This window comes from Nicotiana tabacum, chromosome 8 (assembly GCF_000715075.1).
Source record: "Nicotiana tabacum cultivar K326 chromosome 8, ASM71507v2, whole genome shotgun sequence".
NCBI lineage: Eukaryota > Viridiplantae > Streptophyta > Magnoliopsida > Solanales > Solanaceae > Nicotiana > Nicotiana tabacum.
The window spans coordinates 51,245,648-51,317,736 of NC_134087.1; the positions used below are offsets into that span (position 1 = coordinate 51,245,648).

The window sequence follows — 72,089 nt, forward strand, 5'->3', positions numbered from 1 at the left end:
TGACATATGGTGGGATCGGGTTGCGCTCCGCAACATATATATATTATCTACTATTATTGATATTGTTATGGTGGAATAAGGGAGGATTATGTATTGTCTGGTGGGATCGAGTTGCGCGGAGTCGTGATGGCGCCTACTGGAGAAAGCTAGGCAAGCCGAGTATTATATATCTTATTACCCTTTTCCCTTAACCTTTTAGAAATTTTAATTCAACATGCGATTAACATCGGAATAATAATAATAAAAGAAATGCGGAAGACGAAATCTGATAACTTAGCCAAATACTAGTACAAAACATTCAAAAATACATCTCTACCCAGAACTGGTGTCACAATATCACGGACCATCTACGAATACTACAAACAGTTGTCTGGAAAGAAAGATACAATCTGTCTCTAAAGTAAATGAAAACAGAATAAAAGATTGAAGGGGACACCAAGGCCTGCGGACGTCTGCAGGGCTACCTCGGGTCTCCGCTGGACTGAAGGCAGCAACCACTCTAAGGTCCAAAAGCTCCGGTACCGAGATGTGCACACAGTCAGAGTGTAGTATCAGCACAACCGACCCTATGTGCTGGTAAGTGTCGAGCCTAATCTCGGCGAAGTAGTGACGAGGCTAGGACGAGACTACCAAATAAACCCGGGCAGTTAAAACATATACGACAAGTAATAATAACAGGAACTAGCAGTTAAAGACGGGAAGAGGAACATGCTGGGGAGGAATATCAAGTACCAGCAGTAACTCAGGTGAAAGCATAAAGAACACTTCAAAGTTAGCATCAGTAAGAATAAGGAAAAAGTAACAAATCAATATCCACTTTTATCCTTTATTGTTGCGGCGCGCAACCCGATCCAAATCATATAACACTGTTGCGGCGTGAAACCCGATCCATATCATATATCACTATTGCGGCGTGCAACCAGATCCAATCATATATCACTGTTGCGGTGTGCAACCCGATCCAATCATATACCACTATTGATGCATGCAACCCGATCCATTCATATACCACTGTAGCGGCGTGCAAACCGATCCAATCATATACCACTGTTTCGGCGTGCAACCCGATCCAATCATATATCACTGTTGCAGCGTGCAACCCGATCCCAATATACAATTCAACACCAATCACAAAAGAATCCCAGCAAGGGAATAATAAGGGAACAACAATATCCCGACAAGGGAATCAACAATGAGAATAAACACATCCCGGCAAGGGAACCAACAGTAAGATTTAAATACGTCCCGGCAAGGGAATCAACTATAACCAAACTTGTACCAACATTTAACTTCACTAATGAAACCTCAACTATAACCAATACTTAAAAATAAACAAATACCACAAGAATAATCATAATTCGTGCCCAGCACGGAGAATCAACAACTTAGGCATTTGTAGTACTTATTAAGTAACACAATGATTACATTTAAGATTCATGGGCATGCTTGACAACGACGTATAGATACTCGTCACCACACATATACGTCATACACACTAGCACATAGCAAATAAAGCACAATACCTATTCCCTCAAGCTAAGGTTAGAGCAAACACTTACCTCGAACTTCCACGGTCAACTCAAGCCTCAAACACCGCTTTTCCCTTAGAATTCGCCTCCAAATTACTTGTATCTAGTCCAAATTAATTTAACATCAATAAATGCTAAATAATTCATACTCAATGCTTAATTATAGGTTTTCTATCATTCTTCCGAAAAAGTAAAAAATTGACCCCGGGCCCACTTGGTCAAAACTCTAGGTTCGGACCAAAACCCGATCACACATTCACCCACGAGCCCAAATATGTAATTATTTTCAAAATTCGACTCCAAAACGAGGTCTAAATTCCAATTATTCAAAAATCCCTAACTCTACCCAAATTCCCAATTTCTACAATGAAAACTCTTGATTTTTGATTAAAAAAAGATGAAAATAGTTGGGTAATTGAAAGAGTAAAGTTTAGAATTGACTACAACCACTTTGGGGATGAATTTGTGTTAAGCAAATCGCCTCTAGGCCTTGAGAATTCGAAAATATGGAGTAAATGGGTTCTGCCCGATTTTTGGTTCTGTTTTAAAATGACTGGGCAGGACTTCATTGCGTTTGCGATGGACCTGTCGCGTTCGCGATGGGTCAGGCCTAGATGGCCTTCGCGTTCACGTTGAACGGCTCACGTTTGCAGAGCTTTAGCTCCTCAAGCCTTCGCATTCGCGGTCGAGTGGTCGCGTTCGCGTAGAGAAATTTGGACTTCTCCTCTAGGCCCACTAACCCTATGCATTCGCATGAGCCTGAACGCGTTCGCGAAGGTAACTCCCCCCAAAGCTTCGTGTTCGCGTCTTGAGCTCCGCGTTTGCGAAGAACAAACTAACACCTAGGGGAATTCGCCTTAAGCGTTCGCGAGTGAAGCCACATGAACGCGGAGAACAAATCACTGAGCACATGAGATAGCAAAACCTGCAACTTTTCTAAATGTAAAACCATCTCATGGCCTATCCAAAACTCACCCGAGCCCTTGGGGCTCCAGACCAAACATGCACACTAACTCAAAAACATCATATGGACTTACTCGTGCGAGCAAATCGCCAAATTAACACCTTTAACAACGAATTTAGCGTCAAAATCAAAGAAGAATCTCAAGAACTGTTAAGTTCAAATTTTAACAACCGAGGGTCCGATTCACGTCATATCAAGTCCGTTTCTTACCAAATTTTACCGGCTCAACCTAAATACCATATAAGACCTGTACCGGGCTACGGAATCAAGATACAAGCCCGATACCATCAATTTCAAATTCATTTAAATTTCCAAAAAATCTTATAATTTTAGTTAAACAATTTTCTTCAAAAATTTATTTCTCGGGCTTGAGACCTCGAAATTCAATTCCGGGCATACACCCAAGTCCCATATTTTTCTATGGACTCTCCGGGGCCGTCAAGTCATGGGTCCAAGTCCGTTTACACAAAATATTGATCGAAGTCAACTTAAATTCAATTTTAAAGGCCAAATTAGCATTTTCATCAAATTTTCACATAAAAGCGTTTCGGATATACGCCCTGACCGTGCATGCAAATCGAGGTGAGATAAAAGGAGGCTTTTAAGGACTTAGAATACTGAATTTACTTGTAAATCAAGTGATGACCTTTTGGGTCATCACATCCTCCACCTCTAAAACAATCGTTCGTCCTCGAACGGACATAGAAAAAAAGTACCTAAGTCGGGGAAAAGATGGGGATATCGGTTCCGTATATCGAACTCGGACTCCCAGGTAGATTCCTTGGTAGGCTGACTTCTCCACTGAACACGAACAGAAGGGTAACTCTTCGATCTCAACTGATGAACCTGCCGGTCTAGAATGGCCACCAGCTCCTCCTCATAGGTCAGATCCTTGTCCAACTGGACAGTGCTGAAGTCTAACACGTGAGATGGATCGCCGTGATACTTCCGAAGCATGGACATATGAAACACTGGGTGCACAACTGATAAACTCGATGGAAATGCAAGTCTGTAAGCCACCTCTCCCACTCGATCAAGAATCTCAAAAGGACCAATGAACCTAGAGCTTAGCTTGCCCTTCTTCCCAAATCTCATCACGCCCTTCATGGGCAACATCCGGAGCAACACCCGCTCTTCGACCATAAATGCCACATCACGAACCTTGCGGTCGGCATAACTCTGCTTAGACTGAGCGGTACGAAGCCTATCTTGAATGATCTTCACCTTGTCCAAGGCATCCTGCACTAGATCCGTACCCAACAATCGAGCCTCTCCCGGCTCAAACCATCCAACTGGCGAACAACACTGCCTACCATATAGTGCCTCATAGGGAGCCATCTGAATGCTCGACTAGTAGCTATTGTTGTAGGCAAACTCTGCTAAAGGCAAGAACTGATCCCACAAACCTAATAAGTCCATAACACAAGCTCGGAGCATATCCTCCAAAATCTGAATAGTACGCTCGGGCTGTCCGTCAGTTTGGGGATGAAGTGCTGTGCTCAACTCGACCCGTTTGCCCAACTCACACTGAACTGCCCTCCAAAAATGTGAGGTAAACTGTGTACCTCAGTCAGAAATAATAGACATGGGCACACCATGAAGACATACAATCTCCCTGATATAGATCTCAGCTAACCTCTCGGAAGAATAGGAGATTGCCGCAAGAATGAAATGCGCTGACTTAGTCATCCTATCAACAATAACCCACACTGCATCGAACTTCCTCTGAGTCCGTGGGAGTCCAACAACAAAGTCCATAGTGATACGCTCCCACATCCACTCAGGAAGCTCAATCCTCTAAAACAAACCACCAGGTCTCTGATGCTCGTACTTTACCTTCTAACAGTTCAAACACAGAGCCACATACGCAACAATATCCTTCCTCATCCTTCTCCACCAATAATGCTGCCACAAATCCTGATACATCTTAGCGGCGCCCGAATGGATAGAATACCAGGAACTATGAGCCTTCTCTAGAATCAACTCACGAAGCCCATCCACATTAGGCACACAAATACAACCCTGCATCCTCAAGACTCCATCATCTCCAACTATAACCTACTTGGCACCTCCGTGCCGTACCGTCTCTCGAATATTCTCAAATAATGAAAAACAAGCAACTGTACAAGCTTGAACATGACTAGGCTCAAAAACATCCAACCTCACGAACTGATTGGCCAAATCCTGAACATCCAAAACAAGCGGTCTCTCACCAACTGGAGTATATGAAAGGCTATCCATACTGGCTGACTTCCTACTCAATGCATCGGCCATCACATTGGCCTCTCCCGGATGATACAAGATGGAGATATCATAGTCTTTCAATAGCTCCAACCACCTCCTCTACCTCAAATTTAGCTCCTTCTACTTAAACAAGTATTGCAAACTCTTGTGATCCATGAACACTTCACATGACACGCCATACAAATATTACCTCCAAATCTTCAGTGCGTGAACAATGATTGCTAACTCCAAATCATGAACTAGATAATTCTTCTTGTGGATCTTCAGTTGTTGCGAAGCATACACAATAACCTTGCCATTCAGCATCAACACCATGCCAATTCCAATACGCAACGCATCACAATACACTGTATATGGCCCTGAACCTATAGGTAAAACCAACACTAGAGTCGTAGTCAAAGTTGTCTTAAGCTTCTGAAAGCTCGCCTGGCACTCATCCGACCACCTGAACTGGGCACCCTTCTGGGTCAACCTGGTCATCGGGACTGCAATTGATGGAAACCCCTCCACAAACCGACAGTAATAACCCGCCAAACCTAAGAAAATCCGGATCTTTGTGGATAATGTGGGTCTAGGCCAGTCCTTGACTGCCACAATCTTCTTAGGATCCACCTGAATACCCTCTACAGATACAACATGACCCAAGAATGCAACCGAACTCAACCAAAACTCACACTTTGAAAACTTGGCATACATCTGACTATCCCTCAAAGTCTAAAGAACGAATCGAAGATGCTGCTCGTGCTCCTCCCGACTGCGGGAATAGATCAAAATATCATCAATGAAGACAATCACGAAGGAATCCAAATAAGGCTTGAACACTCAATTCATCAAGTCCATGAAAGCTGCTGAGCATTTGTCAAACCAAATGACATCACTAAGAACTCATAATGCCTGTATCGAGTGCGAAAAGTTGTCTTAGGGACATCAGATGCCCTAATCCTCAGTTGATGGTAGCCAGAGCTCAAATCAATCTTTGAAAACACCTTGGCACCCTGAAGCTGATCACACAAATCATCAATCCTCGGCAATGGATACTTATTCTTGATTGTTACCTTGTTCAACTGTCGATAATCTATACATATCCTCATAGATCCGTCCTTCTTCTTAACAAACAATACCGGCACACCCCAAGGTGAGACACTAGGTCTAATGAAGCCCTTATAAACCAAGTCTTGCAACTGTTCTTTCAATTTTTTCAACTCTGGCGGGGTCATACGATACGACGGAATAGAAATGGGCTGAGTGCCCGGAGCCAAATCAATGCAAAAGTCAATATTCTTGTCGGGCGACATTTCTAGCGGGTCTACAAGAAATACCTATGGAAACTCACCTACAATAGGCACGGAATCCATGGAAGGAACCTTGGTACTAGAATCATGACCATACGCCAAATAGGCCAAACATCCCTTTTCAGCCATACACCGAGCCTTCATATATGAGATAACCCTAGGGTGGAATAAGCAGGAGTCCATCTCTACTCTAAACGAGGCAAACCCCGAAAAACTAAGGTCACAGTCTTGGCATGACAATCAGTGATAGAGAGGTAAGGTGATAACTAGTCCATCCCCAATATGATATCAAAATTAACCATATCCAAATGTAACAGATCTACTCGGGTCTTAAAACCCCCAATCACAACTATACATGAATGATGGACACGATCCACCATAATAGAATCACCCACCGGTATAGACGCATATACAGGAGCACTCAAAGAATCACTAGGCATGACCAGATACGGGGCAAAATAGGATGACACATAGGAGTATGTAGACCCTGGATCAAATAGAACTGAAGAATATCTACTACAAACTATAACGGTACCTGTGATAACTGCATCGGAGGCCTCAGCCTCAGGCCTGGATAGAAGAGCATAACATCGGGGCTGGGCCCTACCACTCTTAGCTACATCCCTGGGACAACCTCTTACTAGATGGCCTGCACCTCTACCAGCCTGACCTCCACCTCTAATACCTATACCTCCATCTCTAGCACCTCTATCCCCACCCCTAGCTGGCTGAGCAGGCGGTGGAACACCTGGTGCTTGAACTATAGCATGGGAACCTTGATGCTGTAACTGAACACCCACTAGTCTCGGGCAAGCCCTCCGGATATGACCATACTCACAACACTCAAACCATCCACCTGAGTGATGCTACTGAGGGAACTAAGACTGACCCTGGCAGGCTGGCTGACCATGAGAATCGCTCTGAATAGGAGGTGCTCTGATAGGAGCTGATGGTGCACGGTAGGATTGCTGATCAGAATACAACATATGAGAACCACTGCCATCTAAAGCACCATGAGAAGTCTGAAGTGCTGAATGAAATAGCCTGGGAGAATGGCCCTACCAAAAGAATACCTTCCTCTAGATGAAGCACCACGGAACCTGCCTGAATGACGGGGCCTCTTGTCAGACCCCTGACTACTACCCTGTGATAAAACCATCTCAACTCTCTTGGCCACATTGGCTGCATCCTGAAAAGAAATCTCGCTCCCAATCTCTTTAACCATCTGCAATTGAATCAGCTGAGTGAGTCCCTCAATGAACCTCCTCACACACTCTCTCTCGGTGGGAAGTATGATAAGAGCATGACGGGCCAAAGCAATGAACCTGGTCTCGTACTGAGTGACGGTCATAGAACCCTGCCGGAGACGCTCAAACTGCCTCCGATAGTCCTCTCTCTAAGTGATAAGAAGAAACTTCTCCAGAAATAGCTAAGATAACTGATCCCAAGTCAAGGTAGGCGACCTAGTTGGCCTAGCCAAACAATAATCCCTCCAGCAAGTCTTGGCAGAACCTGACAGACGAAAAGCAGCAAAGTCGACCCCATTGGTCTCCACTATCCCTATGTTCTGAAGAATCTCATGACAGCTGTCTAAGTAATCCTGGGGATCCTTTGAAGATGTACCACCATAAGTAGTAGTAAACAGCTTGGTGAACCTGTCCAACCTCCACAAAGCATCAACAGACATAGCTGCTCCATCACCGGTCTGAGCTACCATACCCGGCTGAACTGCTCCAACTGGCTGAGCTGCTGGAGTCTAAAACTGGGGAGCCATCTGCTCCGGAGTGCGGGTAGATAGGAGTCTGTGCTCCTCCCCCAGCCTGAGAGACGGCTGGTGCTACAGTAAGTAAGCCTGCCCGGGTGACACTCTCCATAAGGCCCACTAGATGGACCAGAGCATCCTGGAGTACTGGGGTGGCAATGAACCCCTCTAGGACCTGAGCTGGGCCCACCGGAACTATCTGGGCCGGAACCTCATCATCAAACTCTACCTGAGGCTCCGCCGTTATTGCTGTTGCTCTGGGCTGAGATCTGCCCCAACCTCGGCACCTAGCATGGCCTCGGCCTCATCCTCTGCCCCTCGTGGGAACTGCCGCTGGGGGCTCGGGCTGCTGGTCAGTGGATGAAGAAGTGCGTGTTCTCGCCATCTGCGAAAGAACAGAGTAGAAATTTTTGCTGAATTCACACTTTGCACCACTTTACTCATAGGACCACAATAACATTCTCTGATCAAATTAGTTGAAATTCCACGAATCTGATGCTCCCATTGCACCTCATGACATATATAGGTCTTGCTCTAACTCTTACAATACCTCCACGATGGAAGAGATGTGTAGCAATTCATAACCAACTGCCGAACCAACAAATCATTGGGTCTATACTCCTGACAGGAACCATCACCTCATTCTAAACTAAATAGTGGTATTTGCTCCTTAATATACTTCATATAATCAGATTGCAATGATCCTAAATCCAATGATCTCGTCTCACCCCGTACGGACTGCTCAGGAAATAAGCCACCCCGGACATGAACAAAAAGTCTCATATACTATCCCAATGTGCCAATAGGCTACCAATTCGAACATGATACATAAAGGAAACGAACTCTGAAAAGGAAATCCAATTACCCCGATCGCGAATCATACATGCAATGCGGTCAACATAATTGAACAGACACCCCGCTCGCGAGTCATACATGCAATGCAGGCACACAACTAATATGAGTTTTCCCAAGAAAAATAGGAAACAAAACACATAAAAACAAATATAGGGAACTATACTAGACATCACACTGTTGCGTCGCAACTCGATCCAAATAACATACCCATGGCGGCGTGCCACCCAATCCACACATAACACTCACCTAAGGAGGTGCACATCAAGCTAAATTGCTCATTACAACAAAACACCGAATATCGGTCACAAGCATGCTAAGTGCATAATACCATCCCTGAGGGAACATATAGCGCTATAAGCAACAAAACTCAAGCACAACTGAGGTGCGATCTACGATCTGAATTTTAAAAGCTATTTTGCTTATATAACCTCGTCTCTACGCGGATTCTCAACACATAAGCAATTACCCAAGCCGTCTCACAGCTCACACGGCGCATTATATCATTGCATGAAATAACTGGCAGCGAAATAACACCCTTACTACTCTCCTAGAAGGAGCGCATTACTAAATGAACACATCTGGCCTGATATAGAGCCCATATTCACATTTGAATCCATCCACATACTTCAAGATGATTTTGATCACATAGGACTAGGCAAATAACCTTTTAGAGGTCCATAATAACTCCCCTTTTTCCCATAACACATAAGAACAACCATCATAACTAGAGTAATCATTCACAGTCCACAACTCAATAAATCAAGTGCCTTCCAGGCATCAATTCTCAAATCAACGGCATCACCACAATCTTCATACTTGGTTTACTTTTTAATCCATCAAGTGACTACATGCCATACTTATACAACCTTCCCGTGGGGCACGCCTCCACAACCTTCCATGACGGATAACAGGTGTGATCATCTAAACCACTGGCCGTACTAATGCTAAAAAGCGATCAAGAATCCTTAACCAGAATGCAAAGCCCTTTTTCGCTAAACACCAATCTCTGGTGACGCTGAAGGCAATACCCACTTACTTTAATCATCAAAATGCCTTTCCTACTCATCCGAGCTCGTGACATTCTTGTCAACACCGAACTGCAACCTTTATCCTCATTTCAAACTCCATACCACTCACTGTACCCATTGTTACGCCCTGCATTGTTACGATAGTGTTACCATCTACAGTAATATATTATGATTGATGTTACGTCCTGCGGTATTAAGTTACGACAATGTTGTACCCGACAGTATTACATTACGGTGATGTTACGCTTTGGAGTAATAAGTTACGATAATGTTGCACCCTGCAGTATTTTACGTTGAATTTGTCGTAAGGTAATTGACATCAGTCCAAGGAAAAGATTATTTGGAGATTATAAGGATTGTAAGTGATGAATAAATTTGTGAAGGTGAGAGGGGAAACAAGTCGAAGAAAATGAATTTCGTTAATTTGGTATTTTGGGATAAAATACAGCTCAAGCTAAAATACTCGATAATTATAAACTAGTACTATGCAAGGTACCACATGACTACGGTAGTATAATATATAAAGTATTTTGAAAATAAGTAGAATTTTAAGTAATTTATGGCAATTTTAAAATTATGCGGGCAATTGATTAATTATCGGGTAATAGAACATTACCCGATTAACTAATGGATAAAACTTAACTAATTATACTCCAAAGACATGTGGCAGCACTAGCTTACAACATGTAGTGACTAAGCAATTAACTATCCTAGGTGGCTATCTATAATGAGAAGCCGACAACACATTCCTTGACGACGATACATATATCATGTTCCAATAAATGGCATCTCAACAATCTGGTTCCCATGAATCTTATTTATAGAGTAGAATCATTTTAAGATGGTATTATACAATCCTTTAATACAAAAGAGAAGCAAACTCAAAAAAATACTAGATACCACACCTGCCAATTTTTCTAGCATCAATTAAGCACATGAGGATATGGCCACATCATCAAATGCCAAATTGGAACACGTCAAAAGCATTAGGGCCGATAATCAAAAGTTAATCACCCTTATGGATGCAGCAAAGATATACAGAATCATGATCGTTGTTGTCCTAATTCATTTTTGGGGTAAGGAGTAGTAACGTGAGAGATCCCAATGAAATATTAGATGTGGTTTTCCCTACTCCAGGTATGTTAAGGCCCCTCCTTCTTTCTTGTGGTATGGTCCAAATTATTCTGAAGAAACGAGCAAATACACAGTTTTTTATAAATTACTCTATTCATAGAAATAGTACGGGGTCTATATTCTTGATTCCCTATGGGAATTATTATTATCCTCTATTCATGGGTCTTAGAATAATAAGCAGTTGAAAAAGTTTATCCGGAAGGAATATCGAGATTATTATGTATTTTTCATACATTTCACTCAGTTATACATGTGCATTGACCCATAACCAGATGGCGTTATATACGCGTATATATGTAAATATGTGTATATGGGATATGGGAAAAGGTTACGGCGTTATATACGCACCACCACCTGATCAACTGGTATATGATGATGATGTTGCCCACAATGGCTGAAATATGATTCAAACGGCGTTATATACGCGTGTATATATATATATATGTATATGGGATATGGGAAATGTTATGGTGTTATATGCGCACCACCACCTGATCAGCTGGTATACGATGATGATTTTGCCCACAGTGGCCGATATAATATAATGGGATGCCCTCAAAGGCTGATGATGCTATGAAACATGTACCTATGCACAACATGACATTCATTCGCATATGAATGACGCTAAAAGTAATTTATGATTTACAAAGTTATTCAGACTTACATGTTGAGTCATGTACTCTATATGTTTTACATGTCTCTTATGTATTTATTTATGTACCTTATATACTCGGTACATTATTCATACTAATGTCCCTTTTGCCTGGGACGCTGCGTTTCATGCCCGCAGGTCCCTATAGACAGGTCGAGATCCCTCCAAGTAGGCTATCAGCACAGCGGAAGATGTTGGTGCGCTCCATTTGCTTCAGAGTTGCTCGTTTGGTTAGTATGATTTAGACATGTATTGTTTGGTATGACGGGACTTTGTCCTGACCTTTATGACATTTATGTATTCTTAGAAGCTTGTAGACATATGTCGTGTACATAAAAGACTGTACGGCCTATGTTTTGAGTTTATAAAGAATCATGTTGGCCTATTAGGCTCATATGTCATGTGTATATGATGATGTAATAAGAAAGATACGTTACGTTGATACTCGGTTAAGTAAGATACCGGGTGCCCGTCATGGCCCATCGGTTTGGGTCGTGACAAAAGTGGTATCAGAGCAGTTCTATCCTAGAGAGTCTACAAGCCGTGTCTAGTAGAGTCTTATTTATGGGTGTGTCATTCACCACACTTATAAGCAGGAGGCTACATGACATTTAGGATTGTCACTCTTTCTTCTTACTCTAGATCGTGTGGTAGAGCTCACTTATAAGAATTCAAATTCCAAAATTCTTTTTTTATTATTCATAATAAGACGATACCTACATCCAGGAAGAAGGATTGGAAAGAGAGATAGTTGTGGAAGACCTGAGTCAGAAGAATTGAATTTTTGTATAATGCCTACGATAAGTACATTTGAGGTCTTTAGCAGATCATGGGTGTACTAAAAAGTGCAAGCTTCCTGATAAGAAGCCTCAAGGCAAGAATGTCTATCCATCTTTATGGTAAAAAAAATAATAAGAGATTAAGAAGATAAATACAGGTTTCAACAAGCAAAGGAAGCAAGATGAAGAAGGGTACGAGACACCCAATTAATGAAGGCTAACGACGTTTATAATCGAGGCAGAGGAACATAAGCTTTTTGAGTCATATTCAATAGTAACAGAGGTATATAAAATTGGTCGCACCCATTCCAGATATGCCCTATGGGGATTAACAGAAGTAGTATAAGAATATATGATGGATGAATTGTTTGCGTCAGTTGATATTTCCGAAGGATATTGCAAATATGCTAATAGATCTCTTTATGAGACACCAGATGGTGCACTCTGAAATAGTGTAGCTAGATATGAGTACTACAAAGACATGCACTATAAGCCTTGAAGGAATAAATATTACCTTAGTGTGGCTCGCGTCCCTAGTAAAGCAAGAACGTTAAGAAACTTGAAGAGCGATTGGATAGAGCAAAGGGAAGGTAAGAGCAGAAAAATGTCTTGTTCAAGTTTTTAGAATAAAGTAATAGGCATAAATGTTAGTGGAAAATAAGAAAAGAGTTAATGAAACATTATGAGTAAGATGTGATACATGGATGACAACGGTATATCAAAAGATGACAATATTACAAAATCTATAGTCAAGTGAAAGAAGAAACGAGAAGTGCAGGCCTTAGGACAACAAAAGAGTATAGGCCATATAATCATGTCCTCATTTCAAGAAACAAATTCGCAACTCTAGCGTGATTACCAAGACGAAAAGTTAGACCCCAGAGTAATAGAACAAGTATGGATTGGTGAACAAGATAAACTAAACATGAATTAGGGACTAAGTGACTGGTGATAGTCGCCATCATAAGAACTTTAGATTTTGTTCCCCTAATAATAGAATGGACGACAAAAGAAGATTTATGAAAAATTCAGAGAATGAACATTCAGGAAGACACTTCCCTACAACAAGCAATGTGAGCAAAGTTCAGCTTAAGGGATTATATTTGCCAGTTATACTAAATTTCACCCTCGGAGTAAGGGATTTTGCTATCCTTGGTACGGAAGGATTACCGCAAGGCGAGTAAGATTCATCGATGGTGTGAAAGGATGCCAAAGATGAAGAGGAAAAACATCTGTAGGCAGGTCGTCATAGCTCCAAGTCTTAGTACTCCCCTAAAGGGGGGAATATGGAGTAATAAATGTAGAATGCGGTAAACACGAAAAAGGAATGAGATTACACTTATTCATCACCTATGTATATGCTACAATTCCAGAACATTATGCAAACACGACATCAATGAGAGGAAGTAAGGGTCCCTGCCCGATATGTTATTGATAGAAAAGGAGTCAGTGCGAGACATAAGTTAAGACAACGGAAATAACCTAAGAAAGATTTCACGGAATATTGACATGAGAATGGGCCAACAAGTAGTTAGTAGTTGATTCAGGAAGAGCCTAGTCGCGATAAGACAGGAAGTTACAGACAAATCAGCAGATCATGCAAGATAAATGTAGTAAACCCCAACATGGAGAATTCAGCCCCGCAGTTATTACATCGTAACACTTGAGATATATTCATATAGGAGTTGGATAAGTTAAAAAGGTACTATATGAGTGTTACAGAAAGAAAAGAGAGTGCCACTAGGAAGATGGTCAAAATATCAGTCCAGAAGCAACCCTACAAGCACAAGGGAGTGGAGATAAGTAACTACGGATAAGTATAGGCAAGGAAGGACAATAGAAGGTCCGTCAAGTATACGATATAATAAGCTCGCATCTTTACAAGAGTCAGAGGATCCTCCCTAAGTACTACAGTGAAGGACTAGCTTAGGAAATGAGGAAGAAGGTTTCAACCTAAGCACAATAACCTAATGAAGAAAGGGTCATGTAAAAGCAGTCTCATAACAAAAATTGTATTCCCTCCAAAAGAAAGTGGCACCTACCGTGGCTAATGAACAAGGAGAAAGATCGAAGGTAATATTCGAGACTATATGAGTTGCACAAAAATTTTGGCATGTGTGGGAACTAGGATGAGTTAAGTATGCACGCAACAAGGGGCAGAAAGACTGGGAAAACTAATTGCATACGTTTAAAGAAAGCTAAGATGGAACAAAAGGAATCATTCGATCAATGATCCAGAGTTAGTACGTTATGGATACACTCAAGATTTTGGAGCATTATACTTGTTGACAATCATACAACCATATAATACTCTGGTATAAGTTAAAAAAAAAGAATTGAGCCCAGGGCATAGACAAAGGATTGAATTGTTAGAAGATTGTATCATGGATATTCCATAACGCCCATGAAAGGCTAAGGTAATAACTGATACCATGAGCCACAGATCGGAAGATTAAGCCTACATAAAGGCTGATTGGAAGGAAGATAAAGCTAAAGAATTACATCACCCAAGTAAATAAAGAGTCTGATTATTGGACCTAGAAAAGTTATAGAAGTTGTGCTTGAGAACATGAAAGAATCACTCTTAATATCAGATGTTCAAGAGAAATAACATAACAACCATAATCTATAATGGCTCTACAAGAAAGCCAGTTAAGAAGAAGTACCAGCCTTATAAGAAGTCAGTAAAAGCTCCCATCAGATTGTGTATGTAGCAGAGGTGTGAGTATTATAATAGAACTTCAAGTTATGGACGTGAATTACACCTAGGTGGAAGCGAGGTTAGTAAAAATATAGGAGATACGATGCAAAATTTTAAGGTATGTAAGGTAAAGGTGAACAACATACGAGATACTCAAAGGCAGAAGATCGTGAATAATACATACTTCGGATAGAAGGCTATAAGCATGGGGATCCAATAACCAGGAGTTATAGCGGCATCGTCGGCGACATGTCTTCCAACCTATGGTTTCTAAATACTGACAGATCTAGTTAAGAAAGTAAAGAAGAGTTAGAGACGATGTGATGTCTCGCCTAATGTTCTAAAATAACACAAGGAAATTCAAGCAAGTTGAAGGAAGATTACGAGTAGTATAAATAGATATGTATAGGTCGCAAGCTAAAGTATAGTAAAGCGACATAGTTTTATGACAAGATGTAAAAACGAGAAAAGGCAAGTGAGAAGGTGACGAGAATGGATTAGTCCTCAAGATTAGCGGCCCATGAAAACAAGGGAGCTAATGGATTCTCTATGTTATAAAAAGCTCACTATAGCTTTAATGAACTCAAAGGAGTCTAAGATTAATAGCATTTAGAAGGAATGAAATGATGACTTGGTAATAAAATGAGGATATAATTGTGTCAGATAAAGGATGACGTTTGGGACTTCGTTTGAATAATGATTTGAAAAAGAAAAAAAGAGAAGGAGAAAAGATTCCGCTGGCGGCACGAAATTAGGATACTCTCATAAGGTGAATCACATTGAGATACTATGAAATACGATTATGGGAATCACTTCGAATATTCCTTGAGGTAATGTAAGCCCTAGGGGAAAAGTATTACGTAAGAAGTTTCAAGTTATCAGTTGTATATTGTAGATCAATATTGAGGTGAATCAACAATGGATGGACAAAAATCACAAAGTATGAGATGAGATTAGGCCGCCATTGTAAAGATGAGCAGTAATGAGGAAGCATTAAGGGACTTAAATTTATACATATGGAATAAGCAACGAGAGTAAGCTGGGATTTGGTAGCAGACCTCAGCAACGACAAATTAAAGTAAGTGTTATGGCAGTAAATTCATACGGATGGCTAAACGGACCTATGCGATAAGATATAGCAATATTCGTGAATTCAATAAAGTACCTAGTGAAAAACTTCAGTATACTCATAGATGCCCAAAGGGACATCTTATCAAGCTCTACATATGAAGCCTAGAGATTGGAGACACACACAAGGTCAAAATCGTATCGGCTGCATGATGAAAGGTAGCAACAATTACGAGATTGGAAAGATTCCGACTATAAGTTGTGGTGTGAGAAAGAGGACTAAGGGAGAAATGCCCTGGACTTTGGACTTATTCACAGAACAGTCGCCTAGATGGCAAGGGAAGTTCTAAAGTATTCGGAAGATATAAGTTATGAAAATGATAAGTGCATCAGTCAACATTCTAGGACGAATGTTCTAAAGGGGGAATAATGTTACGCCCTGCAGTATTATGTTGATGTTATGCTTTGTAGTAATATATTACGATTGATCTTACGTCCTGCAGTATAAAGTTATGACAGTGTTGTACCTAGCAGTATTACATTACGGTGATGTTACACTTCGCAGTAATAAGTTACGACGATGTTGCACCCTGTAGTATTTTACGTTGAATTTGTCGTAAGGTAATTGACATCAGTCCAAAGAAAAGATTATTTGGAGATTATAAGGATTGTAAGTGATGAATAAATTCGTGAAGGCGAGAGGGGAAGAAATTCAAAGAAAATGAATTTCGTTGAAATTTGACATTTTGGGATAAAATACAGGTCAAGCTAAAATACTTGATAATTATAAACTAGTATCATGCAAGGTACCACATGACTACTGTAGTATAATATATAAAGTATTTTGAAAATAAGTAGATTTTTAAGTAATTTATGGCAATTTTAAAATTATGCGGGCAATTGATTAATTATCGGGTAACAGAACATTACCCGGTTAACTAATAAGTGGATAAAACTTAATTAATTATACTCCAAAGACATGTGGCAGCACTAGCTTACCACATGTAGTGACTAAGCAATTAACTATCCTAGGTGGCTATCTATAAGGAGAAGCCGACGACACAGTCCTTGATGACGATACATATATCGTGTTCCAATAAATGGCATCTCAACAATCTGGTTCCCATGAATCCTATTTATAGAGTAGAATCATTTTAAGCTGGTATTATACAATCCTTTAATACAAAAGAGAAGCAAACTCAAAAAAATACTAGATACCACACCTGCCAATTTTTCTAGCATCAATTAAGCACATGAGGATATGGCCACATCATCAAATGCCAAATTGGAACACGTCAAAAGCATTAGTGCCGATAATCAAAAGTTAATCACCCTTATGGATGCAGCAAAGATATACAGAATCATGATCGTTGTTGTCCTAATTCATTTTTGGGGTAAGGAGTAGTAACGTGAGAGATCCCAATGAAATATTAGATGTGGTTTTCCCTACTCCAGGTATGTTAAGGCCCCTCCTTCTTTCTTGTGGTATGGTCCAAATTATTCTGAAGAAACGAGCAAATACACAGTTTTTTATAAATTACTCTATTCATAGAAATAGTAGGGGGTCTATATTCTTGATTCCCTATGGGAATTATTATTATCTTCTATTCATGGGTCTTAGAATAATAAGCAGTTGAAAAAGTTTATCCGGAAGGAATATCGAGATTATTATGTATTTTTCATACATTTCACTCAGTTATACATGTGCATTGACCCATAACCAGATGGCGTTATATACGCGTATATATGTAAATATGTGTATATGGGATATGGGAAAAGGTTACGACGTTATATACGCACCACCACCTGATCAACTGGTATATGATGATGATGTTGCCCACAGTGGCTGAAATATGATTCAAATGGCATTATATACGCGTGTATATATACATACATACATACATATATATATATATATATATATATATATATATATATATATATATATATATATATATATATATGGGATATGGGAAAGGTTATGGCGTTATATGCGTACCACCACCTGATCAGCTGGTATACGATGATAATTTTGCCCACAGTAGCTGATATGATATGATGGGATGCCCTCAGAGGCTGATGATGTTATGAAACATGTACCTATGCACGACATGACATTCATACGCATATGCATGATGCTAAAAGTAATTTATAATTTACAAAGTTATTCAGACTTACAAGATGAGTCATGTACTCTATATGTCTTCCATGTCTCTTATGTATTTATTTATGTACCTTACATACTCGGTACATTGTTCATACTAACGTCCCTTTTGCCTGGGGACGCTGCGTTTCATGACATATACAGGTCGAGAGCCCTCCAAGTAGGCTATCAGTGCAGCGGAAGATGTTGGTGTGCTCCATTTGCTTCGGAGTTGCTCGTTTGGTTAGTATGATTTAGACGTGTATTGTTTGGTATGACGGGACTCTGTCCCGACCTTTATGACATTTATGTATTCTTAGAAGCTTGTAGACATATGTCATGTATATAAAAGACTATACGGCCTTGTCAGCCTATATTTTGAGTTTATAAAGAATCATGTTGGCCTATTAGGCTCGTATGTCATGTGTATATGATGATGTAATAAGAAAGATACGTTAAGTTGATACTCGGTTGAGTAAGGTACCAGGTGTCCGTCGTGGCCCATCGGTTTGGGTCGTGACACCCATCATGCCAATATATGATAGAACACAATTTTCATCATAACTCCGGAACCACTAATACATTGATATTCATCATATAGAAACTTTTCATTTAACTCATTTCAGGAGAACCATAGAAACACACAAGTGAATCCTCTTAACTATAGAATATGCAAATCTCCAATTAGTGGTCTAAACCACCATAACCCTTCCGGGATCCACCTACATGTAACATACCACAACAGTAGAATACTTCTGAATAATATCAATTACGGCGGTCGACAGGTCTCGCACGCACTGCCACAAATCACTTGCATAATTTGCTAAAGGAACTGATTACTACCACCCATATGCTAATTCAACTATGGCTAACCAATCTATCTTCTTCCAATTTATCCTTGATTGCCTTAGAAATAATAGCTCCATTCAACGCATAACACACTCCATCTGCACTCATCCCGAGTGATCGTGAATCACGAGACCATGCCGTCTCAAATCCCACGAACCATTTCATACTTCCCAATTGCTACACTGCAGGTCAAAACATCATAGAACATTATGGACACCTCTCATAAACTGCTACAAAAGCTTGATTCTTAACCGTACTTATAGGCTCGAAATCATTAGGCACCACACCTTACCCCTTTGAATTCACCAGGACCGTTGTTGAGACCCACCCGCTCTGACTTGGCCCCCAATATAATCAACTCCATGATTCTTCTAGCACATGCATACCCACTCGACGAAGCACCCGGCAGAATCACTTCCCTTGAAACCCGTATCCATACAACGAATAAATCCCGAATCCTTCCTCGAGTCTGAACATGAGCCAATAAGGCCAACCATAGCACACCTTTAACAATTCTTTTGCTCAAATTACCACTTGTATTCTTTTCCCGCAACTGAAATAATCCATCAATATGCTAATAGCCAGAAACCTCTCAAGTAGTTAGCTATGCAACCCAATCCTAAGCGGTGGGACTCTCCCACTTAGCTTGAATCTACCATTACACAACTTTGGAATTCACCAGGATTCTTTATCTCTTATTGACATAACCTTGCACAATCAACCGCAAAAATTCTCGGAATCTTTCTGTAAAACCCCATTTTCATACTCTGAATCATTAACCACATTCGCACGACCGATCTCTTTGCTGTATAACAAATAAAATTCTTCGCAGAAGCTTTGCCAATTTGTGCGACCACCGAGCTATTCACTGAAGATAACACACCTATGGAATTTACTTGTCGACGTCTTCCAACGCTGCTGCACGGGGTACAATCACTACGACATCAATAACCCATCCTGAGTCCGAGCTCACTCTCTAGCTGCACCAGTCCATTCACCCCTCGTGGTCATCAATTAAATGTGCAGCAACATCCATCCAATTCAAAGTTATGTTGTATCCTTCATCATTTAAAGCAGTTCCTTTCCGTTATATCAAATCTCCTGCCGTATAATAGCCCATACTTCAAATTAAATCCGTAGACCCCAATATCCAATCACCAAAATTCCCAAATCGTTCCAAACTCTCCTTAAGGTGTGTAGTCATCCTACCACAAAGCCCAGATACAACTCTGCCACTCTCCCACTTTGGCGGAACTCACCCCTTTTATCGACTACTCGACCTTTGCTTCTTATACCTGGCCTTCTAGAAATTTTAACCACCGCCTGACATTCCCCACATGTTCTTCCTCATCCTTTGCTGCTCAGTTGTTTCTTTGCATAAAATCTATCTTCGTAGCAATTGAACCCACAAATCGCTACTAATTTTAAACCTTTCCGAAGATCAACTTTCTCGAGCCATCAACATTAGTAATACCGATTCAATCCTGAACCACCGCACCCCACGATATCTAAAAGTCGTTTCTCCAATATTATTTCACAATTTCTTACCCCAAAGGCAAATTACGAAAGACCATAACACTGGCGAACTTAACACATACAATCGAGGACAACGACACTACATCGCAGATGAAAATTCCACCATGCTCGAAAATACCTAGTCTTGTTACTCCATCACCCCATATCTGGACATTCATAGGCCAATTGCTTTTCCTTACAGAAAAAGGCATGAATCCATCCGCACACAGACCTAACCGAATGTTCCTTGGTTCACTAGCAAAATCTGGATATGAGGAGCAATCTCGTCTACGCATAGAACCTCTTTAACCTAGGTATAAGAGGTAAATAATGCATCGCCTTGATAGCGACCATATTCCCGCTGGAAAGCCTCTTGAAATGAGGCTTTTTGCAAAATTTACAACTGCCTAAAGTTGCATCAACTTTATAATATAACATGCAATCATCTTCACAACAATCAATTCTCATTGACGAAAGTCCTAACTTAGAAACCAATCTCTTTGCCTTATAGAAATCACCATGTAACTTGATATTAGGGTCAACTAGTTCACTCATAAGATCAATGAATAGTCCATGGATGCTTGAGAAATATTTCAATCAAATTTTATACTTAGTAATCTAACTGTAACAAACAGCTCAGAGTGCGAACTTCTTTTACGTAGTGGACGACTATCTTCTTCTAACTATTCGTAAAAATGTTTTGCGTCATCATTAGGATTTTGTTCAACATTTTCATTGGGCTCACCCCCGAAGTGCATCCCAAAAGTATCCGTAACCATATCATGAATTCTAGAATCACTATTTGTATTCTCCACCGACCTACTACTTTCACCAACAACCATGTTATGAAATATCCCACAGCTACCATCGATCTCTCCATGATTAGTCCACACAAAGTAATTCTCTATAAACCCCTTCCTATAAAGATGAAGCTTAACTACCTTTGGTTTTTCAAACTTCATACAGTCACACCTGACACAAGGTCACCTAATTACTCCTTCACTTTGGTATGGTGGAAGTGACATTGCATGTCTAATAAAGTCATCAACCCCTTCTACTGTGATGACCCAAAAGGTCATCACTTGTGTTGCAAGTGAATTCAGTGTTCCAAGGCCTAAAAACCTCCCTTTTACCTCACCTTGATTTGCGTGCGTGGTTCGGACCTATACCCCGAAAGCCCTCTATGTGAAAAAAAATGAGAAATAGAAATTTCTAGAGTTAAAAATTTGATTTTTGGTTGACTTTGGCCAACATTTTTAGCAAACAGACCCGGATCCTTGTTCCGACGATCCCGGGAGGTTCGCAGTAAAATATGGGACTTAGGCGTATGCCCGGAGATGATTCCGAGGTCCCAAGCCTTAGAAATTAATTTTTGAAAGAAATTATTTTACTGAATTATCTAAGAAATGACAAAAAGAATTAATGTTTGAAACCATTGTTATCGGCCCGATATTTTGGTTTCGGAGCCCCGTACAAACTTGTTATAGTATTTGAAATATAACAATGAAATTTGGTGAAAACAAAGTTTATTTGATGCGAGTTGGACTTCCGGTTGAAGAGTATTGAACTTTGAGAGTTCTTGATGAAAATGTTGAGTTTTGAGGTTTAATTCATGATTTTACATGTTATTTTGATTATGTGATCGTATGAGTAGGTCCATATGATGTATTTGAGTTAGTATGCACACTTGGTTTGGAGTTCCGAGGGCTCGGGTGAGTTTCGGGTAGGTTCCCGGATGTCTTAGGCTTAAAACATAGTTGTTGCAGGTTCAGAGAAGTGGAAGGCCTCTGAAAAAACCAGTGCGGTCCACACAAAATGGAGTGCTTCCGCGGAGGGGCTTGTGCGGCCGCACTGGATTTTGTGCGGTCCGCGGTGAAGAAAAATTTCACTGGTCCGACTTCGGAAGTCTATATCTTTTGATCTACAAGGAATTTTGAGATGATTCAAAAACTAAAATTGTATCCCCATATGTCTAGTTTCCAAAAAGCTAAAGAAATCACAATTTGGACATCTGTAGAGAAATTTATGGCCAAAATAATATAGCATGTCACTGTAGTCCACACGGGAGCTGTGCGGCCACACTCGATTTTGTGCGGTCCGCACAAGGGGTCCGTGATCGGCAGTATGATGATCCTTTTTTGTGTATCCTTAGAGACATGGTGCAGCGTGGAGGTGCCAAGCAGGTTACCTTAGGTGATGACAGAGTTTTGAGATTGCAGGGTCGAGTTTGTGTGCCTAATGTGGATGGGCTCCGAGCATTGATATTAGAGGAGGCCCATAGCTCCCGGTACTCTATTCATCCGAGTGCTGCAAAGATGTATCAGGATTTGCAGCAGCATTATTGGTGGCAGAGAATGAAGAAGGATATTGTAGCATTTGTGGCTCGGTGTTTGATTTGTCAGCAGGTTAAGTATGAGCATCAGAGGCCTGGTGGTTTGTTCCAGAAGACTGAGATTCTTGAGTGGAAGTGGGAGAAGATCACTATGGACTTTGTTGTTGGACTTCCACGGACTCAGAGGAATTTCGATGTAGTGTGAGTTATTGTTGATAGGCTGACCAAGTCAGCGCATTTCATTCGTGTGGCAGTCTCCTACTTTTCCGAGAGATTAGCTGAGATCTATATCCGAGAGATTGTTCGTCTTCATAGTGTGACCAAGTCTATCATTTCGAATCGAGGTAAGCAGTTTACCTCCCATTTTTGGAGGGTAGTTCAGCGAGAATTGGGCACACGGGTTGAGTTGAGCACAACGTTTCATCCTCAGATGGATGGGCAGTCCGAGGGGACCATTCAGATTTTGGGGGATATGCTCCGAGCTTGTGTCATTGACTTTGGAGGCTCGTAGGATCAGTTTTTGCCTTTAGCAGAGTTTGCCTACAACAACAGCTACCAGTCGAGTATTCAGATGACTCCGTATGAGGCTTTATATAGTAGGCGGTGTCGGTCTCCGATTGGATGGTTTGAGCCAGGAGAGGATCGGTTGTTGGGTACGGATCTAGTTCAGGATGCCTTGGACAAGGTCAGGATTATTCAGGTTAGGCTTCGTACAACTTAGTCCAAGCAAAAGAGTTATGTCGACTACAAGGTTCGTGATTTGACATTCATGGTCGGTGAGCAGGTATTTCTTCGAGTGTCACCTATGAAGGGCGTGATGAGATTTGGGAAGAAGGTCAAGCTTAGCCCTTGGTTCATTGGCCCATTTGAGATTCTTGATCGAGTGGTAGAGGTGGCTTATAGACTTGCATTACCGCTGAGCTTATCAGTCGTGCATCCAGTGTTTCATACGTCTATGCTTCGGAAGTATCACGACGATCCATCCCATGAGTTAGATTTCAGCACTGTCCAGTTGGACAAGGACTTGTATTATGAGGAGGAGCCGGTAGCTATTCTAGACCGACAGGTTCGTTAGTTGAGATCGAAGAGTTTTCCTGCTGTTCGTGTTCAATGGAGAGGTCAGCCCACTGAGGCATCGACCTGGGAGTCCGAGTCCGATATGCGAAGCCGCTATCCCCATCTTTTTCCTAACTCAGGTACTTCCTTATTATGTCTGTTCGAGGACAAACAGTTGTTTTAGAGGTGGATAATGTGATGACCTTTTGGGTCATCACTTGTGTTGCAAGTGAATTCGGTGTTCTGAGGCCTAAAAATCTCCCTTTTACCTCACCTTGATTTGTGTGCATGGTCCGGACATATACCCGTAAAGCCATCTATGTGAAAAAAATGAGAAATAGAAATTTCTAGAGTTAAAAATTTGATTTTTTGTTGACTTTGGTCAACATTTTTAGCAAACAGACTCGGATCCTTGTTTCGACGATCCCAGGAGGTCCGCAGTAAAATATGGGACTCGGGCGCATGCTTGGAGATGAATTCCGAGGTCCCAAGCCTTAGAAATCAATTTTTGAAAGAAATTATTTTACTGAATTATCTAAGAAATGAAGAAAAGAATTAATGTTTGAAACCATTGTTATCGAGCCCGTATTTTGGTTCTGGAGCCTAGTAAAAATTTGTTATAGTATTTGAAAGATAACTGTGAAATTTGGTGAAAAGCGGAGTTTATTTGACGTGAGTTGGACTTCCATTTGAAGAGTTATGAACTTTGAGAGTTCTTGATGAAAATTTTGAGTTTTGAGGTTTAATTCATGATATTACATGTTATTTTGATGATGTGATCGCACGAATAGGTCCATATGATGTCTTTGAGTTAGTATGAACACTTTGTTTGGAGTTGTGAGGGCTTGGGTGAGTTTCGGGTAGGTTCAGGGATGTCTTAGGCTTAAAACATAGTTGTTGCAAGTTCAGAGAAGTGGAAGGCCTCTGAACAAACCAGTGCGGTCTGTACAAATTGGAGTGCTGACGCAGAGGGGCCTGTGCGGCCGCACTGGATATTGTGCGGTCCACGGTGAAGAAAAATTTCACTGGTACGAATTTGGAAGCCTATATCTTTTGATCTACAAGGAAGTTTGAGATGATTCAAAAACGAAATTTGTAGCCCTTCGTGTCTAGTTTCCAGAAAGATAAAGAAATCACAATTTGCACATCTGTAGAGAACGTTATGGTCAAAAATACTAAAGCATGTCACTGCAGTCCATATGGGAGCTATGCAGCCACACTCGATTTTGTGCGGTCCGCACAGGGGGTCTGAGAGGGGTATATTAAAACGGGATTTTCAGTTAATTTTCATTTTTCAAAACCCCACAAACATAAGAGACGATTTTTCAAACAACCTTTCTTCCCCAAAATATTCGTAAGTGATTTCTAAGTCGTTTTCTTCAATCATTAACATCTTTTCAACTCAAAATCAATGATTTTCATGGGGGAAATTGAGTGTTTTGGGTAGGACCTAATTTTTTCAAAAATTGGGGATTTGGACCTCGATTTGAGGTCCGATTTCAAAACAAATTATATAATTGGGTTCGTGGGGGAATAGGTAATCGGGTTTTGGTTCGAACCTCGGATTTTGACCATGTGGGCTCGAGGGCGATTTTTGACTTTTGGGTAAAACTTTGGAAAACTTATTTCATGCATTGGAGTTGATTCATTTAGCGTTTATTGATGTAATTAAGTAAATTGTGGCTAGATACAAGTGGGTTGGAAGTGGAACCAAGGGGTAAAGCGGTACTTGAAGGTTGATTGTGCTCGTGGCTTTGAGGTAAGTGTTTGGTCTTACCTTAGCTTGAGGGATTAGGAGTCGCGTCCTATTTTCTATGTGGTAATTATTGAGTACGATGTATAGGCATTGTGACAAGTATCTTAACGTTGGTGTCTAGCATGCCCGTGAGTCTTATATTGTGATTATCATGACGTCGTTGTATCTTTCATGCCTTGATAATGCTTTCTACTTGTTTAAAGTTTGTGGAAGGAATTGTGACCTATGAACATTGAGGAGCGTTGGCTCAAGTTGTTTAACGAATTGTGAAAGTATAAGTGATAATTGAACCTCTAGAGCATTGACTCGATTTGTGAAGTGAATTGTGGAGTAAAAGTGAGAAAGGTAAGAGATCATTATGCTTGCACCCTTGCCAGGCTATTGTTGTTTTATTTGTTATCTCCCTTGCCGGGATGTTGATATTTTTGATGTTGTTCCCTTGCCGGGACTTAATTATTGATTTGTTATTCCCTTGTCGGGATTCTTATTATAATCTCATTTATTCCATTGCCCTATTGTTTATGATTGTTGTTTGGGTGAGGAAGAGAGCTAAAACATGAAGGGTGATGCCGTGCATTATTTTTTTTGTGAGGAAAGAATGTAAAGCACGAAGGGTGATGCCGTGTATGATTGTTAGGAAAGAGTGTAAAGCACGAAGGGTGATGCCGCGCCGCATGATGTACCATTTTGTGCCGATTATATTGATTATATGGTGAGGAAAGAGAGTAAAAGCACGAAGGGTGATGTCGTGCACATTTTTATTATATGATTGCTTTGGTGAGGAGAAGAGTAAAAGCACGAAGGGTGATGCCATGCATTTATCGATTTCTTACTCTTTGTTGATGTCCGAGTCATATTGTTTCTTTCGTTACTTATTGTCTTTCTATTTGGAATCGATATCTCCCCCGTAGCATGCTCCCCCTCGCATACTTGACTGTTTATTTCTGTATTTCTTTTCCGCTGTATATATCTGAATTGCATAGGTTTATTTGGTAGTCTAGTCTTAGCCTCGTCACTACTTCGCCGAGGTTAGGCTAGACACTTACCAGCACATGGGGTTAGTTGTGTAGATAATACACTCTACACTTTGTGCAGATCCCGTAGCAGCTCTTGGACCGTAGTTTGGAGGCTACCTTCAGTCCACGTGGAGATCCAAGGTAGACCTGCAGGCGTCCGCAGGCCCTGGAGTCTCCCTCTATCCCTATTTTCTATTTCATTTTCCTCACATTCAGAAACAGTGTTTTGTTATTTTCTTCCGACTTTGTATGTAGTAAATCTTAGACCGTTTGTGACACTATGACACCGGGTTTTGGGTACTTAAGGCCTTAACAGTTGTAACAGATGCAGATTTCAGATTTTTTATTATTTTCTTCTGCTTAAATTGTAATTTCCGTTGTTCATACGTGATGGCTTTATGTTTGTTAAAAAGTAATAAATGGATGATGAAGTTATTAGTTTAAAAGATTGGCTTGCCTATCTCACATCAGCAGGCTCCATCACGACTCCCAAGGGTAGGAAATTAGGGTCGTGACAAGTTGGTATTAGAGCTCTAGGTTACATGGGTATCACAGTTCACAGACAAGCTTAGTAGAGTCTGAGGGATTGGTACGGAGACGTCTGTATTTATCCCTCAGAGGCTAAAGAGCTAGGAAAACTTCACATTTATTCTTTCCTATCGTGCGGTTTGGTTTTCTCAATGCTAATTGAATTTCTACTCTCTTCTTTCGCAGATGGTGAGAACACGCGCTTCCTCATCACCTGACCAGCAGACCGAGCCCCCAGCAGTAGCTCCCACGAGGGGCAAAGGGAGAGGCCAAGGCCATGCTAGAGGCCGAGGTAGGGGCAGAGCTTAGCCTAGAGCAGCAGCACCAGCGGCGGAGCCTCAAGTTGACTTTGATGATGAGGTTCCAGCCCCGACAGTTCTGGTGGGCCCAGCTCAGGTCCCAGAGGGGTTTATTGCCACCCTAGTTCTTCAGGATGCTCTGGTCCGCCTAGTGGGCCTTATGGAGAGTGTCACCCGGGCAAGCTTGCTTCCTGTAGCACCAGCCGTCTTTTAGGCTGGAGGAGGTGCCCAGACTCCTACTACACGCACTCTAAAGCAGGTAGCTTCCCAGTTCAAGACTCTAGCAGTTTAGCTAGTTGGAGTAGTTTAGCCGGGTGTGGTAGCTCAGACCGGTGATGGAGCAGATATATCTACCGATGCTTTGTGAAAGTTGGATAGGTTCACCAAGCTCTTCACTACTACTTTCAGCGGTGAACCTTCTAAGGATCCCCAGGATTATCTAGACATCTATCATGAGGTTCTCAGGAATATGGGGATAGTTGAGACCAATGTGGTCGATTTTGCTACTTTTCACTTCTTTGGATCTACCAAGACTTGGTGGAGGGATTACTATTTGGCTAGACCAACCGGATCGCCAGCTCTGACTTGGGAGCAGTTTACCTAGCTATTTCTGGAAAAGTTTCTCCCCATCACTCAAAGAGAGGCCTATCAGAGGTAGTTTGAGTGTCTCCAGCAGGGTTCTATGATTGTCACCCAGTATGAGACCAGATTCATCGACTTGACTCGTCATGCTCTTATCTTACTTCCCACCGAGAGAGAGAGATGGTGAAGAGGTTTATTGATGGACTTATTCAACCAATTCATCTTCAGATGGCTAGGGAAACCGGGAGTGAGATTTCCTTCCAGGAGGCGGCCAATGTGGCCAGGAGAGTGGAGATGGTTCTGTCATAGGGAGATGGTCATGGGTCGGACAAGAGGCCCCGTCATTCAGGCTGATTCAGCGGTACCTCGCCTAGAGGCAGGGATTCGTATGGTGGAGGCCATCCTCCTAGGTTTTTTCAGTTAGCACTCCAGGTTTCTCATGGTGCTTTAGGTGGCCGTGGTCTTTAGATACAGTATTCTGATCAGCAGTCCTATAGTGCACCACCAGCCCCTATTAGTGCATCGTCGCTTCAGAGTTTTCGGGGTGGTCATTCAGGTCGCCAGGGTCAGCAGTCTCAGCAGCCAAGGGCTTGTTACACTAGGGGTAATATGGGTCACATTTCTAGGTTTTGCCCTCAAGCACCGAGTAGCTCTTAACATCAGGGTTCCCGTGCCATAGTTCAGGCACTAGATGTTCCACAGCCCGCCTAGCCAGCTAGAGGTGGGGGTAGAGTTGCTAGAGGTGGATGTAGAGGTATTAGAGGTGGAGCTCAAGCCGCTAGAGATGGAGGCCAGCCAACAGTAAGCTGTCCCAGAGATGTAGTTCAGGGTGGTGGGGCCCAGCCCTGATGTTATGCTTTTCCAGCCAGGCCCGAGGCTGAGGCTTTCGATGTAGTTATCACAGGTACGGTTCTGGTTTGTGATAGAGCTGCTTCAATGTTATTTGATCTAGGGTCTACATACTCAAATGTGTCATCTCATTTTGCACTGTATCTTGTCAGGACTAGTGATTCCTTGAGTGCTTCTGTTTGTGTGTCTATACCGGTGGGCGATTCTATTGTGGTAGATCGAGTCCATCGTTCAGGTATAGTTGTGATTGGGGGTCTTGAGACTCGTGTAGATTTGCTTCTTCTGGATATGGTTGATTTTGATGTCATATTGGAGATGGATTGGTTATCACCTTACCACTCTATCTTGGATTGTCATGCCAAGACTGTGACCTTAGCCTTACCGGGTTTACCTCGTTTAGAGTGGAGAGGGACTCCTGGTCATTCTACCCGTAGTGTTATCTCTTATGTGAAGGCTAGACGTATTGTTGAGAAGGGGTGTTTGGCCTATTTGGCATATGTTCGTGATTCTAGTGCTGAGGTTCCTTCTATTAATTCTGTGCCTATTGTTCATGAGTTTCCTGAGGTATTCCCTTCTGACCTGCCGGGTATGCCACCCGACAGGGATATTGACTTTTCCATTGATTTGGCTCCGGGCACTCAGCCCATTTCTATTCTGTAGTATAGTATGGTCCCGCCTGAGTTGAAAGAGTTAAAGGAGCAGTTGCAAGACTTGCTTGAGAAGGGTTTCATTAGGCTGAGTGTTTCGCCTTGAGTGCGCCGGTGTTGTTTGTGAAGAAAAAGGATGGATCGATGAGAATATGTATCGATTACTGGCAGTTGAACATGGTTACAATCAAGAATACGTATCCATTACTGAGGATTGATGATTTGTTTGATCAGCTTCAGGGTGCCAAGGTATTTTCGAAGATTGACTTGAGATCTGGCTACCATCAGTTGAGGATTAGGGCATCCGATGTCTTTAAGACAACTTTCTACACTCGGTACAGGCATTATGAGTTCTTGGTGATGTCATTCGGGTTGACGAATGCCCCGACAGCTTTTATGGATTTGATGAACCGAGTGTTCAGGACTTACTTGGATTCGTTCATGATAGTCTTCATTGATGATATTTTGATCTATTCCCGCATCCAGGAGGAGCACAAGAAGCATCTTAGAGTGGCTCTTCAGACCTTGATGGATAGTCAGTTATATGCTAAGTTCTCAACGTGTGAGTTCTGGTTGAGTTCAGTTGCATTCTTGGGTCATGTTGTATCAACAGAGGGTATTCAGGTTGATTAGAAGAAGATTGGGGCGGTCAAGAACTGGCCTAGACCAGTATCAGCTACAGATATTCGGAGTTTCTTGGGGTTGGCAGACTACTATCGTCGGTTCGTGGAGGGGTTTTCATCCATCGTAGCCCCAATGACCAGGTTGACCTAGAAGGGTGACCAGTTCAGATGGTCGAATGAGTGTGAGGCGAGCTTTCAGAAGCTTAAGACAGCTCTGACTACAACACCGATGTTGGTTTTGCCCAAATGTTCAGGGCTATATACAGTTTATTGTGATGCATCTTGTATTGGGCTTGGTGTGGTGTTGATGCAAGATGGCAAGGTCATTGCTTATGCTTCGCGGCAGTTGAATATTCATAAGAAGAAATATCCGGTTCATGATTTGGAGTTGGCAGCCATTGTTCATGCGTTGGAGATTTGGAGGCATTATTTGTATGGCGTGGCATGTGAGGTGTTCACGGATCACAAGAGTCTGCAGTACTTGTTCAAGCAGAAGGAGTTAAATTTGAGGCAGAGAAGGTGGTTGGAGATATTAAAGGACTATGATATCACCATCTTATATCATTCGGGAAAGGCCAATGTGGTGGCTGATGCTTTGAGTAGGAAGTTAGCCAGTATGGGCAGTCTTGCTTATATTTCGGTCGGTGAGAGACCGCTTGCTTTGGATGTTAAGATTTTGGCCAATCAGTTCATGGGGTTGGTTGTTTCTGAGCCCAGTCGTATGTTAGCTTGCACGGTCGCTCGTTCTTCTTTAATGGATCGTATCCATAATCGGCAGTATGATGATCCCCATTTGTGTATCCTTAGAGACACGGTGCAGCGCGGAGGTGCCAAGCAGGTTACCTTAGATGATGATGGAGTTTTGAGATTGCAGGGTCGAGTTTGTGTGCCTAATGTGGATGGGCTCTAAGAGTTGACTTTAGAGGAGACCCACAGCTCCCGGTACTCTATTCATTCGGGCGCCGCAAATATGTATCAAGATTTGCGGCAGCCTTATTGGTGGCAGAGAATGAAGAAGGATATCATAGCATTTGTGGCTTGGTGTTTGAATTGTCAACAGGTTAAGTATGAGCATCAGAGGCCTGGTGGTTTGTTCTAGAAGATTGAGATTCCTGAGTGGAAGTGGGAGCAGATCACTAAGGACTTCATTGTTGGACTCCCACGTACTCAGAGGAAGTTCGATGTAGTGTGGGCTATTGTTGATAGGATGACCAAGTCAGCGCATTTCATTCCTGTAGCAGTATCCTGCTCTTCCAAGAGGTTAGCTAAGATCTATATCCGGAAGATTGTTCTTCTTCATAGTGTGCCCGAGTCTATCATTTCGGATCAAGGTACGCAGTTTACCTCCCATTTCTGGAGGATGATTCAGCGAGAATTGGGCACACGGGTTGAGTTGAGCACAATATTTCATCCTCAGACGGACGAGCAGTCCGAGCGGACCATTCAGATTTTGGAGGATATGCTCCGAGCTTGTGTCATTGAATTTGGAAGCTCATGAGATCAGTTTTTGCCTTTAGCAGAGTTTGCCTACAACAACAGCTACCAGTCGAGTATTCAGATGGCTCCATATTAGGCTTTATATGGTAGGTAGTGTCGGTCTCCGGTTGGATGGTTTGAGCCGCGAGAGGCTCGGTTGTTGGGTATGGATCTGGTTCAGGATGCCTTGGACAAGGTCAGGATTATTCAGGTTAGGCTTCGTACAGCTCAGTCTAGGAAAAAGAGTTATGTCGACCGCAAGGTTCGTGATTTGGCATTCATGGTTGATGAGCAGGTATTGCTTCGAGTGTCGCCTATGAAGGGCGTGATGAGATTTGGAAAGAAGGGCAAGCTTAGCCCTAGGTTCATTGGCCCGTTTGAGATTCTTTTTCGAGTGGGAGAGGTGGCTTATAGACTTGCGTTGCCGCCAAGATTATCAGTCGTGCATCCAGTGTTTCATGTGTCCATGCTTCAGAAGTATCACGATGATCCATCCCACGTTTTAGATTTTAGCACTGTCCAGTTGGACAAGGACTTGTCTTATGAGGAAGAGCCGGTAGCTATTCTAGACCGGCAGGTTCGTTAGTTGAGATTAAAGAGTTTTCCTTCTGTTCGTGTTCAATGGAGAGGTCAGCCCACTGAGGCATAGACCTGGGAGTCCGAGTCCGATATGCGGAGCCGTTATCCCCATCTTTTTCCCGACTCAGGTACTTCCTTCTTATGTCCGTTCGAGGACAAACAGTTGTATTAGAGGTGGAGAATGTGATGACCCAAAAGGTCATCACTTGTGATGCAAGTGAATTCAGTGTTCTGAGGCCTAACAACCTCCTTTTTACCTCACCTTGATTTGCGTGCGTGGTCCGGACCTATACCCGGAAAGCCCTCTATGTGAAAAAATGAGAGATAGAAATTTTTAGAGTTTGATTTTTTGTTGACTTTGGTCAACTTTTTTAGCAAATGGACCCGGATCCTTGTTTCGATGATCTCGAGAGGTCCGCAGTAAAATAAGGGACTTGGGCGTATGCCCGGGGAGGAATTCCGAGGTCCCAAGCCTTAGAAATCAATTTTTGAAAGAAATTGTTTTACTGAATTATCTAAAAAATGAAGAAAAGAATTAACGTTTGAAACTATTGTTATCGGACCCATATTTTGGTTCCGGAGCCCGATACAAATTTGTTATATTATTTGAAAGATAACTGTGAAATTTTGTGAAAAACAAAGTTTATTTGACGTGAATTGGATTTCCGGTTGAAGAGTTATGAAGTTTGAGAGTTCTTGATGAAAATGTTGAGTTTTGAGGTGTAATTCATGATATTACATGTTATTTTGATGATGTGATCACACGAGTAGGTCATATGATGTCTTTGAGTTAGTATGCACATTTGGTTTGGAGTTCCGAGGGCTCGGGTGAGTTTCGGGTAGGTTCTAAGATGTCTTAGGCTTAAAACATAGTTGTTGTAGGTTCAGAGAGGTGGAAGGCCTCTAATCTAACCAGTGCGGTCCGCACAAAATGGAGTGCTGTCGCGGAGGGGCTTGTGCGGCCGCACTGGATTTTGTGCGGTCCGCGGTGAAGAAAAACTTCACTAGTTCGACTTTGGAAGTCTATATCTTTCGATCTACAAGGAAGTTTGAGATGATTCAAAATCTAAATTTGTAGCCCTTCGTGTCTAGTTTCCAGAAGCTAAAGAAATCACAATTTGGACATCTGTAGAGAAAGTTATGGCCAAAATATTAAAGCATGTCACTGGAGTCCACACGGGAACTGTGCGGCCGCACTCGATTTAGTGCGGTCTGCACAGGGGATCTGAGAGGGGTATATTAAAACGGGATTTTCAGTTATTTTTCATTTTTCAAAACCCCAACAACATAAGAGGCGATTTTTCAAAAAAACCTTTCTTCTCCAAAACATTGGTATGTGATTTCTAACTCGTTTTCTTCAATCATTAACATCTTTTCACATGATTTCAACTCAAAATCAATGATTTTCATGATGAAAATTGGGTGTTTTGGGTAGGACCTAGTTTTTAAAAAAATTGGGGATTTGGTCCTCGATTTGAGGTCCAATTTTAAAACATATTACATATTTGGGTTCGTGGGGGAATGGGTAATCGGGTTTTGGTTCGAACCTCGGATTTTGATCATGTGGGCCAGGGGGCGATTTTTGACTTTTGGGTAAACTTTGGAAAACTGATTTTCATGCATTGGATTTGATTCATTTAGCATTTATTGATGTAATTAAATAAATTGTGGGTAGATACAAGCGGGTTAGAAGTGGAACCAAGGGGTAAAGCGGTAGTTGAAGCTTGATTGTGCCCGTGGCTTTCAGATAAGTGTTTGGTCTAACCTTAGCTTGAGGGTTTAGGAGTTGAGTCCTATTTGCTATGTGGTAATTGTTGAGTACAACGTATAGGCATGGTGACGTGTATCTATACATTGGTGTCTAGCATGCCCGTGAGTCTTATATTGTGATTATCATGATGTCATTGTATCTTTCATGCCTTGGTAATGGTTTCTACTTGTTGTGTAAAGGAATTGTGATCTATGAACATTGAGGAGCGTTGGCTCAAGTTGTATAACGAATTGTGAAAGTATAAGTGATAATTGAACCTCTAGAGCATTGGCTCGAGTTGTGAAGTGAATTATGAAGTAAATGTGAGAAAGGTAAGATATTATTATGTTTCCACCCTTGCCGGGTTATTGTTGCTTTATTTGTTATCTCCCTTGCTGGGATATTGATATGATTGTTGTTGTTCCCTTGCCAGGACTTAATTGTTAATTTGTTGTTCCCTTGCCGGGGTTCTTATTATAATCTCATTTATTCCCTTGCCCTATTGTTTGTGATTATTGATTGGGTGAGGAAGATAGCTAAAGCACGAAGGGTGATGCCGAACATTTTTTTTGTGAGGAAAGAGTGTAAAGCACGAAGGGTGATGCCGTGTATGATTGTGAGGAAAGAGTGTAAAGCACGAATAGTGATGTCGTGCCGCACGATGTACCATTCCGTGCCGATTATATTGATTATATAGTGAGAAAAGAGAGTAAAAGCATGAAGGGTGATGCCGTGCACATTTTTATTATATGATTGCTTTGCTGAGGATGAGAGTAAAAGTACGAAGGGTGATGCCGTGCATTTATCGATTTCTGACTCTTTGTTGATGTCCGAGTTATGTTGTTTCTTTCGTTTACTTGTTGTCTTTCTACTTGGAATCGATATCTCCCCCGCAGCATGCTCCCCCTCCCATACTTAATTGTTTATTTCTGTATTTCTTTTCCATTGTATGTATCTTAATTGCACAAGTTTATTTGGTAGTCAGGTCCTAGCCTAGTCACTACTTCGCGGAGGTTAGGCTAGACATTTACCAGCACATGGGGTCAGTTGTGCTGATACTACACTCTGCACTTTGTGCAGATCCCGGAGCAGCTCCTGGACCGTAGTTTGGAGGCCACCTTCAGTCCACGTGGAGATCCAAGGTAGACCTGCAGGCGTCCGCAGGACCTGCCGTCTCACTCTATCCCTATTTCTTGTTTCATTTTTCTTACATTCAGAAACATTGTATTGTTGTTTTCTTCCGACTTTGTATGTAGTATATCTTAGTCTGTCTGTGACATTGTGACACCAGGTTTTGGGTACTTAAGGCCTTAACAGTTGTAACAAATGCAGATTTCAGATATTTTATTATTTTCTTCCGATGTTCATACGTTATCGCTTTATGTTTCTTAAAAAGAAATAAATGGATGATGAAGTTATTAGTTTAAAGGATCAGCTTGCCTAGCTCACATCAGCAGGTGCCATCACGACTCCCGAGGGTTGTAAATCCGGGTTGTGACATCTAAAAAATCCTCCCGCAATGCCCACCGATTAGGATAATTCCTATTGTACATCCAAGTACGATGTTCCATCTATACAAATAAAGCAAGAACTAATTAATTTAGTGAATTCATATCATAATCTTTTTTATTTAATTCATATCCTAAAGTTCTAATTCATATCCTAAAAAGTCCAATTCATAAAAGTTCAATTCATATCCTAAAATTTCAATTTATAAACTAAAAGTTCAATTTATAAACTAAAAGTCCAATTCATATCCTAAAAGTTCAATTCATATCCTAAAAGTTTAATTCATATCCTAAAATTTCAATTCATATCCTAAAATTTCAATTTATAAACTAAATGTTCAGTTCATAAACTAAAAGTTCAATTCATATCCAAAAGTTCAATTCATAAACTAAAAATTCAATTCATATCCAAAAGGTCCAATTCACAAACTAAAAGTTCACTTCATATCCTAAAATTTCAATTTATAAACTTAAAATTCAATTCATAAACAAAATGTTCAATTCATATCCAAAAAGTTCAATTCATAAACTAAAAGTTCAATTCATATCCAAAAGGTCCAATTCATACACTAAAAATTAAATTAAATTCATATCCAAAAGGTCCAATTCATAAACTAAAAGTTCAACTACAAATCTTAAACCCTACATTCTAACTAAACTATTCAAGACTATAGAAAGTATAATTCTGATCTTACTAAACTATTGAAGACTAATTAAACTGATTAGCTAATAAAATTAACAAACAAAACTAATTAAAATAAGACCTAAACCCTAGTCCTCAATAACATACAATGTTCAAAGAATTGAAACAATAAAATACAATGTTCAAATAATTGAAACAACAATTAGAAATAACAAAGAAATTAGTTGTAATTCAAACGTAGAATTTTTAGGTGGAGAAGGAGAGAGGCGGCAGTCCTAAAAGCAGTGGCAGCGATAGCTCTGGCGACGGCGACGGGATATGGCTACACGGGGTGGGGAATGGGATTTGTGTGAGGGAAATATAGAAGGGGATGAGAAGGTATTGAGGGAGGAGTTAGGAAAATTTTGGGGAAGAAAATAAGAGAAATGGGGGGGGGGGGAAACCCGTATTTTATTCTGTATTTCAGAATTACCGACCATGATCGGTAATTTGGTCGGTACATTAAGTGTTGACCGTTTGACCAAAGACCGACCAACTTTGGTCTGTTTTTTTTAAAAAAAACTATTTTTTTTTAGTTTTTATTTTTTAACATATTATAAGCTATAAAAAAATTATTATAAACTATAAAAAATTATTATTAACTATAAACATTTATTTTATTTAACTACAATTATTATAAATAATTATAAACTATAAGCATAATCTTTACAAAAAATTATATTAACTAGATAACTACTTTTAATAGATTATAATAGCATCTATGTAAGTAAATTTTTAAGTTATATTTAAATATATGAGTAATTTCACACACACAAATAAACTATATTGTAATTAATGATCAATTTTATACATTACTACGTACGTACGAATAATTAATCAATTGATAAACCAATATAATATTATTCTATTTTAGGTCGAGACGTTTTGTTTTTTATACTAATCGATATAGGTCAAAACATTTTGTTTTTAATATTCATCGATGCATTTAAATAAGATATTGTCACGACCCAAAGCTGACCCGGTCGTGATGCCGCCTATCGTGAAACTAGGCCAGACGACACAACTCTTGAATTAACCATTTAATCAATAACAATCATTTTTAAGCCTTTAATTAATCACATATCTCATGATGTAAGTCTAAATGCACAGTGCGGAAGAAATACACAAGCCCGATATCGGGGTGTCACGAGTCATGAGCATATACTACAACTATCTAACAACATAAAGACCAACATGGCCGGGAAAATCACAAGAATACATTAAGGAAGAATAAGGAGGGAGAAAAGCAAGACTACGATCGCCAGGCAGCTACCTTGCTGCCTCCGATGAACCTGCCACCGAGCTCAAAAATACTTGAACAATCACACAAGGTACAAAGAGTAATGTGAGTACGCCAAATCAGTAAGTAATAAAAGTAAATTAAGACTGAGCAGTAAAAAATCACATAAACCATGTCATAGCACCACAGTAGTTACAGTATGTTCCCAAAGCAGGATACCATTCAAATCATTTCGTAAAATTTCCAACTTCAGTAAAATCTGTTAGAAAATATCTTTCTAAACTTTTCAATAGAGGTGTAATAAAATATATAGTGAAAGTGATGAAAATCATAACCGGCCCCTCAAGCAAAATATAATTCGTATACAGCCCCTCAGCAAACAGAAATTCATAACCATTTCATAACTTAAAAATCTCGGAGGAAGTAACAAAGCCAAATCAACGACTAAATTCCAAACGCCTCGTAAGAACTTCCGTTTAAAAGAAAGTTGTTTAAAGCATTTGTTTAACATTTTCAATAGAGGCTCGGTCTAAAGATGAGTGAAAGCAGTAATTTAATCAACATATTCAATAGAAACTCACTTTAAGGAGGAGTGGAAAAACAACAAGTTCATAAACAGGCCCCTTAGGCAAAGCAATACTCAAATACATGTATATATAGCCCCATTGGGCAAGTCTCTCAATCACTCATACCTCAACTCGTATTAATCAGCGCTCCACTCAATACTCATGCTCAATAGGTACCATATAATATCTTTGCGGCGTGCAGCCCGATCCGTATATCGCTGCGACCTGCAGCCCAATCCATAAATATATAATCCTCACAACCATGCCCTCGGACTCTGTCAGTCATTAACCTCACAATCAAACCCTCGGTCTATCTCAGTCATCAACCTCATAATTAGGCCTTCGGCCTCTCTCATCCATCAACCTTACAAGCCACTCGGACTATCAGTAAAACAGGGCGTTCAGCTCAAAATATCATTTATAATATCAAAATTTAGCAAATAAGACTAAGTTAAGAAATCAAATAAAACACAGCATGACTGAGTACAATTATTAAGTCAAAAGAATGAGGAACAATAGTTAAAAAAACCCCATAAGGGTCCAAAATAGTTGGCACAAGGGCCAAATATGGCATTCCACCCAAAACATAGCAATATTTTTCGAAACACAATGATATCAAATAGTTTTCAATCGAATAAGCGACTTAACAGTCGTACGGAACAGACGAAGTCACAATCCCCAAGACTAAGCCTACGCGATCGCGGACTCCTCTTCGCGATCGCGATGAACAAATCTTCTGCAACCTAAAACCAACAAAATCTGTTAAATCTTCAAGTCCAAATATGTCCCGTTGAGCATCCAAAATACACCCGAGGCCCTCTGGACCTCAACCAAATATGCCAACATATCCCATAACATCACTCAAAACTACATCAAAACACCAAATCATCATCTAATTCAAGCCTAAAAATTCCAAAAACTTCCAAATTTTGCTTTCGATCAAATAGTCTATCAAACCTTGTCCGATTGACCTGAAATTTTGCACACATGTCACAAATGACACAACAGACCTACTTCAACTTCCGGAATTCTATTTCGACCCCTATATCAAAATCTCAACGATCAACCGAAAAATGCCAAAATTCCAATTTCGCCAATTCAGACCTCCAAAATACATTCTGATCTCGCTCCTAAATCCCAAATCACCTAATGGAGCTAACCAAATCTTAAAAATTCCAACCCGAGATCATATACTAGCTATTCAAAACTTGGTCAAACCTTTTAAATTTTAAGCTTCAAACTGAGATCTGTTCTTCCAAATTCATTCCGATTACCCTGAAAACCAAAACTAATGATTTACATAAGGCATAATACATCACACAAGGCTAGTCATGCCCGAGAACTGGCGAGCAAAGTGAAATTGCTCAAAACGAGCAGTCGGGTCGTTACATCCTCCCCCACTTAAATATACGTTCGTCCTTGAATGTGCCCAGAGTTGTTCCGAAAGCCATCAAATTGCTGTGTAACCTTACCATGAACATACCCGGGGGTGATCCCACGTCACCCTATCTCATATACATCCGATAACACAATGCAACTAAAATTCCACAATCCATCCTAGCCCATAAACCTTGGAACCAATTTTCCACTTCCGAAATCATCTTTAAGATCAGAATCACCCATCTATATACTGAATAAATTCAAACCACCTGTGACAAACCGTACCTGTAACCTCAGATGCAATTACATGATATACCACATAACTCAAACACTCATAGCGATAACTTCTAATCACAGCAGTTGCTCAAACAACCGAATATCGATAATAAACCTCGTATAAAATAAAGCCTCATTCCGACACTTCTGTATACTGCCAATGAAGAATGAAACATGCAGAAAGTCATAACCATTCCTCAGATCAACCATTCATGAAGCTCCCTCTCCTTTGGCAAGGACCACAGCAAATTTCTGAGCCGAGCATCGATATTATCTTTCCAACACATTAAAATCGAATCCGTTTGTATTCATTCTAGATCCCAACGATCTTATCTAATCCAACACAACTGCTTTGGTGATATGACATATCAATAAAATCTAAAGCCACAACTTATGCAACTCGTGCACCAATAAGTAATAGTCCCAATGTACTCAAACCTTGGAAAGTAAATTACATGAGAGAGTTGTACCACATGCTCACCAGTACCACCTCAACACAATGCTAAGAACACATCACACATCGTAGGACCAGAACACACGAATCTAACCCGAAGGATTATAGCTCGACATAACTTTGTCGCAATGTGCGACCCTATCCAAACACTGGTTCACATGAGACACCTCAAATCACCATACTCAAAATCATCAACCAAGCGCAATTTGATGCCTAGAACCCAAAAGTGAATCACCATAACCATGGAGAAGAAAATGACGCAATGCCATATCAGTCTGAAAGAACATACCTAATGCGCAACAAATCATGCAATGCCCAATTACCCGTCTCATTCAAATTCTGCTATAAACCTCAAATGGAATCGCATCATATGCGCATATAACCAACAAATCACAACTCGTCGTAACATAGAAGTAACTCATAGATCGCTCCAGAACACAGATAAGATCAACAACAATGGTATGGCACATCTCTCAACAATAACAGTTTGGAGTCAACAATTCCGACCCGGTGCAGAACACACATCCATGTTGGGCCTACCAATGAACCACAAATCAACTCTAGTCACCCACAACAGATAAATAACCCTCCGAAGGCTCACAATGACTGAATTACATCACATACTATCATCTGACTAGCTTACCCACATCTTTACAGTCCACAACCGAGAAATAAACTGTTTATGAGAACTCCTAGTCTCCAAATTCATAAAGCACACTAATCGCCATATCTGACCCCAACTCTACTGCCTGAATATCTAACACATCCCTACTACTCGATCATCCCACGAGGGGTACTTCTAAAAATTCTTCTGTGCCACCAAGGAAACCTTGAATATCAATAGTCGATCAGACAAGATAGTGCCGCAATACCAATAAAGCATCCATAACTCAACACATCGCCCTTTCCGAAATTTATACCCTCAACAAGCCACACCAATCAGTGATCTCATTTATCTAGTCATCTGAAGCTGTCCATGCTGCCTAAGAATTTATGACCTTCCTCTCAAGACTGAACCATGACCTTACACATGCAATTCTCAACCCCACACAACATACCGCATATACCATACCATCCAATGATAAATATGACAACTTCATAATCCACTCCGAGATACAAGCAACTACGTACTCAACCAACCAAGAAATTTTCCATGTGATCCCATGTAGGAGAAAATCATTATACATCCCATGCTCCTCATGCCAGTAGAAAATATACATCTCTAACTGTTCTAGAAATTATCAAGAACTCTACAAACCATTTTGCACAAAATTGAACCATTCGGACTAACTCCTTCTAACATCAACCAAGCTACTCAAGCCATCAAAACCTAAGAGCATTGCCATGAAACACCAGTAGGAACCCGGTGCATCATAAGCACCTAAGAACCGGTCATATCCATTACCCTGCCGATCCAACCTACTACCAAGTTGTCCTAATTCTCTATGCTCCTTCCGAATTTCCTTCAAATTGGTACCTTTCCCTATTAGTACACCACTATCCTTAACTAAAATGTGGACCACAAACTTTAGCTTAAAATCACATCGCCCTAAGGCTCATAAGTCGTTGAATGCTCTCTTAATCACCCCAAAAGTACCACAACAAAGATACCCACTCTGAAGAGACCTTCTGCAAATCTAAAGCCATTATCTTTACCTTCCTAATACTGACGTGTAGAATTAATTAATGATATAGAAATACCACGAGTCTTGACACCCTCCAATGCAAACCTTAGTTTCTAGCCAAATATACAACCTGAAAATCTCCAATTATTACATGTAAAATCTTGAATCCATTAGAACCATTCTCGAGAGTCATCCACTCTGCTCAAACCTCACTTAGACTGATCAAACAGACTGTACAACCTGTGCTCCATTAGCATTCGAATACCGCAGAAAGTAACCCCACCTTAATGCATCCAAATAGATGCATGCTCCATGTACATTACATCCTTCACCAATAGCAACTCAAGTCATTCTATAAATTCTTATACGCCCATAAAGCATCACACAACCCTTATCCAAAATTTCCTTTATTCAGGTCATCCTCGATCTCAACCTCTGTAAGCCATCAGTGATTCACCAGTATGTCCCAAACTAGAGCCATCATAGCACATAACCGTGCAATCAAATGATCAATAGCAGACTCCCTCACTTGGCTCAAAGCCATTGATCAAAACACATCATAACTCATAATGCATATACTCTATTACTGCCATAATACCATAGTGAAATTAAACTCAGTCCATTATAAGCTCGTGCTAAATAGACCCTCTAGTACTTCAAATCATTTGCAAACCTCACGTTCACCCTTGTAATGGTCAAGACAACGTTTCTACGTGATCCAAACTCAAACTGTAGCACGTATAATTTCGCTGATAAAAGAGGACTCACAACGAGCATCATTGGGACCATGCAACTTCAGAACACTCCGCAGAAGATAATCCACTTGCTTAGCCTCAAACTGGCGTCTCTCTATATTCCTCCATAATCATAACTATTACCTGGTCACTTACCCTTCCCGAGTCTGAACTCATATCACGACATGAAATTTACTCTATTTCCCAACTAGACAACATGAAAAAGATCCTTCATAATGCTTACAACTCGGGCTATACATCAACTCACGATGAAAATCAAGCATCAGACTGTTCTTACTACCCCCAAGCAGACCCTTCGCGCCTCATTCAAATAATACAAACATATCTCGCAGTTATATCACACCCTTCACATAACTATCAAGTCACCACTTCCCTTAATAGGGACACTATTGAACATATAAATCCAGAAGCACACGCTCACAAAATCAACAGTTAAGGAATCAAGCTACCGGCAAGGCCCAGCCTCAAGTCCTCAAGACTGGCCAAACATCAACAAATACAAATCATATCTCGCCCCTTGATCAGGGAATCACAAGCCATCGATGCACATCTGATACTGATGCTCATGTGCGCATACGAACGCGTGGAAGGAATTTCAAGAGTTACACTTGAAGCTGAATCAATGTCGCACGATAAGAATTCAAGAATGTGAAGTTTTGCTAAAGGTTCTGCAGCCTCACAAAGATAAGTACATATGTCTTCGTACTGATCCGCGAGACTCTACTAAACCTGCTCAGGATTCGTGAGACCTAGTAACCTAGGCTCTGATACCAACTTGTCACGACCCAAAACCGACCCGGCCGTGATGGCGCATATCGTGAAACTAGGCTAGCCGACACAACACCTGAATTAACCATTTAATCAATAACAGTCATTTTAAGCATTTAATTAATCAAATATCTCATGATGTAAGTCTAAATGAACAATGAAGAATAAATATACAAGCCCGACATCGGGGTGTCACTAGTCATGAGCATCTACTACAACTGTCTAATGATATAAGTGCCAACATGGCCGAGAAAATCACAAGAATACATTAAGGAAGAATAAGGAGGGAGAAAAGTAGGGCTGCGATCGCCAGGCAGCTACCTTGCTTTCTCCGATGAACCTGCCACCGAGCTCAAAAATACCTAAATATGCACACAAGGTCCAAGGAGTAATGTATACGTCAACTCAGTAAGTAATAAAAGTAAATGAAGATTGAGTAGTAAGAAATCATGTAAATCACGCCATAGCACCACAGTAGTTACAGTATGTTCCCAAAATAGGATACCATTCAAATCATTTTGTTAAATTTCCAACTTCAGAAAAATCCTTTAGAAAATATCTTTCTAACCTTTTCAATAGAGGTGTAATGAAATATATAGTGAAAGTGATGAAAATCATAGTTGGCCCCTTGGGCAAAACATAGTTCGTATGCATCCCCTCAATAAACAGAAATTCATAACCATTTCATAACATAAAAATCTCGAAGGAAGTAACAAAGCCAAATCAGTGACTAAATTTCGAACACCTCGTAAAAACATCAGTTTAAAAGAAATTTGTTTAACATATTTAATTGAGGCTCGGTCTAAAGATGAGTGAAAGCAGTAATTTAATCTACATATTCAACATAAACTCGCTTTAAGGAGGAGTGGAAAACAATAAGTTCATAAACAGGCCCCTCAGGCAAAGCATCACTCATATACATGTATATATAGCCCCTCGGTCAAGTCTCTCAGTCACTCATGCCTCAACTCTTATCAATCAGCGCTCCCACTCAGCATTCACGCTCAATAGGTACCATATAATAACCGCTACGACGCACCTCCCAATTTGTATATCGCTGCGGCGTGCAGCCCGATCCATATATATAGTCGACTACACTCACTGGGGGTGTGCAGACTCTGGAGGGGCTCCTACAGCCCAAGCGCTATATCGCCGCGACGTACAACTCGATCCACATATATATTGTGCTGCGACGTGCAGCCCGATCCATAAATATATAATCCTCACAACCAGGCCCTCGGCCTCTATCAGTCATTAACCTCACAATGAGACCCTTGGTCTATCTCGGTCATTAACCTCACAATTAGGCCTTCGGCCTCTCTCAGTTATCAACCTCACAAGCCACTCGGACTATCACTAAAATAGGGCGTTCAGCTCAAAATAACATTTATAGTATCAAAATTTAGCAAATAAGGTTGAGTTAAGAAATTTATAAAATACAGCATGACTAGGTACAATTATTAAGTCAAAACAGTGAGGAATAATAGTTAAAAAGCACCATAAGGGTCCAAAATAGTTAGCACGAGGCCCAAATATGGCATTCCGCCCAAAACATAGCAATACTTTTCAAAAACACAATGATTTCAAACAATTGTCAATCAAATACGCGACTTAACAGTCGTACGGGACGAACCAAGTCACAATCCCCAACGGTGCACGACTCCACGCTCGTCATCTAGCGTGTGTGTCACCTCAAAATAGCACAGCGATGTGAAATTCGGGGTTTCGTACCGTCAAGATAGTATTTACAATCATTACTTACCTCTATCCGGTCCAAACTCTAGCCCGTGTTGCCTTTTCCCCCTTGAATTGGCCACCAATTGCTCCAAATTTAACCAAAATCAAATTCATACCATCAAAATATGCTAAGGGAACAAAGCCCACTCGAAAATAACCATTTTACATCAAATATTCCGAAATTGGCCAAACCCGACCCCCGGTCCCACGTCTCGAAATCCGATAAAAATCACATCAATAGAATCTTTACACTTTCACGAGTCTTCCCATAACAAATTCATCAAAATCCGACCTCAATTGCCCATTCAAATCCCCAAAAGAATTCTCAAACTTTTCATCCATTTTTCCCCAATTTCCACTTTAATTTCTCAAATTAAATGATGAAATTCAAGACTAAATCATGGAATTAAACCAAATATGAGTGAAGAATACTTACCCCAATTGCTCCACTGAAAATCACCTCAAATTACACATTTTCCCGAGCTCTCCAATGGCTTTTGTGGTGTTGGACTTAAACCCTCGTTTTTAAAAAATAAACTGACTGCCCAGGTATCTCCTTCATCGCGATCGCGAAGCACAAATAGGACTGCCTCACATATCAACCTTACGCGATCGTGGAACAACACACGTGATTGCAAAGCACTACATAGCCAACTTACGCTATCACGACCAACCCCACACGATCGCATAGAACAATACTTTCCACTTCTTCACCAACTCACTTTCTTCTACGCGAACGTGGCCTTGCCCACGCGTTCGCGAAACACAACATATCAAGCGTACACGATCGCGATCGCGACCTCAACTCTGCGGTCGCATAGAAAAAATTCCACCTCTGCCCGACTAAGTCAACGCGATCATGGACTCCTCTTCGCGATCGCGATGAACAAATCTTCTGCAACAGAAAACCAACAAAATCTGCTAACTTTTCAAGCCCAAATATGTCCCGTTGAGCATCCAAAACACACTCGAGCCCTTGGGACCTCAACCAAACATGACAACATATCCCATAACATCATTCAAACTTGTTCCAACCTTCAGAATGCTCAAAACAAGATCAAAACGCCAAATCATCATCTAATTCAAGCCTAAGAATTTCAAAAACTTCCAAATTTCGCTTTCGATCAAACAGTCTATCAAACCTCGTCCGAATGACCTGAAATTTTGCACACACTTCACAAATGACACAACGGACCTAATCCAACTTCCGGAATTCCATTCCAACCCCTATATCAAAACCTCACCGATCAACCGGAAAATGCCAAAATTCCAATTTCGCCAATTCAAGCCTAAACCTTCCACAGATCGGGTTCTTTTAGGGATTGATAGACTTGTGAAGATCCTAACTAGTATATATAATTTATCATCAAATATATATATTTGGAAATTGATTCACTGACTTATAACTTACTTAGACTCATTGTTGAATATTAAAAGAAAAAGTCTGACCAATATCTATATCTATATAGATACAGGTCGGGTTCTTTTAGGGATTGATAGACTTATGAAGTTCCTAATTAGTATATATAATTTATCATCAAATATATCTATTTGTAAATTGATTCATCGACTTATAAATTACTTAGATGCATCGTTGAATATTAAAAATAAAATGTCTGACCTATATATATATAACACACTTCATTTACTATTTTAACTACATATATAGCATGTTATAATATATGTAGTGTATTCATCCCTTGTATTACAAAAGTATTAACAGATTACATTTATATTATTTAGATAGTAAATATAAAAGTGATTTTAAATTTTGACCAATGTTGACCTAATAACCGACCAACTTTGGTTGATTATTTTCTAGAAATTAAAGTATAGCAACCAAAATTGGTAGGTAAATGTTTCCCCCAGTATTAACCGACCAACTTTGGTCGGTTATTTTAAATAAGATTTTTTTATAGTTTATAATTTTTTTTAAATAATAATATAACTACTAAAATTTTTAATTGGGTCCCACATTACCGACCAAAGTTTGTCGGTAATGTGAAATTTTCTTTGACTAAACAAGTCTGACCAGCTCGGTCAACTTGTTGACCCATTTTACCGACCAAATTTGGTCGGTAATTTATTTAAAATAAATATAAAATATTTTTCTCTCCTTTACTGGCCAACTTTGGTCGCTTTTTTGGACCATCCAATTTTGGTCGCTAAATTTCGGTTGCTAATATTCGGATTTCTAGTAGTGCCAGCTGAATTTGATTTGCCCATAAGTTGAGCGCCTATGGTGCAATATGTCCCATATTCGATGGGAAGCCAAAGACTACAGTGAGCCTTTACTTCTGCTGTAACTATATCTCATAAAAGAACTATTGCTGATAGCATCCTAATTACCTGTGCTTATATTTCGCATTTGTGCAGGTCTGGGGGAGGTCTCCTCGATGAAGGAAGCACCGCTTGGTGAAGCGGATACCCCAAGACCTGACGAAGAGAAGAAAAGATGAAGGAGGTTGTCGACTCATTCTTCGAAATCCAAGAAGGCCAAAGTGGGAAAAACTAAAGCTGATTCAGCAACCTTAACTCCAGAAGTGCCGGGGTCCCCGAGCTGAAGGCGAAGGAAGGATGATTCTTCAGAAGCACCCGGCTCGAAAGCACCCCCGGGGGGATAAAGCCTGACCGCCCCACATATTACAGAGTTGATGGCTTCTAAATCGGAACTTGATTCCGTTGTTGTCCTACCTCGGACTGAAGATGCCTTCGAGGGTGCATCGGGTGATATCCCCGGTAAACTTTCCTCGAGCTGGGGTGCTTTCATTAGGCGGTCTGGGGGAGCCATGTTTTGAAGCTCTTTAGAAACAGGAAGCGATTCCCCTTTGGGATCAACTATTTCTCCGAGGGAGATGCAAGATGCCCAAAACAAAGAGTCTTCCTACATGGGGGTGTCCGTCGGAGATAAAAATGTGTTTGAAAGGCTGTTTGTTCCGCCTGAGAAAAAACTTGAGCTCGACGCCTCGCTTATTTTCAGTGAGATCGACAGGCTTTGTGAGCAGGTAATCTTTTCGTAGATTCTTCTTGGTGCCCCGTTTTTTGTCTTGATAACCTGGTTTCTTTCATGGTTTCAAGCCAAGGTTCTTTACGATCAGACCTTCGCCAGGTTTCAAACTGAGCTGACTCGTTACGAGGGTGCGCACAAAAAGCTCACCTTGGAAGCTGATGAGCTTAGAGATCTTTCTACCAAGAGGGAGGAGGAACTCCGTGGCCTTTAGGATTATTTGGATACGGCGTCCCGAGAAAGGACACATCTCACTGAGCAGGTTATATAGTTTATGCTTGTTTTTTGTCTATATGATTATCCGACTTCAGTGCTTTAACACCTTTCGGGTCGATCTTCAAAGCTTGAAAGAAAAGATGTCCTCATGAAGGAGGAACTCCGAGCCAAGGACTCTGAAATTCTCGAACTCATACGGCATGTGAGTGAGATAGTCTATGATAGAGATACCCTCCAGGGGGAGGTGGTCTCAGTCCGGCATCAACTCGATGACGCGAGGGCTGAGAGTAATAAGTATAAGAGTCTACATACTGAGTTGGTTGTTGTGATGTCTAAGGTTAGGGCTAAAGCCAAGGCGTTCATGACTTCTTATAAAGAGGATACTCCCATTGCAAATGCTCAGGCCAGGAAGGTGTCCGAGGAGGCCGAGCTGCGATTGACTCGAGTTGTAGAGCATGCCTGTTTAAAATCCCAGAGATAGGCTCTCGAGGATATTTTTGCAGGGGGCTCGATTTGTCTATCGATATCGAGAGGGTGAAGGCCCTAGAAGAGGAGGTCACGACCTTGCTTTCTTTTGAAGGCCAGTGGAGCAGCGGCTCGAAAGATGATGAAGATGGAGGAGAGATCCCCGAAGGGGGAGAGGCCATTGGAAACCCGGGGGTCATAGCTGGTGCTATTGAAAGTACAATTTACGAGGGGGCCATCGGAGGCATAGCCCTAGTGGTAGATTAGGGGTTTATTTGATCTTTTGCCTTTGTAAGGGCTTCAAACATAGGCCTTGTAAATGCAACTTTATGAACCTTTTAACATGTATGTAAAGGCTTTTTCGTTTTTCATTTGCTCTTTTAGGAATAAACTGTGATGCATTTGATAATTGATCCGAAATTTAGGACCTCAAATTTAAGCCCGTAGGAAACTTCAACCACTGAGCGGTTTGTAATGGCCGAAAGTTGATCGTTTGGGGCTTAGTCCACGAGTCATGTTTCGACTTGAGTTTATTGACCTTTAGGTTTACCGTCTCAGCCCTGAGGCTATTTGAGCAGGCCTTTGAGCTTCTATGTATTTGGTTGGTGCGACCTTTAATATATGTTGGCGCTTAGGCTCTTACATATTTTCCCTTAGGCATTTTAAAACTATTTTGGGCTCAATCTTCGAGTCGGACTTCGACTCGAGCTCATCGACCCTTAAGTTTTTGAATTTTAAGCTAGCTCTTAGGCTCTTACGTGTTGAGTTGGTACGACCTCTTATTATAGGCTGACGTCTGGGCTCTTACGCGTTGGGTCAGTACGATGGATAGCGTCTGAGCTCTTACGCGTTGGGTTGATATGACTTCTTAATATAGGCAGGCGTCTAGGCTCTTATGCGTTGGGTCGGTACGACCTCTTAAAATGGGCTTTATTTTTCCCTCATTAATGACTTTTTGAAGTTTTGTATTCGCCGGGCTCTTCGATGGCTCGATAAGAACCTCAATTCTGAGTCATTATGTAGCGATAAATGAGCACCTCAGGAGGTTTCGCTCGATGGATGAATTCTTTCTAAGCCTATTGTTTGGAGCTGATATGATTGAAGCTCTTTTGCTTATGCCGAGGGTAGCCTGATTAATCAGTTCTTTTCGAAGTATTTTCGAAGGAATTTGAAGGCATGTGATTTTATAGCGACGGTCGGGCGTCCCCGAGTCATGTGACTTTGGCCGGAGCCTTGTGATTGTAGTCATTGCATTTGGCCGTAGCCTTTCAGTCCTCGAATGAAGTAGTTTTAGCATTTACATCGAGGGTATGCCTTTTTAGGGGTCTTACAAGTTCGAATGTATAGCCTTAACTTTAAGATCGAGATTTATGCCTTTTGTAAGGTCTTATAATTTTTAACAAGCCTTACTTGAGGTCTTACGGATTTGGTTACTTGGTACAAGTGTAACTCATGCCTTCCTTGAGGTCTTACAGTTTTGGAGTTGCCTTATAGAGGTCTTATATTGTTGATAATGCCTTGTGGAGGTCTTACATTTTATGGTATTGCCACATGGAGGGCTTTCGGGCTCGAGGTTTCCCGCTTGGGGTCTTATGGCCTTGAATTTTTGATATATCAATGGAGTGATAGTCGACGATAGTCCCGGAGACGTCGAAAGTTTTTCTGCTCTAGAGCCGTTCTTTGTAAGCATGGTTTTGCCTCATTGAGGGCTTACGAGTTCGCAGTTTTTGACCCGGAGGTCATATGGCTTCGAGTTTTTGATATCAATCCCCGAGTGTTCAGGAGATTTTTTGGCTCTAGATCCGTTTCTCGTAAAAGTAGCATACTTCTTTGAAGCGCAAATCATTTTGATGGAGGGGAAATATTCTTTGATTACTTTGTACAAGTATACATGTATTTTCCGTCAAGGGCTTAATTATTCTATGCATACACGGTTCGTTCGACCGTTTGGCCCGATACATCATTTTCTTATCGAGACCCTTTTTGGCTCATCTTGACTTCTTCGAGAAGGTGATCTTCCGGGGGGATGCCCCATAGTGTTCGAGGTTGATTGAAGAGAAGCCTTGAATAATTGTTAAGTTTTCCTTAGGTAGCATATAGATGTTGCCTCGTTAAAAACCTTTCTTGGGATAAAATCCGATCAAAGGAAAAGAGTGCAACGCATGATTTAAAACCCAAGGTCTTAGCGTTGGGAAATGATTCAGTGTCTTCTATCGGACACCTTAGTAGTAGTAACATTTGAGCATTGATATGTTCCAGTTTCTTGGAAGTTGTTCGCCTTCCATGGTGTCGAGCTTGTAGGACCCTTTGCTGATCACCCCGAGGATGCGGTACGGTCCTTTCCAGTTTTGGCCTAGCTTTCCCTCATTAGGGTTTCGGGTGTTTAGAGTGACTTTCCTTAGGACTAAGTCCCCGACACCGAAATGTTGGAGATTTGTTCTCTTGTTATAGTACCTTTTGATACATTGTTTTTGGGCAGCCATTCGGACTAGCGAAGCTTCTCGCTTTTCATCCAATAGTTCGAGGGCCGCAGTCATGGCCTCATGGTTTAAGCTCTTGGCGGTGGTTCGAAACTGGCGCTTCGCTCTCGCACCTCGATTGGTATCAAAGCCTTGGCACTATATACTAGAGAGAAGGGCATTTCTCCTGTGCTAAATTTTGGAGTTGTTCGATATGCCCATAGCACTTCGGGTAATATTTCTCTCCATTTTCCCTGAGCGCTTTTCAACTTCTTTTTTTATGTTTTGAATGATGTAATGTTTGTAGAGTCAGCCTGACCGTTGGCACAAGGGTGATAGGGTGTCAACATGATTCTTTTGATTTTGTGATCCTCGAGGAACTGTATTACTTTGCTTTCGATGAGCTACTTCTCGTTATCACATGTTATCTCGGAAAGAATCTCGAATTGGCACATGATGAGGTCCCAGATGAAGTTAATGACTTCTTTTTCTCTTATCTTCTCGAAGGCCTACTCTTCCACCCATTTTCAGAAGTAGTCAGTCATAAATAAAATAAATCTAGCTTTTCCTGGTTCTATTGGTAGAGGTCCATCCCCCATTTCATGAACGGCCACGATGACAAGAACAAATGTAGTTGTTCACCGGGTTGATGAATCATTGGGGCAAATCTTTGGCATTTGTTGCATTTTTGGACGAATTCTTTGGTGTCCTTTTCCATGCTGTCCTAATAGTATCCTACTTTGATCACCTTTCGGACTAAGGAATCGGCACTGGAGTGATTTACGCAGGTGCCCTCGTGGATTTCTCGGAGCACATAATCTGCATACTGCCAGGGGGCCATCAAAGGGTCTTCTGTACAAAGTTCTATTTTTGTTGAGCTAGAATCGGGCTGCTTTGGTTCACAGGGCCCTCGACTCTTTTCGATCCGCGGGTAGTTTACCACTTTCCAAATAATCGATATATTTATTTCCAATCCCATGTCAGGCTAGTGGAGTTGATCTCAGCATGACTTTCCTCGATCACTAATTTGGATAGTTGAACAATAGCCCCGGGGAATAGGTCATCTTCTTCGACAGATGATCCCAGGTTTGCGAGGGCATCGGCCTCGCTATTCTGCTCTCGAGGTATGTGGACCAAAGTCCATTCTTTGAAGCAGTGCAATATGACTTGATTTTTCTAAGTATCTTTGCATCCTGTCTTCTCGAACCTCGAAGCTCCCATTTACCTGATTTACTAACATGAGGGAATCACATCTTGCTTCGATGGCTTCAGCTCCTATGCCTTTGGCCAATTCCAAACCTGCAATCGTAGCCTCATCTTTAGCTTCGTTGTTAGTCAACCTTCCATTTTTTATTGATTGCCTGATTATGTCGCCCGTAGGCGGTTTCAGAACTATGCTGAGTCCGAATCCTCTTACGTTCGAGGCACTGTCAGTGAACAGGATCCATACCCCGAAAAATGTGCCTGTTTTTAGTATAAGCTCCTTCTCTACCTCGGGTACGAGGGAGGGCAAAAAGTCAGCCACAAAATCCGCCAGAATTTAGGACTTGATAGCCGTTCGGGGTTGATACTCGATATCATATCCCCCGAGTTTGATGGCCCATTTGCCCACCCGATAATTCGGTCTTATACAATATGCTCCGGAGAGGATACGTTGTTAAAACACAAATATGCTGGCATTGAAAGTAAGGTTGCAGTTTTCGCGATGCGCTTATTAATACAAGAGCTAATTTTTCTAGGTGTGGGTACCTGGTTTCGACATCTCCCAGGGTACGACTTACATATTAAACAGGGAATTGCGTACCTTGTTCTTCCTGAACTAGCACACCACTTACCGCTATCTTGGATACGACCAGGTATAAATACAACATCTCATCCTCCTTTTGGGTGTGCAGTAAAGGTGGGCTAGTTATATATCTCTTCAACTCATCTAAGGCACGTTGCCATTTCGGAGTCCATTCGAAGTTGTTCTTCTTTTTGAGTAAGGAGAAGAAATGATGACTCCTGTCTGATGACCTCGATATGAATCGGCCCAAGGCTGCAATCCGGCCGGTCAGCCGTTGCATGACCTTCACATTGCTTACCACCGTGATCTCTTCAATGGCCTTGATTTTGTCGGGGTTGATCTCGATTCCCCTGTTTGACACTATAAAGCCTAATAATTTGCCCACACCCACTCCGAAGGCACATTTCTCGGGATTGAGTTTCATGTTGTAGCTTATGAGGATATTGAATGTCTCTTGCAAATGAGTCAAATGGTCCTCTACGCGCAGGGGCTTAACTAGCATGTCATCAATATAAACTTCCATGGATTTAGCTATTTGATGTTCGAACATTTTATTAACTAGGCGCTAGTACGTGGCTCCCGCATTTTTCAGCCCGAAGGGCATTACATTGTAATAGTATGTACCGTATTTCGTGATGAACGAAGCCTTTTCCCTATCCCCGGGGTTCATCTAAATTTGATTATACCCTGAGTAGCCGTCGAGAAAGGTGAGGGTCTCATGACCGGCCATGGCATAGATTAAGCAGTCGATGTTAAACAATGGGAATGAATCTTTGGGGCACACTTTATTTAAGTCTTTGTATTCTACACACATTCTTAACTTATTTCCCTTTTTGGGAACTACCACCACATTGGCCTGCCATTTGGGATATTTTACCTCCCTAATAGACCCTATTTTGAGGAGTTTTGTTACATCGTCTTTGATGAATGCGTATTTTATTTCGGACTGGGGTTTCTTTTTTTGCTTCCCTGGTTTGAATCTGGGATCGACACTTAGTCGATGGGTGGTTATTTCTAGTGGGATTCCTGTCATATCTAAATGGGACCAAGCAAAGCAATCGATGCTATCAATAAGGAATTGAAGGATTTTTTTCCTAAGTTCGGAGGTTAGTCCCGTTCCTAGGTATACATTCTGATTTGGGAGATGTTCGATCAAAACAGCTTGCTCTAGTTCTTTAATAGTCGACTTTGTTGCATCCGACTCTTTGGGGGCAACGAAAGTTCGGGGAGCGAGGAAATCTTCCTCATTGTCCTCGGGGGTTTGTTTTCCTCCTGGCTCTTCCGAGGTAGAGTGTATAGAATTTGATGCCTCCCAGTGGACCATGAACATTTCTTTTGCCGCATGTTGTTCTCCATATCCTGTCTTTATGTCGTCCTTGGTCGGAAACTTCATCATCTGATGTAGAGTTGACGGTACTGCTCTTATGTTGTGTATCCACGGCCTGCCAAGTAATGTGTTGTACCTCATGTCACCTCCGATGACATGGAATTTGGCATCCTGAATAGCATCAGACATATTGACCGGAATGGTGATCTCCCCCTTTGTTGCTTCGCCGGCCATGTTGAAGCCATTGAGGACTCCGGAGGTAGGTACGATCTGATCTAGTAGTCTGAGCAGTTTTACCACCTTTGACTTGATTACGTTGGTTGCGCTACCTAGATCCACGAGTACGAGGTTAATTTGAATGTTATTCAAGATAAATGAAATTACCAGCACATCGTTGTGTGGTCGAGTAAAGGTCTCAAAATCTTCCTCGTTGAATGCAAGGATGTCTTCGGACATGCAGCCCCAAATTAACCCTTTCATTGCAGCAGACACTTTTACCCATTTGATCACGGGTCCTTGGGAAATGTCGGTTCCCCCAATGATCATATGAACGACGTGCTGAGGTTTTCCCGATCCGTTTCTCCTATCTGCCTCTCTTTCTTCCCGGGTGGGATTTTCTGAGTTTCCTGTTGATTTTCTTAGCGTGTACTCCTGTCAATGTGGGAACTGACATCAACATGTTGGGAGTTGTGTGAGACCGTACCCATGGGGATCGATTCTGGTGCACTCTCAGGGTTTTGTGGTGTGTACACCAATACCTGGAACAGCTACACAATTCTCTCCATGGTCCTCAAGACCGTTATTTTCATGTGCGTTCACTAAGTTAGACATTTTGACCTGAAATCAAATATTCTTGGGCAAGAAAAAGTGTGAAATATAACTTTTGTTATGTAGCAAACCAGTAAGAAAACAATCACTATTATTTTTAGCCCCACGGTGGGCGCCAAACTGTTTACCTTGAAAATTGTAATTACAATTAGATTTGATTTTGTGGTTCTAAAAATACGTGATTTATTTTTATGCTAGTTGTTAGGCAGTAGATGCTAAGTGTGAGACTAGAAAATGTGATAAGAACTTGAAGGCAGTATGTCGAGCAAATCGAGTGGCTGTGATTTGGGGCCTCGAGCTGGCCTATACGGGGCCTCGAGGTCGATCTAAGCATTAGGCTGTGACCGGCCAATGAAGGTCTAACAATTCTAGGAGCTTTGATAAGAGTCCTTTATGATCAATAATGAGTAATAAATAAAGAACAATTAATGAAACACAATAAATGTAAGCAATAAATGTAAGTAATAGAATCAAAGAAGAATGTGTTTAAGTTAGAGAGCAGAAAATGTTCTTGTATTATGTGTGCAAAAAATAACAAGAGTCCCCTTTATATAGGAGGTAGAATCCCAACATAGTACATATGCATTTATTACAAAGAAATGTAGCTGGTACAACTACTTAGCAGTCTGGTACAGACAGGTACTATTCTTGTAGGTGTTGTCAACTTTGACCACGTGCCTAGGGAACTTCCCATTTATCCATGATAACCATAGATTTAAGCTGCCCCGAGGTCGGACATAAAGAACCCTCGAGGTCGAAACCTCAAACTGTGCCCCCGGGCCTTCGAGGTGAAACTACGGAAAGACGTAATGATCGTAAAATTGGGCTCTTCGATTTTATCCCTATATAGACTTGTTGTTATTATGGAACAATTATTATTGGATATCCAGAAATTTTTTGCAAAATTATTAGGTAAAATGAACTATGGTGCGGGAATAATAATGGTTTTGAATAAACATGATGACGGTGGCTTGGCTAGCTTTTTAGGGCTTGCATGATTCACTGTTCCTGCATTATATTTAATTATGAATGTATCTCATATTGAATCAACTGGGTTCAAGAAAGAAAAAAATTAACTGGGTTCCTTAATTTATCTAGTTCGTTATGCAACTCGATCGGCCTTTCACTTTGGTTGATTTAAGAACTGATTCCTCAGCTTACATAATTAGGTAGTAATAGTTTAATGGCGTTAACAAATGGAATATTACAAACTTTCCATTATGTCTCGTTGACTAATTTCAGGCATAGTAGCCAGCTGTTTTGGATTGCAGGAAATGACCATATGAAAAACAGAAGTACTTTCACTATCGCTTGAATACGAAACATTTAACATAAATAACCAAATTTTTAAGAAAAAAATTCTGAAACTTAGCAACAGAATTTTTACATTGTTGAAATGCAAGGATCGTCTAAGAGCTTTAATGGAGGATGATTCTAGAAGCAATTGAGAGAGAGAGAGAGAGAGAGAGTCAGTGAATTAGAAAATGGTCAAAGCCATTGTTCTATTGATCTTCAACATCGTTATATACAAGGAACTAAAGAAGAAGAAGATTAATGAATGTAAAATGACTAATCTACCCTTAACTTACATTAACAACTCTAACCACTCTTAACAGCTTAACTAACTAATCGCATGCATGACACATGATATTACAATATGCTCCCTCAAGATGGAGGTTGCAAAACTGTCACGACCCGAAATTCCCACCTTTGGACTGTGATGACGCCTAACATTTCACTTGCTAGGCAAGCCAACGTTAGAGATTTTTCAAACCAACTTCAGTACACCTTTTATAACATAATTAATTAAGCTAAACATAAGCTAAAACAGAGTTTGCAGAATATTATAAAAACTTCAATATTTACTACCACCCAGATCTGGAGTCATAATTCACGAACTTCTAAGATTTTACTACAAATAAAAGTTTGAAAGGAATATAATTGTATGAGTGAAAGAAACAGTAATATTAGAAAACATAGATAGGGGTTTCAAGGTCTGCAAATGCCGACAGATCTACCTTGAGTCTCCGATGAACTAGTCTGAGATGCTATGCCTCTCGATCAGTTGGGACCAATACCAAAATCTACACAGAAGTACAGTATAGTATCAATAAAACTGACCCCATGTACTGGTAAGTATCGAGATTAACTTCGATGAAGTAATGACGAGGCTATGATAAGACACCCACATAATAAACCTTGTAATTTAACAGTATATGTACAAAATGATGACAAGTAAAAGATAGACAGGTAATATCGGGAGGGGGAACAAGCTGAGGGGATTTCAAGATAGAGAATCACAACAGTAATGAGAGCTTGATCAACCAATATACCTTGAACCAATAATAACAAGTAAACACAGTAAAGGAAAATGCACGACGTCACCCTTCGTGCTTTTACTCTCAACCTCACCATATAATCAATAGAAATGGCACAACATCACCCTTCGTGCATTAACTCTCATAACATGGCACAACATCACCCTTCATGCATTAACACTCACAATATAGCACGACATCACCCTTCGTGATTTTTACTCTCTCACAACAAGGCACGGCATCACCCTTCGTGCATTAACACTCTCCCTTACTATAAAACAATGAACAAAAGCCAACAAGGAGATAGAAATAATAAGAACAAGTCTTACTTCAACATTTGGTTCCACAATACCAACCTCAACTTTAAAATCAAAATTCAATTATCAACAAAAGATCCATAAACATGATAAGAACGATCAACTTGATTATACTAGTCTAAACATGGATAACATGATTAAAGGAAAGCAATAATTGTAAGAAACCAAGTCCCACCCGTATGCTTTACCCTACAAAAATGCATTGGTACTCGTCACCTCACCTATATGTTGCACCCAACAGCTAAACACATAGTAAATAGACAAATAAGTCCTAATATCTCAAGTGATGGTTAACCACGACACTTACCTCGCTCCAAAGAACGAACTCAAAGCTCAACCACCGTTTTGACTTTTAAACAAGCATCCGAACAAATAGAATCTAGCACTTTACCAACCAAACAATTCAAATTAAGCCTTAGGAACTACCCATGATTCTAAGGAATTCAATTTAGGTCATTATTGAGAAAGTCAACAAAAGTCAACATCCGGGCTCGCTTGGTCCCAACGCGAAATTCGAAGCAAAATCCGATTACCCATTCACCCCGAGCCTGGTTATGCAATTTGTATTAGAATCCGACCTCAATTTGAGGTGTATATCCCCAATTTACCAAATCCCTAATTTCTACCCAAAACTCCCCAATTCCACCATGAAAACTCTGTATTTTAGGTTGAAGATTTGTGAAATGTAATGAAAGATTGAAAGAAGATGGGTTAGAATCACTTACCAATATTTTGAAGAAGAAATGGTCTTTGTAAAATCACCTATAGGGTTTCTTGTTTTGAAAATTTTGAAGAATCAGAAAAATTCCCGTCTAAGTCAAGTTTTACCAGCTGCAAATGTCGCAAATGCGATACCATCTTCGCATTTGCGAGCATCACAAATGTGAGAAAGAGGTTGCACTTGCGAACTCCTTCAGAAATCGCAGTGATCGCAAATGCGATAAGATAGCCGCAAATGTGAACTTGCACCCCTCGCAAATGCAATCTTTCCTTCCCAAATGCGAAGATTCTCAAAATAGCACTGAGTCGAAATGCGACTCTACCTTCGCAAAAGCGTACAGGACAAGTTCGCAAATGCGAACTTTAGCCTCGCAAATGCGAGCTTTTGGTGGTCCAGCTACTCTTCGCATTTGCAATGAGTAGCTCACAAATGCAAACCCCTCAGAGGAAAATTCGATGCCTGATCTCACAAATGCGAGATTAAAGGCCTACAACAAAATCTGAAACACCAACAACGTTTTCCAAGTCAAATTTCACTCCGTAGCCTATCTGAAATTCACCCGAGCCTTGGGGATCTAAACAAAAAGTGCACACAAGTCAAAAAATATCATAAAAACTTGCTCACGTGATCAAATCGCCAAAATAATACCTAGAACTACGAATTTTGCACCAAATCAAATGAACTTTTCAAGAAAACTTTGAAATTTCTATTTTCACAACCGAACGTCTGAATCACTTCAAACCAACTCCATTTCTCACCAAATTTCACAGACAAGTCATAGATATGGTATTGGACCTATACCGGGTTCCGAAACAAAAATACAAATCCGATATCCAAAAAGTCAAACCTTGGTCACCCATTTCCATTTCATTAAGCCTTTAACTTTCAAATTTCGACAAAGTCCGATATCTTGGACTAGGGACTTTCGAATTCGATTTCGGGGATACGCTCAAGTCCCAAATCACAATACGGACCCACCAGAACCGTCAAAACATGAATCTAGGTTTGTTTTCCAAAAATATAGACCGAAGTCAACTCATATGAAGTTTTTAGGCAAGAATTCTTTTTTTTTTATTAACTTTTAACATAAAAGCTTCTTGGAAACATGTCCGGACTGCGCACGCAAATCGAGCAGGGATAAAATAAGGTTTTTAAAGCATAATAGCATAGAATTGGGTTCTAAATATTAAGATGAACTTTCGGGCCATCACATTCTCCGCCTCTAAAACAAGCGTTCGTCCTCAAACAAACATAGAAAAGTACCTGAGTTGGTGAAAAGGTGGGCATATCTACTTCGCATGTCTAACTTGGACTCCCAAGTAGCTACCTCGACAGGCTGACCTCTCCAATGCACTCGACCTGAAGGATAACTCTTCGATCTCAACTGACGAACCTGCCGGGCTAGAATAGCCACCAGCTCCTCCTCATAAGTCAAGTCCTTGTCCAACTGGACAGAGCTGAAATTCCAGCATCTAGGACGGATCGCCATGATACTTCCGGAGTATTGACACATGGAATACCAGATGAACTGCTGACAAACTAGGTAGCAATACGAGTCTATAAGCCACCTTACAAACTCTCTAAAGAATCTCAAAAGGTCTGATATATATAGGGCTTAGCTTTCCCTTCTTTCCAAACCTCATTACACCTTTCATGGGTGACACATGGAGCAACACTCTCTCTCCGACCATGAATGCAACATCTCGAACCTTACGGTCAGCATAACTCTTCTGCCTGGTCTTAGCTGTGCGAAGTCTACCCTAAATAATTTTAACCTTATCCAAAATATCCTGTACCAAATCTGTACCCAATAACCGAGCCTCCCCATCTCAAACCATCCAACCAGCGATCGACATCGTCTACCATATAATGACTCATAGGGAGCCATTTGGATGCTCGACTGATACAAAATGAAAGCGATCCCGTTTATATATTGGGCGGGGGGGGGGACCCAACATAGTACAAATGAATTAATTATAAAGATATGGGGCTAGTACAGCCATTTAATGCCTTGATTCGCCTTTTGGGCTAGTCCACTAGATCTGACCTGCCATACGCACGTGCCTTAGGAACTCCTCCTTGATCCACCGAGACTGATGATTAACATTGTCTCGGGGCTGGTCATTACTTACATTGTCTCAAAGTCGAACTGTCGAGAATTCTTGTAATCGATCATTGGAAGCCCTCGAGATGTTGTGATGCTCGTGAAAATAGAGCCGTCGGTTTCCACTATATACAGATAGTCCCTGTGTTTCCTAGAAAAGGTTATAGGAAACAATCTTGATCCCCTACTCCGTAAGCATTGTAGACATGTGATTTTTGACCCTCCCCAAGATTTTTCATATTTTAGCACGTAAATATTTAATTTAGGCTTAATATAGCTATTTCAACTCATTTTTACTCGTTTACTTTATTTTACTACAAGGAAATGAAAATTACAAAAAAATATTTTTTATTTTATGTACCTTTCATAAAGTAAAAAAAATATACAAAAAATAGTACCTTAATTTTATCTTTATATAATCTTTAAAATACAAAAGAAATATGTAATAGTTTCATGCTTTAATATAGTTTAGTTTAATTAATTAGAATTTATTTTTGCATCATGTAGTATAGTTATCTTATATTAAAGGAATTTAGTTATGGTTTTAATTAATAATTTTTGGAGTCTTTCCCACTCCCATATAAAATACCCAATTATAGAAACCCTACCCCCAAGTTTTCAATTCCTAGACTTAGACTAAGACAAGGACAACGACAGCCATCATCTTGGGAGATCCAAAATTCCTAGGCCTCTAAAATAACGCTCCTTTGAAATTAGTCATCTCCCCTCTACTGCTTTCTAATTTCTATACATGTATTTGCTTTCCTAATGATTCCCAAATTCTTTCACCTAGCTTTCCCAGAATTTAAACCACTAAAATAAGAAAAGGATTTTTCTCGAACTCAAAAGAGAACGAGCAGTAGCTTGCACGCCTTTCTCTATGAGACTCAGTTCTTTAACAGTAATACTACAAACTATTGGATGAAATATTTGGAGGTTTTATGAGTCCAAAAGACGGCGTTTGAATTTTGATTCCTTTGGCTTCAATAATCACGTTTTCCCAGGATTTTAGTCATGGCTCCAGCAAATCTATGCGGACATGCTATGGAGTCATGTTTTCTACTACTCATCCTTCAACCCTCCAATTTCCATGGAGTTATGCTAATAGAAGCATAAGTTGGACGTTGAAGTGTGCAAAAGGGGGTTCGGTTTGGGAAATCAGATCCTCCATTAGCTTGGATTCCACGCTTGATAGCGAGTCCATTTCTATTTCGAGTGCATGTTGCCGATCGAGGTTTGGGTTTATAATTTTGATCGAGGTTTGGGTTTATAATTTTGGTGTTCCGATCCAAGAATTTTTGCTTTGTTTAGCCCGATTGATTTGCAATTTTCAGCTCTTGTTCATCAAATTAAAGTCCATTTCTCAATTTTCATTCTCATTTTATTATGTTATGATAGCTTGATGCGCGTGTTGGTTAATTTGTGATTCTACGTTGTTTGAGTAACATGTTTTAGTTTTTCATTTAAATTGTTTTAATTAATTTTATTTCGATTGTGATGTATGTGGTCTTAGTTCTTGAGTAAATGTTTTTAATTAGGTAGATAGAAAAATTGGACTTGTTTCTTTCTTGTCAAGGAATAAGAATGGGCCATAAGGTGAGTTTTGGACCATAAAGAATCTAGCCAAGTAATAGATCATGTTAGCTAGCCTATTTGACCCAATAATATCTTGTTCATAAATTTGGCATCACAACAATCTCAAAGATTAGGAAAATAATTCAACTGCGTTGGTTGCTTTAGGCGTGATTAATAATAAATTATCGTGGCTATGGGTACGGTCCCCGTGGCATGGTCACGATACGTAAATCTAAACTCGGGTGTGCATTTATGTGACCCAAATTCAAATCTCAACAACGTTAAATAAAATGTGTCGTGGATCGCGGGTGCATTTATGTGACGTGGTTCAAGATGTGTTTTAGATGACGTTGAATCTTCCAAAAAATATTTAAATAAAAGCGGTGAAGTTAAAATTTAACCATAGGCGAAAACATGTATTAAAATCAGATAATAGGCCAATTATAATAGTTGAGCGACCGTACTAGAACCACGGAACTCGGGAATGCCTAACACCTTCTCCCGGGTTAACAGAATTCCTTACCCGGATTTCTGGTTCGTAGACTGTAATACTAAGTCAATCTTTCCTCGATTCGGGATTTGAACCGATGACTTAGGACACCATAAATTATCCCAAGTGGGGACTCTGAATTTTAAATAAAAATAATCCCGTTTCGATTGTCCTTTAATTGGAAAAACTCCTTTATATGCCCCTTTCGGGGTGTAGGTAAAAAGGAGGTGTGACAGCCAAATAAAATTCCAAATACGCCGCCATCATTTAACTATTTCTTTTGAATCCTTAGAAATCGAGGCGCGCCATTTAGCAAATTTCCATGGACCTCGCAAACTTGCTAACGCGTAGTTGCTTTAGGCGCGATTATTATTAAATATCGTGGCTATGGGTACGGTTTACCGTGGTACGGTTTCGATACATAAATGTCATAAACACGGCTGCGCATTTATGTGACCCAAAACCAAATCTCAACAACGTTAAATAAAATGTGTCGTAGACTGCGGGTGCATTTATGTGACATGGTCCAAGACATGTTTTAAATAGCGTTGAATCTTCTTAAAAATGATTAAAAGTTGTTAATGAACTAAAATTTGCACATAGGTTCAAAATGGTTTAAAATTAGATAATTAAGCCGAATATAACAGTTGAGCGATCGTGCTAGAATCACGGAACTCGGGAATGCCTAACACCTTCTCCCGAGTTAACAGAATTCCTTACTCGGATTTCTGGTTTGCGTACTGTTAAATAGAGTCAAGCTTTTCCTCGGTTCGGGATTTAACAGGTGACTTGGGACACCATAAATTTCCCAAGTGGCGACTCTAAATCTTTTAACAATAAATCTCGTTTCGATTGTCCTTTAATTGGAAAAACTCCTTATATACTTTCTTCCGGGGGTGTAGGTAAAAAGGAGGTGTGACAGCTCTTATGTTAGATATGAGAAATTGTGGGATGTGAGATATAAGAGAAAGAAAAGAGTGATGATAAAAAAAGCGAAATGAAGGAAAATGGGCAAGACAAGAGGTGCTAGCAAAGAAAAGAAAAGAAAGGATTTAAATGAACAAATTGGGATGATGCCAACTGACCGTTGTACCCTCGAAGTCATTTTAGAACCGATAATTGTGGCTAGGTACATTGCACATAAAGTGAGATTTATCTTATGTTAAATGCCCTAACGCTAATGTGATGGCTTCATTTTGTTATATTCATAGCAGAAGGGTGGTTGGTTTGTGGTTTTTCTAAAGTGGTAACTCTTCTCTATAACATAAGGTCAAAAGGCAATGGCAGACAACAACAGAACTGAGTTGGTTGATACCGGTGCCCGAAAGTAGTTGTTTGAACAGGATAATGGGTTGGTTGAAGAGGTAAAGATGTTAACACAATACATGCCAGACATGTATCAGGCTTGGATGACTGGGAAGGCACCACCCCCGCCACCACCTAGCTTCCTAAATACTACCCTTACCCAAACACCGGTCACAGTGCCAGATGATCCCCCATACTCTCCAGATCCACCCGCTTATTATGGATTTCCCAACAACCCTAGTAGCTCCGTCACTTATCTTCCAATTACCTTTCCCAAAAATTGTCCTCCTGTCTTATCCACCATCCCCAACAATGAACACCCACTCAAAGCTCATGATGCCCAATATTACCCCTCAAAGGTTTCCCACAAGGTTCCTAACTCATACAAGAAGGGCCCGCGGGATGAGCCTCATGTTGAAAATGAAAAGTTCACAGGAAGAAAGGGGCGAGATGGGATACCCAGGAGGCTGAAAGGTATAGAATAGTCCTTAAAGAACAAGCAAAGAACAGGAGTCCAGGGTAGCATGTCTTACAAAGAATTGTCTATGTCCCCTGACGTTCATCTACCTACGGGGTTTAAAGTGCCAAAGTTTAACTTGTATGATGGGTGTGGGGATCCGGTAGCCCATTTGAGGGATTATTGCAGTAAAATGAGAAGTGTTGGCGAGAAAGATGATTTGTTGATGGTGCACTTCAGTGAGAGCCTGACTGGGGCAGCGTTGGAATGGCATAATCGCCAAGATGTTGGTAAGTGGCCATATTGGGTGACATGGTTCAAGGTTTTGTTCGATACTTTCAATACAGATCGGGTGTTACCCTAGACCACTCCTCCCTATCTAAAATGGAAAACAAGCCGGAGGAAAACTTTAAAGAGTTTGGGCTCAGATGGAGGGAGCAGGCTGCTCGAGTCAATACCCCGATTGGTGAAGAAGAAATGGTTGAGCTTTTCCTACAAGCTCAGGGGCCCACCTACTTCAGTCATTTAATCTTGGGCCTGGGGAAGCCTTTCAATGTTGTGTTAAAAATGGGGGAGCTAATAGAAGAGGGAATCAAGTCAGGAAAAATCATAAGTCGTTCGAAAAACATTCAGAACATCCCAGTAAACTTGGGTGGAAGAAAGAGAAACAGAAAAGATGATCCAATGGGCTTTCCCGATCAACACTTTCAGCCTCAACATCGTCCCCGTGGATATCCTTATGCACCAGATGATCCTCCCCAATGCCACTTCTCTCTATAGAACTCCCAAAGTCGTACATCACTCTCCTAGTACCCAGCTCCACAAAATGCCTATCTACCCCCACGAGCCTATCGAAAATCCCCTGGATCAGGTTTCCGGCCCAGTCAATACTTTAAGAACAAGAGGTTACAGAAGAAGAAAACATTCACTCCATTGGGAGTGTCATATGCCAGTCTGTTCCAAAGGCTAAGGAAATTGGACATGTTGAAGCCGACCTAGATAAAAATGCCAAACCCTCTTCCAAAGAAGTTTGATTTTTCTCAAAGGTGCGCCTATTGCTCAGATGCCCCGGGGCATGACATAGAGAAGTGTTGGAATCTGAAGAATGTGATTCAGAAGCTTATTGATGCAGGCGACATTGTCGTGCAAAATCCAGATACACCAGTCACTAGCCAATGTCCATCGCCTGTGCATAATGAGACACATATGGTGGGTATGGTTTATTTTGAAAAGGAATGTGAGAATACTTCTGGGAGCCTCGGAGGTCCATGTGCTACCAAGATTTCAGCGCTATTAGAGGTTTATCCTAAGAAAGAGCAGGCAAAGGGAACCCAAAGGCAATCTGTTAAGAACAATGTGATGGAGACGTGTGAAGGTCCTAGTATTGTTGATGCAGAAGTCAGTGGCTAAGATGTTGAGTTTGATGATTGGAAAGACGCTCTTTTCTTGGTTAGCCAGGGAGGAGTTTTTGGTAGTTTATTTTGTTGTCATTTCTGTTGTCCGGGTTATTTCAGGGTTGTAATCCGGATATTGTCTTGTGACTCAAACCTTTCTATCCTTTTATTTTGCCTAGTTTGTTTAGTCATAGTAACTTGTTTAGCATTGTCTAGGTTTGTTCTAGGTTCGTAACCCCAGTTTAGTTTGTTTGTTTTGTTGTCCAAAGCCTTTCACCATCTGTCTAATGCAATTTTCTATTTTCTGTGATTTCTAGTCATTTTCGTTTAGTTCTCTTTTCTCTTATAGTTCTTTTCCTGTTGACTCTAGTAACATGACATGCATGCGTAATTCTCAGCTTGGTATTAAAAAGTTAATTTAGTCATGAAGCTGAATGAAACAATTTTGAAGATGATTGGGACATCTGAGCGAAATAAGTAAAGGCATTTTGAGATCACTTCAAGCCCGAATTCTGTGAAACTGGGGCAGATAGAACAAAAAGAAATACTATTGAAATGCATCCTACCGCATCAGGTTGAAGCTAAAGGCAAGTTTTCCCCAAATTGGCAGGGGCCGTTCGTGGTAACGAGAGTGTTGTCCAATGATCCTTTGTATTTAACAGATGTAGAAGGCGAATGTGTGGATATGGTTATCAAGTCTGATACAATCAAAAGGTGTTACAAATGTTTTCCTTGGTTAGTTTAATTGTGTTGTTTGTACTTGGCATGTTTTGAAGATTGGAATGACGAAGGCATTTTGTTCTGCTATCTACACACTTTATCCTTCGTTACCCCTTTGAGCCTCATTTATTTTCTTTCATACCCCTCATTTGGAATCAGTAGCAAAGTTCAGAAACGCAAGCGTGAAAGATGAGTAAAGGAAAAAGAGAAAAGAAAAAGAATGAAACGAGAGAGAAGAAAAGTAAAAAGAAGAAAAGAAAAAAAATGAAAAAAAAGAGAGAAGAAAACAACAACAAAAATAAAAGAAGGAAAAAAGAGAAAAGAAAAAGAAAAGAGAAAATCACAACAACAAAGTAATTTCTATGACATGAACTACATTCAACCTGATTCCTTTTAAGGATACGTAGGCAGCCTCATGGTTCGGTCCCATCAAAATAAAATCGAAAAGTCCCCAAGCAAAGAAACTGGGGCAAAAGTTGCAGTTGTTGCAAGAAGTCCGATTCCGAAAGTTGTAATTTTTAACCCATTTGAATCGTTTTGAGCCTTTTATATCCTTTCTTTCTAACCCCGTCTAAAAGCCCACATTACAGTCCAAAGAAAGACCTTCCAATCAGTCTTCGAGAAATGCCAAGTCGAGCAGGTAGAGGTGATTCATATCAGGGGCAACACTCTGGTCCAAACAGGAAAAAGAATCAAAAATGAGAGAGCCTTATTGGTGAAAACCCTCACGGGCACCATAGGGTGACGAGAGCTGAGAGAAATCCAAAAATGAGAGAGTCTTATTGGTGAAAACCCTCGCGGGAACCGTAAGGCGACGGTAAGTTGAGAGAAAGAACATAATGAGAGAGATTTGATGGTGAAAACCCTTCGGGCACTACAAGTTGAATAAGGATTGTGAATCAGATTGGATAATCGGAGCATTGAAGTTTAGTTTCATGGTTCAGGGGTATAACAAGAGTTGAACATCAGACTTGTTTGACAGATTAGGCCACTTAATCAACATGTGCATGTCATGGTCATTAGAGTTGGTATCCACATCCGATAGGTTTCTACTTTGTAGTTTTCTTATTAGGAATCATCTCTTTCCTTTGTCCTTTACTTTGTTCCTTTTGTCTTGTTTACTTCTTCTTCTTCCTGAGTCTGTTTGGTCAGAATAAGTGAGAAATGACTTCAAAATTTGCCACCAGCTTTCCAACTGCACAAAACAGGATCTGGCCAGCACATCAAAGTGGCATAACTTAGGAAAGAACAACAAGCGCACTGAGTTGGTCGCAATCAACATGCTTTGGAGTCCATGAGAAATACAAAGGTTTGGTATATTTCAATTCGTGAACAGTGCAACAAATAGAGGATGTTGGGTGAACGGGTCAAAGGTATTCTCTGTGATAAGATCAACAAAGAAAGTGTTTAACCAGTGACAAGCAAGGTATTCCAAGAAGAAATCAAAGTTATCATGACGAGTGAGGGAACAATAGACTTCAAGGCCAAGGCTAGTGATTTATGTCAAGAAGGAACAACATGCGCACTAAGTGGATGGCAATTAACGTGCTTTGGAATTCATGTCAACACAAGAGAACGATTCAACAGATGGAGGGTGTTAGGTAGATAGATCAAAGGTATTTTCGGTGAAACACAAAGGTTGGTAAATGTCAGTTCATGAGCAATGCAACAGATAAAGGGAATTGGGTCTGAACGGAGAAAGGGTATTTTTTTTAATAAGGATGACAGAGAAAGTGGTTAGTCCATAGACAATCAAGGTCCTCGAGTGGAAATCAGTTATCATGGGAAGTAAAGGAGCAATCTCCCTCAAGGTCAAGGATACAAACCAACCACCACATTTTAAACTGACAAGATTTTTCTTTGATTGAATCAGGGGCAGAAAATTTCATTTGTTTCGGAGAAACCCTCCACAAGGAAAAGCAAGCACAAGACAGGTTTGACCGTAAACTCTCAGGACCTTCGTGGAAAATGTGGCTTAGTTAAAATTCAAAACAATCATGAATAGCATAGAGGAAAGTAAATTGGTTTCAAAGTTTGCATGTTTAAGATAGAATTCAATTAGGAGTTTTCAGGATCCCCCCCTTCCCGAATAATGGGACCTAGTTTTAAGATTTCCATTAGATCACAAGATGTATGTTATTTTTTAGGACAAGACTTCATTTCGAGTTTCAGGACCCTCATAGATAATGAGATGTAGTTTTAAAACTTGCTTGGATAGCAAAACTTACAATAAGTCACACTTTTAGAAGATATAACTTAGATTTAAAATTATCGTTTAATTAAGAGTTGTTAGGACCCCTGGATAATAGGACCTAGCCTTCAAATTCTTAGTAATATTTGGTAATATGATTCAGTTTAACACTCACATATGTGGCCAGATACCGAAGCTGGGGCAGAAAAGTTTTCTTTGTTTTTGTCTATTTTGTTGAAGTCAGGAGCCCGCCTGGAGAGCAGGGAATACATTTCAAGTCAGCAATCAGGAGCCCACCTGGAGAACAAAGGAGTATAACTCAAGTTTTAGTTTTCAAGTTCTTATTGATATTTGGTAATGTGGTTCGTTTTACATTTACATATGTGCCCAGATACCCAAACTGGGGTAGAAAAATTTTCTTTGTTTTTGTCTATTTTGTTGAAGTCAGGAGCCCGCCTGGAGAGCAGGGAATACATTCCAAGTCAGCAGTCAGGAGCCCACCTGGAGAGCAGAGAATACATTTCAGTTCAGCAGTCAGGAGCCCGCCTGGAGAGCAGGGAATACATTTCAAGTCAGTAGTCAGGAGCCCGCCTAGAGAGTAGGGAATGTATTTCAGGTTCAGCAGTCAGGAGCCCACCTGGAGAGCAGGGAATACATTCCAAGTCAGCAGTCAGGAGCCCACCTTTCGAGGTGTAGGTAAAAAAGAGGTGTGACAAGCATCATTACTATGACATCAGTCAATCAGAGCGTAAAATGCCATAATCAAAAAGTCACGCAAGGGTAGCCATCAAATATAACTATCGAAAAGCTCATGAAACGCTATTGGTTCATCCTTTCCCCTGCCCACACGGCTCCTATAAATGCATAAATCATTTGATAGTTCATACTTTCTCAACATCTTCAAATTTTCAAGGCCAAACCCATACCTTTTCGCATTCTTTCTTCTTCCGTTCTTGATCCTTTGCCTACTTTCTCAGAAAAGTTTTACCACCATGATGTCTAGAACTTCCAAGACAGTTCCTCAGAAAGACGAGGTTGCCTCTTCATCCTGATCATCCAAAGGAAAGTCCAAAGTGATACCCACCATTGAACAATGTACTCCTATCGGGTTCGACATAATGAAGGATTTCACCGTCGACAAACCTTCATCTACACCGGGCCAATGCAAACATGTGTCTCGATATATTAGCGTTGTGCCCGAAATAAAGAAAGTGAAGGAAGACTGTTGATAGGAGGAGGCAATGCTGGTTGAGATCCCCCGCTCTAACGAGAGCATAACGGATCAGAAAGCTGGTTTCCTTTATGTATATACTTACTCGTTCACTCTAGGTCCGATTGATTATTCTAAACCATCTTCCTCGGAGATAGATTTGGTTATTCTTGATTTCTGCGATAAGTACAAGTGACGCTTGGTCAAATCTATTCGTCTTTCTAGAGGATAGTTTACATTCTCCTCCACTTCTCCAATGGGGTCAAGGGCGAGACCTTTACCCTCGACTATCTGGTCAGATTCTATAGCCCTCGATTTTATCTAGGTTTGATTAAGCTTCACCACCGGTCCAAAAAATTATTTTTCTCGAGCACCGATGAGGACAAGGATCGAGGGTGGATGAGCAGGTTCATCTGATTAAGGACCTCAGACATCATCCCGGCCGGGAAGATGCCATTCCCGGAGAAGTAGAATACACAATGTAAGTATTTTTCCTTTGTGCATACTATGTGATCTTTATGCCTCTCTTCCAAAAAATGATCTCCCCTTGGTTTGGCAGCTACGGCTTGGCATCCCGAAGTAGTTCAGGATCTGTCGGGATGGATTAGGCGGTTGGATACTTTGTTCCCGTATCTCATCCGGTCTTGGCCCAACCTGGCTAAAATGTGGTAGCTGGCCAAGAATCATGGTATAGTTCTTCTTACCACCTATATCTTAATCTTCTACTTCTCCCTCGTATCCTTAGTATTGATAATCTTCGGCCACACTATTTGTATAGGCCTTGGCGATGTTGTGCAGATAAGACTGCCTCTCGATGGTGAGATGGAGACTTTAGAGCCCGCTAAGGGCAAGACAAGGAAGAATAAGGCGGCTGTTGATTCTCCTGAGGCAAAGAAACCTAAATCACGCATGCCTCGAGCTACCACCGGGACCTCAGCTTCAACTTTCGGAGCATGTCCCGGCACTAGGGATGAAGATGATGATGAGGGCCATTACCGTTTGGTACAAAGAACGAGTTCGGGCACGGGAGTCCCGCAAGTGCCCCAACCGAAGGCTGCTGAATCGGGAATGGCCGATTTAGATCAGTCCCGTGTGATGGAGACCCTCAAGGAGGGTGTGAATGTGGTCCCTGATCCAGTGGCTGAATGTGGTGCATCCCCCACTAGGGAGACCGTTGCTGCTAGTCCCAAAGGGTTTGGGCCTGGAGCTTTTCGAGGCAGGAGTTTCCTCTTGGTGACATCGATTCCCTATATGGCCTTAATTTTGGCCCTCAGTTCTCCTCTGGGGAAATAAGGGACGCTCAGGACCCGAATGCTGCCAACATTGGGGGTCCTCCCAAAGGGGGAGGTGCGTTTGGCGACTTCCTTGATTACATTGACAATGCCAGCAAGGACATTGATCTCGGTGCTTCCAGCTATTGAGGCAGCGGAGAAGTTCCAATGTCAGGTGATGGTTGTTCATGTATGATTTTTTTAGTCTCAAGCATTTTTCCTTATTTTTTCGACTCTTCTGTTTCACCATAGTAAAGGAGATTTACGATCACACCCTCTCTAGGCTCCGAGACGAGCTTTCATGTCGTGGAAAGAAGCTCGAGAAACTCGTCTCTGGACTGAAGGAGTTGGAGGCCTCCTCTTCTCGAAAGGAGAAGGAGCCGAGTGAACTTCAGGCAAGTTTGGATGGAGTGATCAGAGAAAGGGCTAGCCTTGCGGAGCAGGTAATTCGTTATTCGTAAATCCGTTCATCGTTCCCATAATTCAATGTTTGCTGATTTACCTTTTCTTTTGTAGATCGGGCAGAAGAATGGGGAGATCCTCAAGCTGAGGAAGAGAAACGAGGTAGTGACCTCGGAATTGGCATCGACCCAGGGTCTTCTCCAAAATGCTCGAAAAGAGATTGTTGTGCTATCTGCGACCAAGTCCGAGGTCAAAGGAAACGTTGCTACTTATCTAAAGGACACCGCCACTATGAATCAAATAGCCTGAAGTGTATCGGTGAAGGCTGAGCAAAAACTGATTCGAGTTGTCGCTCATGCTAGTGCAAAGGCGAGGAGGCAAGTCTTAAAGGAAGCCAGTGCCAAAGGTTCCGATCTCTCAACTGATGTCGAGAAAGCCTGTATCATAGGAAAACTGGGAGCTCTTAGTCGCTTTGGATGAATATCTCGGAGATGGTTCGGAGGGTAGTGGAGATGAAGAGCAGTCCC

General features: G+C 40.9%; 1 long non-coding RNA gene across 1 annotated transcript; it reads left to right on the forward strand.

The window, feature by feature from the left end:
• Window positions 1-17,114: 17,114 nt before the first annotated feature.
• On the forward strand, window positions 17,115-18,525 carry LOC142163566 (uncharacterized). The gene is made up of 2 exons (XR_012694510.1): window positions 17,115-17,463; window positions 18,317-18,525. It is a non-coding gene; the product is annotated as an uncharacterized LOC142163566 (long non-coding RNA).
• Window positions 18,526-72,089: the final 53,564 nt, after the last annotated feature.